A 71,196-nucleotide genomic window follows, 5' to 3' on the forward strand; every position below is an offset into this window, starting at 1 on the left:
AGAGCCATGCCAGTTCACCCTGAGACCTGTGAGTGTGAGAATAAACGTTTATTGTCGTATGTTGCTGCCCAGCAATAGCTCACTGATACCACTGGTATCTTCCGTAATCCTCTTCCCACTTCCACCTCTCTGAGTTTGTGTCTGCAACACACATATTGTCTACACTGCAAGTCACTAAAAAAAAAAAATAGGGAAGGGAACTCCCTGGCAGTCTAGTGGTTAGGACTCGACGCTTTCACTGCCGGGACCCGAGTTCGATTCCTGGTTGGGGAACTAAGATCCCGTGAGCCACATGGTGTGGCCAGAAACAACAACAACAACAACAAAAAGACGTTCTTAAGTAAAACCGACCTTAAAAGAAAAATAAGGAAAAACAAGGGAAAAAGTTACAGCACAGAAATGCTCAGTCCAAAATTTGCTGGGTGAACTTGTTTCTGAAAAATGCAGCAGTCTGTCAAGGGATGTTAATTTAATTTAAGAAGGTGTGTTGATTGATGGGGCTGGCACATAGGACGGCGCCAGAGTCAGGGACCTGGAGCTGTCATCACACCACATTGTTTCAGATTCTGGTTCTACCACTTACTGTCTGGGTACCTTTGGGAAAGTTACTTTTCCTCTCTAAGCCTCAGTTTCCTCATCTGTAAAATGGGCGCCTTTCTCAGAGCATCGTTTGGAGGTTTAAATGAGAAAAAGTGTGTCAAGTGTTTAAGGCAGTGTCTGGCTGGTGGCAAGAATTCACTAAACCAGTTAGCTAGCGTTATTTTTATGTACTGTCACAGCAGAAGCACCGAGTGATACTTTAAAGAGTATCACTGACTCATCCTCTCTCTTAAATTTCCATCCAAATTTTGCTAGCTTTCACTCTTCTGCCTCTGCTGAAGAATCTCCCCGAATCATTCTTGTGTGTATGTGCAGAAAAAAATAGTGCAGTGAACCATGACCCCTGTATTGTGGCCCTGGGTCTTCTATTAGCTTGCTGAGTGACCTTGAATAAGCCAGCTTCAGTCTCTGGGCCTTGGTCCTCTCCTCAGAGAAAGGTTGGGATTGATCTCGTTTCTAAGGGCCCTTGATGCTCATTATTTCGCACGTTCCCTTTGGAAAAGATCTGGAGGAGTTGAAAGAGCTTTTATGAAGATATGATTATAGTTTTGGTATAATAAAGGAAGAACTTATTTTTTCACATAGGGGGTCAGGCATGGAATTGAAGAATCACAGACCATTTGACCCAGAAGGGCCTTAGGAAACTCGCAGTCCAATGATGTTACTTTACAGAAGAGAACTTGACATCCCAGGGCAACTCAGTGATCACTCAAGGGCATACTCGCCCTCAGGGAATATGCGTTGAGCACCTGGTGTACAGGCCCTGGGCTGGGCACTGGGGCTCCAGGTGCACAGGACGCCCTCCACCAGCCTCCGAGGCCTGTTGCAGAGAAAGACGATAAACACACGTTTGTAATGCAGACGGGTCCATGCTACAGAGACAGATGTACTGATGCTAAGGAGAACTTGGGGGCAGCCCTGAATCGAGTCTTAGGGGTGGTCAGGAAGTAACCATAACGGCTAATTCATCTTCATTCTGGGCCACTTTACATGTATTAACTCCAACTCCAATGACTCCATGAGGTAGGTACTAGTTTCATCACCATCTCTGTTTACTGTGGGGGGAAACTGAGGCTCAGAAAGGTTAAGTAACTTGTCCTAGGGCGCACAGCTAGCAAGCAGCATAGCCAGAATTTGAATTCAGGGAGTCTGGCTCCAGAGTCTGTACTGTTTACCACCATGTGGTACTGACTCTTTGGGGAGGATGACCTCAGAGCTGTGCCCTGAGGCAGGAGTAGGAGCTGTCCAGGAGAGGGTAGAAGCTGGGGAGAAGGAGGGGCACGTCCAAATTGTAAATTCCTACCGACGAGCATGAGTGTGCTGGGTCTATGGAACTGTGGGCTGAAAGTGTGTGTGTCTCCGTGCACGTATCTCTGTGTGTCTCTGTGTGTGTATTTGTGTATCTATGTGTTGTGCATGTGTCTACGTCAGTTTGTGTGTCTGTGTGTATGTATATGTGTGTGTGTCCTCCTGGTGTGCCTGTATATGTCTATAGATACATCTGTGTGTGTCCATGTATGTGTACATGAGTGCATGTTTGTATATCTAAACCTGCATGTGTCTCTGTGTATGTCTGTGGATATGTTTGTGTTCCACGATCATATATTTGTGTATCTGTCTGTGTAGTTACGTGTGTGCATTAGTGTGTGTGTGTGTGTGTGTGCGTGTGTACGGTGGGAGTGGACAGGGTCGGGAGGTGACTAGAGCTATGCAGAGACCAGATCATGATGGGCTCTGGAAAAGTTTACCCTTAAGGCATAGGGGAGTCGTCCAGTGAACTGAAGCCTCAGATTGATGGTTTAGAAAAGCCACGTGCTCATCTATACATTTTTATTGAGCATCTAGTATGTGTCAGATCCTATTCCAGATTCTGGGGATGAAATGGTGAATAAGGACAAAATCCCTGTTTTGGGGGAGCTTACATTCAAATGGGGAGAGATAGACTATAAACACATAAAAGATGTAATATAATGTCAGGATAAGTACTTAAAGAAAAAAAAAGCATGTTAAGGGGCGAGATGATGGAGGAGGCCATTTGAGCTGCGGTCTGAATAAGTGAGCGTCAGCCCAGGACTCTTGCGTGGGGTTGGGGGTGGGGAGAGCATTTCAGGCAGAGGGAACAAGTGCAAAGGCCCTGAGGCAAGTGTGGGTTTGACCTGTCCGAAGTACAGCAAAGAAGTCAGGGGGCCTGAAGTGAAGTGAGGTTGGGGCCAGAGCTGGGGCTGCTTCCCACAGGGCTTTGCAGCCGTGGGGAGGGCTTTGGATTGTGTCCCTCAAATCACGAGAAGCCACTGGAGAATCCCAACCCTGTGGGTGCTGTGGGACCCATGTGGGAGGAGAGGCCACGTTGTCACACTCCTAAGTCAGTGCCCCCTCCACAGCCACCTGGAGAGCCAAAACCTAGGTGGACTTTTGTTTTTTGGGCGCGCCGAGCAGCTTGCGGGATCCTAGTTCCCCGACCAGGGATCGAACCCGTGCCCCCCGCCGTGGAAGCGCAGAGTCCTAACACCACTGGACCGCCAGGGAAGTCCCTCAAGGTGGACTTTCTGATGTCACGTGCAATTCATATCACACAGAAAACAAATCTGTTTTCAAGATATGTTCCCGTATCCATTGACTATTCACTAGGTTTAAGTCCCTTTAATAGAGTTAATGTTGATTGCAAGCAAATAATTTGTGTAGTTTCTTGGAGCCCAGCTAGGCTTATGGTGGCAGAAATTTATCACCGGCTTCCAGACCAAAGTGACGAACACTACCGGCACGGGGTGTGGCACCGTTTCCGGAACACAGTGAGCGCTCAGCAAGCACGTGTTATTATCTCATTTAACTCACTCACGAACCCTTTGAGGTGGGTGCCAGCCATATTTTACACATAAGGAGCATGAGGCTTTGAGAGTTTACATAATTAGCCCAAAGTCACACAGCTAGTTAGTGGCATCCCAGCCCCCAAGCAAAAAGCAATTTCAAAAGGAGTTAGTGATTTTGCTTCCTAGAGCAGATTGCGAAGATTTAGTTCCTGGCGTTAGTTGCTGTAAGAGCCTAGGAGAGCAGCTTTGCAGGGGCGGCCCCTTACTGAGCCAGGTGTGCGTGGGGGGGGGGTGGTAATGCGTGAGTTAGGCTGCCCAACATCAGTGTCACTGCCAGGGTCACCATTAAAGCACTACCTGTCCATGGGGCTGGGCTGGACCCTGGGCGGAGCATCCCTGCTTTGAGAGTCTTTCCAGCGTGAGTGGGCCACGCAGATGGCAACAGCCAAAAGGGAGATGAAAAACATCTGAGGGAGCCCTAGAGCGGCCCAACTTACACAACTGAAAACCTACCAAATTTCGCAGGCACTTGCCCTGATCACAAGGCTTTGCTTCCGTAGACGTGGACTGGTCCAGTCGCCTATGGGGCGTGAGGGACCCGGTGGGAGAGGCAGGTGGCCTCCCTGGAAGATGTTGTCATGAGATTATTGTCAGAACTAATCAAGAGACAAGGCAGGACTGTAAGTCACCCGGTTGGTCCCATTATTAGCCAACAAACTGCTGTCCCCAGCTCTTAGGAAGGACATCCCGGTAGAAACACCAGGTATGCTCCCTTCGGACCTGTGAGTGAGGGGATGGTGTTAGGGGAGGTGTGCAAGAAGACACCCTCTGTTGTCCCCCCAGGGCCGGACCAGTGTCAAGACAAACCCAAATAAAAGCCTAGCCAACCCTGGGAATTGGGGAAGCTTAGTTGTTTTTTTTTAAATTTTACTTTAAATTTTAATTTAGCTTAATTGTTAATAAAAATTGTACATATTTAAGGTGTACAACATGAAGATCTGATACACACATGCGTAGGGAAATAGTTACTATGCTCACGCGAATTCACGTACCCATCTCTGCACAGTTACCTTTTGTGTGTGATGAGAGCACCTGAATCTACTCTTTTGACACGTTGCCAGTATATGACAGAATATTTTCAACTACGGTCATCACGCTGCACATTGGATCTCTGGAACTTATTCCTCCTACAGAACTGGAGCTTTGTGCCCTTTGACCAACATCTCCCCATATTCCCCACCTCCCCGCCCCTGGTAACCACCATTCATCTCTCTGCTTCTACGTATCTGACTTTTTGAGATTCCACCTGTGAGATCAGGCAGTGTTTGTCTTTCTGTGTCTGGCTTATTTCACTAGCATGATGGCCTCCAGGTTTACCCATGTGGCAGGATCTTGGAAGCTTGGTGTTTTCGTTCCTATATGACAAATCACACCCTCCCCCTCCACAACTTAGTGGATTAAAACAATCGTTTCTTACACTCACAGATTCTGTGGATCAGCCGTTTGGACAGGGCAGGTGGGGATGGCTCGTCTCTGCGCTGCAGTGTCTGCGGAGCTCAGCTGGAAACCCTGAAGGTTGGTGGCTGGGGCCATCTGCAGAGTTGTGCACGCACATGTCTGGTCATTGATGCTGGCTGGCAGCTGGGGGACCGCAGCCCTGCCACCCCCCCCCCCCCGTGTGAACGCTCTCCAGGAACTGATTGGGGCTTCCTCACTCTGGGTACCCAGAGTGAACTTCTCAGGAGGCCAGAAGCAGGTAGTGGATCTTTTTATGACCTGGCCTAGGCCGTCACGTGGTATCTCTCCCATGATCTATTGATCAGAATCTATTGGCCACCAGCCCCGCTCAAGGAGAGGGAACCTAGCCCCCCCTCCACCTCCCAGTGGAAAGAGTGGCAATCAGTGTTAGCGAGCATGGGGGATGGGATACATACATTTTTGCGGCTACCTTTGAAAAATCGATCTGCCACACGAGTCTCACATGTCCCCCTGGAGGGCTGTGCCCGGGAGGACAGAGCTAAGCATGCCTCCCCCCCTCCATCACTCAGCTGTGAGGGCGGTGACAAGAGGACCAGGAAGTTGGCAGTGGCCAGACTGACATTTTCCCCGTGACTTTAGCTAGGACAGTACTGTAAAGAACGACACCAAAGGTATAGGAGACTTAAGCTTTATTAGGGAGAGCTCCCGGGCGAGGTTCACTGGTCTGAGAGAAGGGGGTCAGAGAATTCGCGCCTGGGCGAGGGTTTGGGCAGGATTTATAGGGGAAGAAGGGAAAGGGGTGTGGTGAATCCGGGAGGGCGCAGGTATTCGGTGGTCTCTTTAGGTATCGTGGGGGACCATTAGTCCCGCCCCTCGAAAGGCAGGAAGGCTGGGCCGGGTGGAAAGTCTCCAGGTCAGTTTCTGGAACTGGGTGGTCCGGAAAGTTTCGGTCTGATGCAACCTGTGAATCTGATTGTGTTCCCCTGCCTCGGACCAGTTGGCCTTACATCCCGACATCTTTGGTGTAATGGGGCGGTGTTCTGATCTCTGGCTACTTCATGCTGAATGGGGGCGTCGAAAGGGGAGTCGGGCGACCAGAGGTCCGAGGCTTAAGGGAGAACGGGGGGGGGCCACGGGGGGGGGGTTCTGTAGGAAGCAAGGTGTAAGGACCGAGGAGCATTTGGTTTGTGGCCACCCGAGAGACTTCCTCCATGCGCCTGCGAAGGAACCTAAGAAAACAGGGAGCAAGCATGCTACGAAGAGGGTGCGGTCCGGTTTTGAAAGAGGGGTGTCAAAGAGTCCCTCTCTCGGCGGGCTGAGGGCCTCTACGACTTGGAGGCAGGAGTGGGAAGGGGAGGTCCCAGTATCGGAGATAGGCAAGAGGGAAGCCGGGTTTAGGCGGGGGAGAGAGAGGTCGGAGGAGATAAGAGTTTTCAACGAACAGCAGGTGGAATTCCTGGATGCGGGAGGGGCCCAGGAGGGAAAGAGACTTGTGGCCTAGGAGGTCGACCAGCCGGTGGGAGGAAAACACGGTTAGTGGGTGGGCCAGAGTCAGTCTGAGTGTTTGGTCAGTTCGGCTGCCGCTGCTAGGGCCCGAAGACATGGTTGCCATCCCCGAATGGTTGGGTCTAGGTGTTTGGAGAGGTAAGCCACGGGGCGGTAGGAAGGCGCTACACGCTGGGCAAGGAGTCCAGTGGCTATTCCGGCGGAGCGTTACGGAGGGTGAGAAAGGACTGTCGAGCGGCGGAAGGAGACGTGAGGGGTCCTTGAGGAGTTTCCTTAGCGGATCCCAAACTTGATAATTGATAGGGTTTGGTGTGATTGGAAGAGGAATGGGAGGGGGAGGGTTCTAGAGACAGGCCGAGAAAAGGAAACAGGAGTTGGGAGGAGGGGACCTTAGGGTCAAGTCTAACCAGCTAGAGGGAAGCGTAAATGGAAAAGAACATTCGACCTAGCAAGAGAACTGGGCAGGATGGTATGACTAAGAAGGAATGAGTAAAAGGGAGTCCTTCGATCTGACATGGGAGTGGACCGGTGTGGAGTGGGAAGGATGGTTTGCCATCAATACCCATGACCGAGATCTGGGAAAGAAAAACTGGCCCGGGATAGGCAGAATCGAATAGGTAGCCTCCGTGTCCACCAGAAATGAGATGGACTTACCCGCTCCCTGTAGCGTTACCCTGGGCTCGGCGAGGGTGATGGGGGTCTTCGAGTCCGGGCGCCGTCAGCCAATCCCAGCAGTTCGAGTGGTAATGCCGTTGGGTCGGCCTGCCCCCCACGTGGAGACGCTGAGGGAGGGCCAGTCGTAGGGCAGTCACTCTTCCAGTGGCCCGTTAGCCCGCAGCTGGGACAGGGCTTAGAAGGAGGTCGGGGATTGGGACATTGGCGAGCCCAGTGGCCTTTTCCGCATTTGAAGCAGGCCCGCGGCGGGGTTGCCTTTTGCGGACCCCGTGGATGCTGTGATCCATGGGAAATGGCCGGCCTTCGGGCGGCTACAAGAGCTTGGGTTTGGAGGGCCACCTTCTGGTGCATCCGAGCCTGTCGGCTGGATTCTGCCAAATCCTCACGGCCATTATAGATTTTAAAGACCATCTTTACCAGATCTCGAATAGGGGTCTGAGGGCGGTCTTCTGCCCGTTTTAATTTCTTTTGGATGTTCGGGGCTTACTGGGTAATAAAATGGGTGGCTAGGACCGTTGCCCCTGCCGGGGTGTCGGGATCCAGTCGGGTGTAGGGAGATAAGGCCTCTGTAAGGTGATTGAGAAGCAAGGAGCGTGGGAGAAGAAACCGTTGAGGGAGGCGGCAGAGAGATTGGAGGAGCCGGAGCGGGTTCGGGAGGAGGAACCGCTTCAGGGTAGGGTGGAGATTGGAGAGGGCTCTGGAGGAGAGAGAGGCGAGAGATTCGGATGGGTCGGCTAGTGGAGCGGGATCATCGTCAAAGGAAATTAGGAACTTGGATGAAGGAGATATCTAATACAGAGGGAAGGGCGAGAGCGCAAACGCCAGAAGGCCTGGACATAGGGGACCTCAGACCACTTGCCCGTCCTGCGGCAGTAATTATCTAGATCACGGAGAATGTTAATATCGAAAGTCCCTTCAGGAGGCCATTTGGATTGATTGTCTAGAGGATAGTGTGGCCAGACCACAGTGGAATAGTAAACAAGCCGTCGGCGACGGAGATCTTGGGAGAAACCGAGAGCTGTAAAATTGGCTAGGAGACACCCCAGGGGCGTCTTAGAATCTGGTTGCGATTGTGAGGTTCCCATGGCCCCCAGTCTGTCCCCGAGTGAATGGAGAGGAAGAGAAGCGTCCCTGGTCTCAGTCTCCAATTCACGGCAGGTCGGAGGGCGGTCAGGCGATTGGGACGTCTCCACAATCACCCGAGGCCCGGCGGGTCGGAGGGCGGTCAAGCAATTGGGACGTCTCCACAGTCGCCCGAGGCCCGGATAGAGGACGGAGGAATCCCTGACGCGGCCGCGATTAAAGACAGGGAGTCCGGCGGATAGGAACCCCGGGGGTCGGGAGAAACGAAGGAGGGACTTACTCCGTTTCTGCCGGATCGGGTGGGTGAGCAGAGGTTCCCTGGCTGTCTCCTGGGGGAGAAGAGAGTTTGGTACTCCTCCCCGGTTTCGGCTCCAAATGTAAGGTGGAATCTTAACAAACGGCACCGCGAAACAGAGAAAAGCTTCAAGAGACCTTTACTAAGGAGCGGCCCGGGCGAGGTTCACTGGCCCGAGAGAAAGGGGCCAGAGAAGTCGCGCCCCAGTGTGGGCGCGAACAAAATTTATAGGGGAAGAAGGGAAAGGGGTGTGGTGAATCCAGGAGGGCGCAGGGTATTCCTTATTTGGTGATCTTTTCGGGTATCGTGGGGGACCGTTGAGTCCCGCCCCTCGAAAGGCGGGAAGGCTGGGCCGGGTGGAAAGTCCCCAGGTCAGTTTCCGGAACTAGGTGGTCCGGAAAGTCTCCAGGTCAGTTTCTGGAACTGGGTGGTCCGGAAAGTCTCCAGGTCAGTTTCAACCTGTGAGTCTGATTGCGTTCCCCTGCCTCGGGCCAGTTGGCCTTACAAGTAGCAAGTCGCAGGACAGCCCCCCTGCTGGCGAAAAACACACATCGAGGCCCGTGTGAATGATGTCCAGGTCACTTCAGACCCTCCACCTCACGTGGGTACCAGCCAGAACGGTATCTCTCCTCAATCCCACCTCCTCTGCCGAAGATCTGAGTGGAAGTAGTTTAGGTGGGAGGTGACCCCAGGAAGCACTGGTAGGGCTGGGGACATGGGCCAGGGAAGAGAAGACAGGGTGTAGCACAAGCCAGCTACCATTGGGGGGTGACTGATGCTGAATCCCGCCAGGAAACCCTGGGAATGACCGTGGAGCACGTGCCTCGTACTTGTTCCATCCTAGGGGTGAGGGAGCTGGGGCATCTGTCCTCCAGTTCCCATCAGACATTAGCAGAGGGCTGCCCCCGGGGTGGTGATAATTCCCTGGCATTTCTGGCCAGCTGAATGGGTGGGCAGAGCAGGCTTTGATGGCTAGAGACACCCTCAGGCAGAGATGCAGGTGCTAGCAGCTGGGAGTTAGGACCACATGCCAATGTCATGGTAAGAATGAGGGGACAGAGGCGGGGTACCCATAGCATCTGCTACAAACTCTTTTAGCTTATTTCCACTACTGTGCTCATTTGCCATTCACTGAATTCTGCCTTACAGTGTTAATTATAATTTACCGTTAACAACACTTGCAGAAGCTCCTCCCTGTGATATCCAAAGCCCTCTGCCCTGTAGCCCCAAACCCCCATTTGTGGCAGGGTTCATGTGACAGGGGGCTTGAGATGGCAGGCCCTGCAGTGTGAACTCTCTGGGTTTGAATCCGGGTTTAAAGTGGCTCTACCACTTACTAGCTGTGTGATTGTGGACAAGTCAGTTACTTAACCTCTCCAGGTTTCAGTTTCTTTACCTGAACATGAGGATACTGAGAACACAGTGTTGTGAGGATGAAATGAGTTAACTGATGAAATGCGTTTCAACTGGCGCCTGCTTCTCAATAGAGCCCACGTAGGCTGTTCTGCTCAGCTAAACACACTCCTGGCCAGCCGTGGGCTGCATCCATGTCTCCACGCATGCAGAGAATGTCTTCCCTGCATTACACGGAACCTTCTATCCCTCCTTCAAGGCTTTGGCCACATGGACCGGATGTGCCACCCTCCTTCCTTCCTCTGAGCCCATGTACATGCTATGCCCTCCATCTGCAAGGTTCTCTCCCACCCTCTTCACCAGACTAGCTCCTTCTCAACCTTCAGCCGTTTCCTCAGGCAAACCTTCCCTGACCCCCCATCCCCAGACAGACACATTCCCTGTCGTATCCCCCGATGCCTCCCCTTCTTGGAACTTCTCCGAATCCTCCTCTGATGACTAATTAGGTAACTGGATGTTTAATATCCATTTCCTCAGCTAGGATGTGAGCTCCCCGGAGGAGGGACTGGGTCTGTCTTGTTCACCATTTGTGGCAAATACAGAGGACTGGCTTGTGCGACATGCAGCTAGCTCTGGAGACGTTTTTGGTTTTCATCAGTTGGGGAGCTCAGCGAGTCTTGCGCTGACTCATGTGCACGTGACGACAGGCATCCGTTTTGTTGGGTGGGTCGTGGCAGAGGTCCTGCAGTCCAGCAGCCAAGGCGGTGGCTTTCTGACCACGCTCCACATCACGACAGAGCCTTGGTAGCCTGCTCCTGCAGTGTGGTTTGGGGAGCTCCTAAAAGCTCTGTCTTGAACTTGTTTCTATAGCCTTGCCAAACAGTCTGCAATGATTACTTTTCTGCTCAAATTTGCAAAAGTGGATTCCATTCTCTGCAGCTAATCCCAGACCCCTGGATCTCAGGTGGTGCCTGGTACGTGGTTGGTGCTCAATATAACTAAATAAATGGTTGAAAGAATCAAGAACGCTTTACCCTGCAATCCGAAGACTGTCCTCTACATGTGCTTCAGAAAGTTCAAGTCCATCAGAAAGCCCTTGGACCCTTCAGCCCTTCTGCTCTCTTCTCACCATGACAGAGGAGTCGGCATTTACCTGAATGTCGTCTTGATTTATTTCCTCAAGTTGAATTAGTAGGAACCCCAGGCCTTTGCAGCTCTGAATCAGCTACGGAAGCATCTGTCCTTAACCTTGAGAGATGCTTAAAAGCTCAGAAGTGGACACAGCGTAAGCTATTGCAGAGGGGGACACCCTGGCTTAGTCAGTGACACTGAGGGTGTGATTCCCAGGCTTGCTGGGTATTACTGATGATGCTCCCCACGTCTCCCTCCTAACTGACCCCCATAGCTGAATTCATCAGGAAGACCATGCGGCCTGCTGGGTATCTAGTCTCCACCTGGGCCTTTGCGTGGCCAAAGACCTTGCCCACCTCTGCCCTGGCCGGACTGCACCTGCGTCTCAGCCTCTGGAGCTACAGTGGGGCCGTCCTGCTCCAAGAAGATGCCAGCCCCAGCATCCTCCACCCAGAGTCTCTCTGTTCAGGAAGCCAGCTCTGGTCAGGTGAGAGTGAGAGTGGTGACTGTCTTTGAGGATGTGAGAAGGCACTAAATTGAGAGGCTCTGCCCCTGACAGTGGACTTGCCCTAGCTGTGACCCACCCACGGAGGTCCAGATGCTGAGTTGGCCTTGAGCTGAGCCACCCTCCCTGGGCACATTCTTCTCACCATCTGCTATGCCCAAATGGCCAGAACCATCAGATAGATGCCCTTCGGGCCCAAAGTGGAGGGAAGTACCTCAGTTGACATGAACTAAAGGGTCCTCCCCTCCTAACATGGTAGAACAGATTGTCCCGTAAACCCTCAGGGAGTGGGGGTGGGGGGCAGCAGGCAAGCCTGGACCAGGTGATGACAGGTGTGCTGACTGTAATCACTGAGCTTGAGCAAGGCGCCCCGATGCAAGCAGGTGAATGAAGGGGATATTTGTTGGCAATGATATTTGTTAACACTTTTAGTGTGCTGCCTGTGAGTTAGATTGTGGTCCTAGGAAGATCTGGGTAAGCTGCGTGATGCCCGCCACCGTCTTTTGGGAATGTCAAGGTTCAGATTAGTAAATGAAATCCTGGGTCATAGATCCAAGGATTTAGTAGGGGCTGAGACCAGGATGGGGTGGGGAGGCTGGTAGGGCGGGCCGTGCTTAGTTCCTTTAGAAGGACTGCAATGGAGAAGACACCATCCTGTCTGTGTTAGGGGTCGGGGAAAGGTTTGTCCCTTGGTGGGGAACAGCTGTAGCACATGCCAGTCCATTATTAACAGGACAGGGCACTGCACTTGGTATTTGCCATATACCCAGGCAGCATGTTCCACACATTTAACCACCGGTAGGGCACAGTCCCTGACCAATCAGGACAGACACTGGTCCCAGTGCTGTGGGCCTTAACTGTTTACATGCTGGTTTGTGCCGAGGTCCATGGTCGGGGGTGGGGGGGCGGGGAGCGGCAGGGATGGTGGTGCAGGAGCACAGGGTGAGTGTGTCTGGGGAAGGCTGGATTGGTGGGAAGAGCCTGGGGGTGGGATGGGGAACTCGAGGCTGTGGGTATCTGTCACCCAGTCTTAAAGTGTGGCAAGAGTCAAACAGCTAGAATATCTGTACCTGTGAGTACTAAGTATGTCTGGACTTGCTGATGCGAGAACACCCCCGACGAGAGCTTGCTGGGACACTGAGACTTGGGCGAGCTGTAGGGGAGGGGAGGGGTTAGCCCTGCTCGGGCCATGAGGAATGGGGGGGCTCGACCTCCAGGCTCAGCCCCAGACCTCACCCTGGAGTCGGCAGGAGCCCAGACTGGCAAAATAATTACAGCCATCTCCCCAGCAGCTAGCAGGGTTTGTGGAACGTTCTGAGTTTCCACTGGATGTTAAAGAGCCCGGCGAGTATGGCCTCGCCGCCTCATCCCCACCCTGGCCTCAAGGGACCACTGGCTCTTCTGCCTGTGTCTTGGAGCTCCTGGCACGTCCCACTGTCCTGGGTCTCTGGGGCCTGGACTGGGCTGGGCCCCTCTCCAGCTTCTGCCTGCCTTTTCCCAGAGGACTGACTGGCTCCAGTTCTGGCCCCGGGCTATCCTCCTCCTGCCCCTCTGATCTGGTTGCTTTTGAACACTGAAGCCTGTTTGGAATGGGCCTGGCATTCTGCCCTCGCCTCTACTCTGTCTGCTGTGACTCACCAGAACTTCCCAGGGTGGAGCTGCTGCTTTGGGCGAGACATTTCCCCAGCCTTGTCCCTCCTTCTCCAGGGAACCCCGTGGCCAGGCATTTGAACTTTCCACAAGCCATTTGAACTGTCACGTTGATGGGTTTTGAAGCCCTGGCTTGGTTGGTTCAAGCAGCCGGACCCGCATCCCAAATGACAGCCCCTGCTTGTGGGAAGGCTCTTGGGTAGCGAACGCCTTGGGGGACCTATTGGTGGCCCACGTGGGGCATGTCACATCACCTGGAGAGTTGAGCCAGGTCTTGTGAATCATTGAAAACAAAACGATTCTGGGGGCTCTTGCCAATATTCAGAGCTTTAAAGCCCAAACTCGGGTTCAACGTCTTTGCAGTCTCAGTGGACAGTGCCCTGGACACACAGCAGCACAGTAGAGAACGGGCTTCCCTGCTCCTACGTAGGACACACGCTTCCGCTTCACATTTTATTATTTCCGAAATCAGGATGCCATCATTTCCATTTGACGTATTCTTGCCTGCCTGCCTTGCCTCCTTTTCCCCCTTTCTTTTCTTAATATCTTATGACTGAGGAAATCCGGACGTACAGATTGATGGATCAACTAATCGGGGACCCCCTTTACTGGGGGATGGTACCGTCACCGCCTGGCAGTCCATATTTCTTCCTGGGGGTGTTTGGCCCGGCTCCTAGCACACAATAGGTACTCAGTAAATATGTGAGTGACGAATGAATGAATAATTAGTTAATGCCCTCGCTCCAAATAGGGCAGCGGTGGAATTTAACAGACATCCTTCAGGGTTGCAAGGGGTACCCTCTTTGCAAAAACTGGGAGGCAGGCAGCGACCAGTGGGAGGCGGGGGTGTTATCACCCAAAGGGCATCTGTAAGTTGGATCTGCTTCACATGTACTCACGGGGTGGGGGGGCAGGCTGAGGGGGCAGCAGCCCCTAGAGGAATTTCTTCTCGTGGGATGCAGAGACACAAGAGGCCAAGGGGAGTCTGGTCATGCTTGTCGGGGCCCTGTCCCCTCTGCCTCATTCAATGGGCCAAAGTACATTGTAGGGTCAAATCCAGAGTCAAAGGGTGGGGAATATATTGGGGAATATAAGGGGAATACTTTGCCCCTTTAGTGAGAGGAGCTGCAAAGACGGTGAAGGGCACAGCTAAAGGGAAAGGCGAGGAATGGGGGCCAATAATGCAATCTACCCACAAGGTAATGTTTTGACCAACTGCTGCCTACCTCACAGTACCAGCACCTGCCCCGAATGGCACAAGCACAGAGGGAAGCGGAACAGAACACACGTCCGGAGCCTTGCACGGTGCCCGGTATGCTGCTATAAGGAGCAGCCTTGGACTTGGAACCCAGGTCGCCTGGCTCCCAGGCCTGCGACTCTTCTGACGCATCACGATGCCGCCTCTATACAAGTTCATCACATGCTGAGGCAGCTTGTCAAACCCAGACAAGTCCTGTGGCTATTTTTTCCGCTGACTTTTCACCAGGGGGACGCCAGCCAAACAGAGCGGGTGTCACGGGCCTGACGGGTGTCAAGCCTGGTGTGTGAAGAACGTCCGGGCGCGTTATCCATCCTCCCTCATCCCCCAAACACTTATCTCATTACGGAGGGGGCGAGGGGGAGTCGGGCAGGGAGGGAGGCAGCCTGGAAGTGTTTATTCTCTTACACGAGCGAGACTCCTAATTAGTAGGTGATTCTGCGAGATGAAGCCCAGGTGGGGAATCAAGATGGGGGTCTGGAGTGGTGCTCCAGGCTCCCCTGATTACCCAAATCCCCAGCTGGGGTGAGGACCCCTCAGGTGGGGCGGGAAAGCAGGGGGAATATTAGTTTCCGATACAACCAGAGACAAGAGAATAATTCGACGAGACCGTGTCGAACAAGCAGAGAGAGAAAAGCTCTTTGAGTGCAACAAGGAGCGGGGTTTTAAAATTTCATTTGCACAGCGGCAGGTCTTGCCAATTGGATTCTTTCCAGAAAGCAATCTGCTAAGTCTGACAGTCGGAAGAAATGCCGGGCTGCTGAGCGAGGAGAGGCTGGGTTTTTTTAAGGGTTTATTTTTCATCCAGGTCCTTTGTGAGCAATGGCTTTTTTTTTTTTTTTAATGCCATTTTAAAAGAAAAAGACATGCAGCGATCCTCTTTGTGAGGCGGGAAAGGGCTTCCCTGACCATCTGGGCCTCAGAGGGACTCGGGGAGAGGTGGCCTTTGTATGGGGGCAGTTAATGCCCGCGCGGCCGCCGTTTATCTTTGCTGCCACTCACACCAGGCTGGCCTCGCTGCTGGCTGGCCCAGGGCACACGCAGCAGCTCAGAGCTGTCCTCCAGGTCCTTATCTGTGTCACGGGCAGGAGACCGGAGGGGGAGCAGTGGGGGGCTATCTCAGCCCACCCAGAGGTCCATTGTGTTGGCTGCACAGAGCGACAGATCCGCACCGCAGAAATTTCTTTGCTCAGCCCCATTCTTCAGGGCACAGCATCCTCTCTCTCTTTCTCTCTCTGCCTCTCTTCTCTTCCTTGCATTCATCCCCCTCCTGCCAGCGGGGCTGGGGGCTTTGGGGCGAGCACGGATTCTTGGCCGAGGCCAGCTGTTCTGAGAGCATTTTGTTGCACACACACGCACACACCCTCCCAGCCCTGCCTGTCAGCCGGGCTCCGGAGCCCGAGCAATCTTTTTATAGAAACGCTGAGGTGACGCGGCTGTCTTGTGGCGGGTCCTTGCCTGAGCGCTGGGGCTGTTTTGTCCTCGAAGATTGCCCTCCGGCAATGCCGGGCCAACGAAGGTCGGGCAGACTCTCTTTCCCCAAGGAAACAGCTTGGGCAGAGAGAGCTTTTTAGCTGTGCAGGGGCTTGGGCTATTTGGGGGCTCCTTTGGGGAGTCTGTTTTTATAGCTTCCAGGGCTCACTTTCACACACAAGATCATTTGATCCTCATAATAACCCAATGTTACAGGGTGTAGATCCGTCCCAATTCCTGGATGAGTAAACTGAGGCACAGAGAAGCCACACTGGTCTGATTTTACCAGCAGGGAAATTGCATAAGAGCAAAGTGAAGTAAATTGCCTACACCGCATTTGTTTCCATCCCAACCCACGAGATTTCAGGGTACACCGCCTATGCCCTTGTAGATTTCAGGATATACCGCCTATGCCCTTGAAGATTTCAGGATATACCGCCTATGCCCTTGTAGATTTCAGGGTACACGCCTGTGCCCTTGTAGATTTCAGGGTACACGCCTATGCCCTTGTAGATTTCAGGATATACCACCTATGTCCGTGTAGATTTCAGGATACACCGCCTATGCCCTTGTAGATTTCAGGATACACCGCCTATGCCCTTGTAGATTTCAGGATACACCGCCTATGCCCTTGTAGACAGCTATTAACCAGCTCAACATCGCTTGCTTTAAAAGCAACGTGACCTCGCCTCACTGACATGTCACAAGGTCCCTGACAGCAAAGCTGCTTTATACAGTAAAAGGCAAGGTCTTGGGGACCCAGAGTCACAAAGAACCATGGTCCGTAAGACCAACATAGGTGTTTGAGATTAAGCCGTGGAGGAGACAGGGGCTGGGAGAGTGGGGTTGCAGAGACAGAAATAGGACTGGAGGAATCTAGCCCTTTCTTCCTGGTTAGGACCATGTTGATGGCAATGAGAAGATGGGAAGAACAAAAGTTGGAGGGGGGGATGGGGAGTATTGGCAGGGCCATCCCTTTGGGTATCTGCTACGGGTGGTTGGAAGTGTCTAGAATTGCTCAAAATTTTAAATCCAGCCTTGGAGAAACATGCTGGGTACTACCACTTGTAAGTTTCTGCTTTAGATGGGCACGGACCTTGGAAGAGCCAGCCATCTAATTTTGTGTCTTTAGGGCACGGCCCTGCATCTGGAAGCTTTTGGCTCAGGGAGGTGGCTCAGGGCTGTCCTTGGCACCAAAGGATGAGGTGCTATGGCGCCCCCAAGCCTGGCTCAGGAAGGGGCTTCTGGACCCGGGCTCATACTATCAGCCCTATTAGTTGCCATAGAATTGAAGTGCTTCTGCATCCGTTGTCCTAAGTGTCCCCTCCCCACTGGCTGCCCTGACACAGCTCAGAGCACACAGGTCCCTGACCCAGGGCTGAGGCTAGCACCCATTCAGAATGGCGGAGGCCCAGGCTGTTCCAGTTGTTGAGTATTTTGGATGTCACCCCCGTGGAGCCCTGCGGCTCGCTCCCACAACCGCATGGGTTTTTGCTCCCGCCCACCCAAGGCCTCTGAGCTCAGCAATGCCAAACGCTCAGCGAATTCGGGTTAAGCTGGCCTTGCTGCATTCTGTGAGCCGCGCCGCCCAGAGAATAATAGCAGCTCCCAGGATGTCAGGAAAACAGCCCCTGTTGATTTTCCAGCCCTTGAATAGCAGCTTTGGGGAAAATGTTTCTGATTTGTGCGGAGGCTCTCCCCTAGCCCCGGCCCCCGAGCGGCCGGTGTAATGCTTCTTTTCATGTGGCAGGATCGGATACGACCAGCGTGGGTTCTTTCTGTCAGATACTACGAGTGGTTATTACCGTGGCAGCCCAGCTGCCATGCAGGGCTCGGCCCTCGCTCGGGGTCTGGCGAGGCGCGGCTGTCGTATCTGAATTTCTTCATCTACAAGATCTGAATCCAATCTAGTGGCTGCGAGCCTGTTTGTGTAGCAGAAAGGAGGGGGGACGTGAGGGGGGATGGGGTGGGGGAGACCCACGTGAGGTCGTCCATCCTTCCGGGAGGCTTTGCTGGTTAATGAAATCTCTGATTTGTTGGCTAGGGGAGGCCCCCTTTGGCTGACGTTGAACAGCTGAGGGGGACATCGGCGTGTCAGGATGCCAAATGGTGACAGTTTGGACCTGCACCAACAGAACAGGGTATTTTCCACCCTGATTGCCTCCAGTTCAAATGAGAGTGGGCTTATTTGAATCAGGTAGATCTGCGAAACAGTCAGAGAGAAAAAGCAGAGGCAGGCTTCAGCGCTGTGTGCGCACGTGTGTATGTGGTGGCTGGCCATCATTTATAATGCCACATTTATAGAATTCGCAGGGCTGCATGTGTTTTTAAGCTTTATTTGAATCCTGATGCTCTCTAGACAGGCCAATTATTTCTCCCCCGAGGAATGCAGGCCCCAGAAGGATGGGGCCCTCAGCCCCACCCAGGCTCTGCTGCGCAGCTCCTGCGCAGGAGGAATATTCCTCTAGTCGGGAGCCCAACTTCCTGTGGGCTCTCCCCAGTCCTGTGCACGCTGAGCCTAGGCTAGGAGTCCATGGTTCTTTGATCCCCTTCCGGAAGTCAGTGGAGAGAACATTACCAAAAAGAAGGTTCCCCAGACACATGCTGCTGTGTCTGGAAGGCGCTTGCAAAGGGCAGGCACGTTTGGCTGCCTCAGCTGTGGTTTTAAGAGAGAGGATTAGGAAGGATCTGGCCCTGCTTCATCTCCTCACCTATGGAGAGCCTCCCCGAGGACGGGCACAGGAGGGAAGCGTACTGCGGTGGGGGAAGGGAAGGCACCTTCAGCAAGGTGAGCCTTTCTGCTTGGATTTATTTCTAGTGAAAAGCCATGGCTTCTCTCCTGGGTTCACACCAGCCCCAAACGCTCATCAGACCATGTGTTGATAAGGTGATCAGTTGAAATAACGCATTGCTCCGTCAGCCCAAGGCAGCCACGCCCTGAGTACTCCACGGCTGGCCCTGCAGGCAGGCCCTGTGCAACAAGGGCGAGGGGTGGGGAGGGAGGTCTGGGGACGGTGCGGGCAGCTGTGCTCCAGGCTTTTTCCCAGGTGCTGGGAAGTCAGATACTTTGCCCGGAGGGTCACTAGCTGTGCTCTGGGTGGGTGGGTGGGTGGGGAGGGAGGTCGGGTGGGTCTGTTTTCTTTCTGCATGCTGGGGATCTTACAGCTCCAGGAAAGCTCTATGGGGGCCGGACTCCCTGAGACACAGTTAGGGTGCTTTCTCTGGTGGCATAGCCAGAATGAACCACTTCTCGCCCAGTCTAGTTTTTCATTCATTCATTCTGTTTTTGATCACTCCTTGTGTGACCAGCACTGAGCAGATGTCCTTGAGGAGCTCAAGATGGGGGACTGGATGGTGAGTACGACTCACAAGGCTGGGGATCAAGTGCCAGGTGTGTTTGGGAGGGGGAAGTGCATTCCTCGGGGAAGAAGGGAGAGTCACTCTAATGATAACCGACACACTGATTTAAACATTTATTCACTCCAATCACACAGATACACGCACGCATGCTCTCAGCACAAACAGCAGGGAGGCGGCGTCCTGGAGGCTCTACCTTTAGCTACAGCTGGAGTCTTTCTATTGAAGACTCTGCTTATTCTGACCAAGTCTCGCATCTGATGCCACACAGTATACTGCTGCACTGCACAAACCAGAGACCTATGGGGACAGTTCTCAGGGCTTCCAAGGGCTCTGATGTAGGTGAATGTGCCCTCTGTCTGATCTCGTGAGAACCCGGTGACTGTTCCTTCCGGGGTGCTGTCCAGGCCGAGTTCCCCAGGAAGAAGCCTCTGGTTGGAGATTTGCATGTGCCGAGCTGATGGAGGAGTGCCCTCGGGAACAGCATCCGTAAGGGAGCACAGGCGGTAGGATGGGGCAGAGGAGAAACTGAATTGCGTGCGACGGGATCGCACCAGAGGCTCAGCTGATCCCACGGGCAGCTCTGGAACCAGGAGAGCCCTGCAGAGTTGTTCTGAAATTGAAGTGAGAAGGCAGGGACTATGTACCCCAGCATGGACTGGTCATTTGTAGCTGGGTACACATGGGGAGGGGTCAGTGACCTTGGGTGAAACCAACTCCGTTGGCCGGGCGACTTCCAAGAGGGGACTCAGCTGAGGGTCTTCAGCAGCTGACACCCCAACAGCTGGGAGAATGCGAGCCTCAGCTGGGAAGGGGATATCTGGGGGGTGCTTCATAGAGTCCATCACAGATGTCTCCACAGAGTTTGCTGCTTCAGGGAGGACCCACACCGGCCTTATAGGCCACAGCAGGCTGGGAGATCCTCGCTCATGTCCCAGCCCCAGGCCCCTGAGTCACCTTTAGTAACACCCAGTCACACACACGGACATGTATCTGGAGTATTCATCACATATTTGGCTTTGATTAAGCTTTTTTTCGCTTTTTTTTTTCTATGAATAGGTTTTATTTTTTAGAACAGTTTCAAGTTTATAGCACAATTGATAGGAAGGCACAGAGATTTCCCATATACCCCCCTGCAGCCCCCAACACACAGCCTCCCCCATGATTGACATCCCCCACCAGAGTGGTACGTTTGTTATAATCAATGAACCTACATCAGTACGTCATCATCACCCAAAGTCCATAGTTTACATTAAGGTTCACTCTCGGTGTTGTACGTTCTGTGAGTCTGGACATCTGATGGATCCATCGTTGTATGATTTTGCTTGGCTTCTTATGTTCCAGCTATCCTGTGGGGAGAATTTATCCTGCATCGCCATTTGTCTCCGGATGAGACAAGCACAGCAGACCTGAATCCAATTTATAATCTGAAGTTGAATCCAACCGAGTCCAGCTGAAATCAGCTAAATTGTAGCTGACCTGCAGATCTACGAGTGAGAAAAGCAGATGTTTACTTCTAGGTGACTCGGCTTCGGGGGGTTTGTTTGTTATGCAGGAGTATCATGATGATAGCTGGCTAATACATTAACCCTGCTTGTTCTTTAGAATGATTGGGGAGTTTTAAAATATCCCTATCCTCAGGCATCACTCCCAGAGATTCTGATTGAATTGGTCTGGGGTGGGGCCCAGGTATTGGTAATTTTTCAAAGCTCCCTGGGGGATTCCAAGGTGCAGCCAAAGGTTGAAAACCATGAATCTAGGCCAACAAAGTCATAGCAGCCCATACCTATGTGTATCCATCAGGGTGGCCTAAGCAAAGTTATAAAGTCTTTAATACACCACCTCTTGCTCTTGGGCTCCTTCTGCCTTTTCACCGTTACTATTTACTATTGTCCCCCTCCCCCATCAGCGTAACATCTTTTTTCCTTTAGACCCTCTTCTTTTCACTGTCCTTTACACCTTAGTGTGAATTCAGATAAAGGAGTTGCCTCCCCTGGGATTATTTGCAATTCAAGCTTCATCTCTGTGTTGTAGAATAAAAGAATCATCTCCTGTGAAAAGATCTGTGGGTAAAACTGGGCAGAAGAACAGAAGAGTATTTGGGGGGCAGGTAAGTTATCCCAAATCCCTCCCGCACTAGGAATTTGGACCTTCTCTTGGAGCAGAGAGGGGTGGGCTGCAATCAGGGCTCAGGCACCGAGACAGAGGTGCAGCAGGCCCCCGACTCCCAGAGCACTGAAGATTAGGGAGCGTACTGAACTCTTTTCCAATGCACAGAAATGGGTAGGATCCAGGTGGGTTAATGGCCTGCCTCCCTGAGTCTCCCGAATGTTAGGGGAACACAGCCGCTGTTCTGGGTAGTCTGCCGGCATCCCAGTCTCCTGGACCACAAACCAACCCTTAGACAAGCTAGGGCAGGCTCCTCCGCTAGGTTTGGGGCCCCGAAGTCCCCTCCCTGGCCATTCCCTTGCCCTCCTTATTGCTCCTCAGGCCAGACACCCCTTCTTTACTGCCTCTGACCCCAGTGAGCTGATCTTGCCGTCTTTTTCAGGCAATTGAGTTTGATTATCTACAACTGGGTCCAGACCTTTAAATCACAAAAATCCCTTTATACGCGGGCTTCAGGGAGGCCCACATGGGCCTGGTGGCTCCCCACTTTTTATCCTTAAACACAAAAGGCCACTTATTACCCAGCCTGGTGGGACGTCATGCCTCAGCGCTGACTCACACTCCCAAAGGGAGCCCGAGAGATTCCCTTGTCCTGCTCTAAACACAGTAAAGGTGAAAATTCAAGTTTAATCTCCAACAGGACATTCTGTTACAACCACTTTTCCTAAAGGTTAAGGTGTCACCGATGGAGACATCGGTGGCATGTAAGATGCAGTAACAAGCCCTGTTTTCATTACATATCTAATATCTTCCATGAGGATTGGTGCAAATGACAGCATTTGGGGTGGGCACTGTGATGCACGTCTCGGGGCCCCTTTAGTGAAGGGCTGATTGACCCAGCTGCTGCTGAGAGTGGTACTGAGTCTTCTGTATCTTCAGGGGCTGCCTCAGAGGGAAGGACCCTCGGTCACACCTCTTCCTGGGGCAGCTCGTGTCCAATGACTAATCAATGTGATACTGTAAAAGCCTGGCCATTTCGGCCCAATGAGGGACAACTTGGAAGGTCATTCTAGTTTCAGAGCTCCCCCTGGAGTCAAGGTCTTAGCTCTCTTTTGCTAACAGTGCCCTGGGCCCCTCACTTTTTGATGAGTTTGTGATAAACTCACTTCCTCTTTGCTTCCATTTCTCCTCATCTCCTAGCCTGCTCCAAAGGGCTATTGGTCCAGTGTCCCCTGAAGAAAGATGCCCCGTCCTTGACTTCCTGGGATTGCCCGCTGGGTACCAATGCACTGCAGTCCCTACTTAGCATTTGTGACAACTGTTCACAGAACTTGTGGCCACCAGTTTCCTGTGGTCAGCGGGCAATTCCCCCCACTTCTTAGCAACCATCCTTTCGTATGGATTCATTCTACTCGTCTCCATCTTTAGAGAGAGGGCATGTGTCATGCTGGAAATAATTAATTCTCGATAACTAGTGGTCTCAGAAATGAGTAGATGACACACTCATAATCACCAGATGATGCCGATAATAATTATTATAAGAAAACATTGTGCACTATTTATTTGATATAGTTGTTTACCTTCTACTTTATGGAACTTGGAATCAGTTTATTAGCAAATAAGAAAACTTACTGACTCGAGCTTTGCCTCTTGCATCTTCCCCTGTAAGAAGACTCCTTCCGAGCACCAAAATGGTCGAAAACATGCAGCAGGAGGGAGCACCTAGAGGGGCAGCCAGGGCGAGATCCGGGTAACCATCCCCCAGACACCCGCAAGTTGGTTTAGCTGAGCTTCACTACTTATTTTGTAACTCTAGTGGATGTTTGTGTTTTTGTCTCCCCTGTATCTGGTAACAGCATCATTTGAGAAATTAACTGTGACAGTTAATTGTAGGCGTCAATGTGGCTGGGTCACGGTGTGCCCACATATGTGGTCAAACATTATTCTGGTGTTTTGGAAGAAGATTGACATTTAAATTGGTGGACTTTGAATAATGCAGACGGCTCTCCCTAATGTAGGTGGGCCTCATCCTATCAGTTAAGGTCTGAGTGGAACAAAAGACTGGCTTCTCCTGAGCAAGACGAATTGTCCCAGCAGATGGCCTTTGGACTTGAACTGCACCATTAGCTCTTTGTGGGTCTCCAGCCTGCTGGCCCACCCTGCAGATTTTGGATTTGCCAGCCTCCCTAATCGTATGAGCCAATTCCTTAAAATAAATCTCTCTCTTTCTATATATACACACACACATATTGGTTCTGTTTCTCTGGAGAATCCTGACTCTCTCCCATTTCAGGGCATGAGGTTTGCTGGGGCAGCCGCTCACACCCTTAGCTCTAGGGGCAAGCACACGTCCCAGGTTTGACCCATTAACAGAAGCCAACCACTAGCCACACAGTGACTTATGCACAGAGCCATGAAACACAAGCCTGGCCAATGAGACCTAATTGTGAGACATTGGCTGGAACTATTCAAAAAGAGAAGCTCTCTTTCTGCTGCAGTTTCTAAAGCAGTAGGATGTAAGCCTGGAGCTGCCAGTGGGGTGTCTTTACCACCACTCCAGAGAAGCTGTCTTGACGATGAAGTCAACGCAAAGAGGGGCAGAACCAATAAATGGGAACATAGAGAATGAGTACTAATGATGTCATTTGAACACCTAGATCCAGCCACACCTGAAACTAACTACCTCTGGACTTTTTAGTTACATGAAGCAATAAACTCACTGTTCTAAGATAGTTTGAATTGAGTTTCTATGACTTTTCAACCAAAGGAATCCTAATCGATCCAGTAACTCAAGGCTTTTTTGCCTAATGTGTGTGGCCGAGTGGGTCAGCCCCATCAGGGTAAAGGTACACAGGGAGATGATAATGGAACACCCCTGGTTGTTTGATGATATATCCTGGGAGGTTGATGCTGTGTGCGTGGTTAATTAAGGAGGCCTTGCAGTGTTGGAGCCCCCTGTGGTGCCCTGTTCCATTGGTAGCCCCCAATGAATCATAGCTTCCGGTATTCATGTCCTGGTGTAGTCCTTTGCCATACCAGTGCTGCAGACTTATCCATGTGACTTGCTTTGGCCAGAGGGACATTAGCAAGCATCATGCAAGCAGAGGCTTAATAAGTACTTCTACATTGGAGTTTGTCCCCTTGGAATGCTCCCATTTGGTACTCAGTAGCCATGTTGTGAGGAAGCCCAAGCCAGTGTGTGGAGAGGGCACGTGGAAGAGAACCATGGCAACCCTGCTATCAGCCAGTGACAACGAATACGACTGTGAGTGGGGCCATCTTGGGCATTGCGAGCCCTGGTGAAACCTCCACATGTCTGCAGCTGCATGAGTAACCTCAGCTAACAGAAGGTCCGCCCAGTCAAGACTCCTGAGAGAAATAATCAATTTGGTTGTTTTAAACCACTAAGTTTGGGGATGATTTGTTATGCAGCAATAGATAACTAAACATCCTCCAAAGCGAGCGCTAACAAGAACATGAATGAGGATAAGTGACAAGAGCTCCACTGGGGTGGATGACCTGTGTCTCACCCTCAAGGGTCAATGGTTGGGAGAAACAGAGCTCTGGTTTTGTGTGTGTGTGTGTGTATGTGTGTGTGTGTGTGTGTACACACGTGCTATAGCACCTAGGGACCTCCCATCTCATTAGCTGAGATAGAAAAACGGCCCCTCCAAAGGCCAAGCCGTAGAAGGGGCTGGACACTATGATGTCTTCAAAGCCCCTAACATCTATTTTTGTGTTTTCGCGTTAAGTAAGAACAAATGAACAAACAAGCCCCAGGAATGGAGTTGTTGAGGAACTGAGTTGACGAGGACTGTGAAGGGAGGATTTTGAGAATGGAAAGGAGAAATCTTAGGTTATTAAGTCTCTTAGCTAATAATGTTAATTTCTCAAACTTACAGAGCGCTTCCTAGGCGCCAAGCACGCGCTGAGTGCTTCGCGAACCTCCTCCCTTTCAATCCTCATCATGATTTCGCCGAGGAAGTTTCTGTTATTGCTCCAGTTGTACAGGTAGGTAAACTTGAAAGTTAAGTGATTTAGGTGGGGTTTCTCCCCGAATCAGACCCTAAGCTGAGATTGCAGCACCACTGGTGAATAAAAATGGTGCTTCCAGAAGGCACCAGAGGGAAGTGGAGGCGGGGAGCCAGTAATGGGCAGGTGAGTGCCGTGGGCAACTGGGACCCAGTCCTCCTGGGGAACTCTGGGAGACCGTAGAACACACCTCAGAGGTGTTTCACCCAGAGGCAAGGGAGCCGGGGGATTTGTTTTCTAACTCCTGACCTCGTTGGCTGAAGACCGCTCCGGGGACTCTCAGTTTCTTTGGCACCTCAGTCCTGCCCTGTGGAAAGTGGCATTTGCTCCTGCAGCCAGAGAAAGCCCTTAGGCTTCTCGCAGGTTCCTGCAAGTAAGCAGCTACCAGCTTGCCTGGGGATAGTGAGTGCCGGGTGCACACAAGCAGGACATCGGCGGCATCTGCCACGTTAGCTACTTGCCCAGGGTCACGGCCAGGGGCAGTGGTGAAGCTGCGATCTGAACCCAGTCAGCCTGACTCCAAGTGTGTGCCCTTCCTTGACCTCTCTGTGCCCCAGCGTCCCTCTCGGTGGAAAAGAGCAGACCTATGGACAGCACCTTTTCCTGACAACCCATTTGAAATGGTGTTAAAATAATTCATCCCAAGCAAGGCAAAGCCACAGCTTCCACGCCCTGAAAGAACCCCAACGAGTCTGTGAAATAAATCCTTCGTGACACATCCCTGAGCTGTTGCTGTTTTAGAAAAATGCTCCCAGCAGATGCCGACCTGCTGTTCCGGAGGCCCTCAGAGGCCGGTCTTGCCCTGGGTCGGCTGCATCCACCCTGAGAGGGCGTGATGGACCCACGGCCAGGGGTGGGGAGTGAGATCAAAGGCCCTGTGCACTTACTCACTTTTTGAGGGCTTGGTGAGCTGTCCCATTATAAATGCCTTTAGTGGCTACGGCGGCCCAAAGGCTCGAACACAGCGTGGTGTGTCCGTCCAGGCTGCCGGGACACGTTGCCTCTGCTCAGCTCAGGTTTCCATTTTGGGTTGGGTCCCCAGCGTTGCCTCCATAGCCCTAAGACAGGAAAAAAGGCTGGGAGGCGGGCAGCGTGAAGAGCAGAATCTAGCCACTGAAGGAGGGGAAGGAGGCAGTGCGGTGATGGCGCGGCGAGTATGCCAGCAGGGCTCTGGTGTTTGCCGGAGAAAACCTTGGGCTCAGGAAAGCACGAACCCCTTGGAGGCAGAAGAGATTAACCTCGCTCCTCGGGAGAGAGCCTTGCAAAGCCGGCCTCAGGCTATAAGCGATCCTGAAACTGCCTGGGAGCGCTGGGCCCCAGTGGGCTGGGCTTGAGAATGGAGAATCGCTCGCTGTTCAGCGGTGGAGAGCTTGAGCCAGGCAGCCTCAGGGACACTCAGGGCCTGAAGAGTGGCAGGACCTCGATGATGCTGGCAGGACCCGCGGACAGCATGTAACCCAACTTTGATTCTCAGAAACTGAGACTCAGCTGCCCGACCCACGGGTGCTTGGGGCTGGGGATTCAAAGCGGCGGGCAGAGAGGGCCAGGCTGAGCAGAAGGCAGGTGTGGCTTCTACCCCCATCCAGAAAATAACTCGGCCGTATTTTTTCTGTGTCTGCTTTCCCTCCTGCCTCGAAGCCGTCCGTTTCCATAGTGCATGAATTTCCGAGCAGGTAGGGAATGCCTCACCCATCTCTCAGGAAATACACGTTCTTTGAACCCGTCTCATCAGTATGATGAAGAAACAGAGAGCAGATCTAATCTATTGGTGAGTTTTTCTAATTACCAGATTGATTTACTAGGGAAGTCTCCCCAGGAATTTGAGTGCCTTGCAAGGTCTTGCAAGCTGTAAACGTGTTCTCTGAAAAAAGCCCGGCCAAATCCACACAGATATGGGGGAACCGGGTCCCTCTAATCAGGGCACAGAGTTTATTTGTTTTCTAATGGAATCTGAATAGAATTTAACGCACAGCCATTCCGTGTGGAGTGCATTTATATTTTTAATTAACAAATTAGGAGCTATTTTGTTCCCCTTTGAACAGCAGTCATGTGGGCCTGGTTCCTTTTCGGCCAATTTAGTCAACTTGGATGATTTTAATTATAACAGTCACGAGCACCAGAAATTCCTGCCTCTGACAGCTTCCCGACCTGGTCCATTGACTCTCATTTAAAAACAAGTTCTCCCAGAACAGAGGTCTCCGAGGGCGCAGGTATGCGTCGGGAGAGGGGGCCGGGGACTGTGCCCTAGGGCACAGGCGGAGAAGAACCTCATCTTCCATTCTGAGACCCATTAGTCCTGATTACAAGGTTTAAAGGAGCAGCGGCCCCTCACGGGAAGCGCTGGCGAAACACGTGGACGTGTAGGAAAACCGTCCCAGCTCTCAAGCTCCCTGGCCCTGCCATCCTTTCCTCAGGAACTTGGCCTTGGTCCCACGCTTCTTAAACTTGAACATGCACACGAAGCCCCTGGGGATCTTGCCCACGTATAGATTCTGACTCAGTTGGCTTGGGGTGAGGCCTGAGATTCTGCATTTTCAACGAGCAAGTCACCGCTGCTGGTCCACGGACCATATTTTGAGAGGCAAAGCTTTGGCTGGCGTATCCGTTTCTGGGGGCGGTCCGGAATCTAGAAGGGGGCAGTTGCCTGGAATGCACTCAGGAAGGGCAGGTGCGGTGGTGACTAGGATTGGGTACGGGGAGACACATGGAAGGGAGTCTTTGGTGCAGTCACAGTACCTCCTTGGGGCTGCTGCAGCACCAGAGACACCCCCCACTCCCATGCCCTGGCACCCCTCAACACATTCCCCATCAAGGTGGTTGCCTGAGCCCTCAAGGCAACGCCAGTGGCCTTGGCTGACCGTCACGGAGCAGTCAACCATGTGCGTGAAGGTCTGATGATTGGGCTGGTTGAGCAGGGGCGTCTGGGGGAGGTCAGGAGCTCTCTGGGGGCTGAGGGAGCCAGCCAAACCACTTTGGAGGCAGAGACAGTCCATTCTGGAAACCAATCTGTCCCCCAGCCCTCCCTGGGCTGGCAGAATGGATGCTGAATTAGCAAAGCGGAGGGAACACGGGAACACAATGTTCCCTGAGAGGTTGCAATCAAAAGGGTCCCAGCCCCCCACCCCCTGCTGAGAATTCTGTGAATTTATGATGTGTCGACAGTTTGAGCCCCAGCACATAGCAGTCTGATGGGCTACAATTAGGAGTCTGTGTTAAGCCCCTCCCGATTCCTCCATCATGTATTCATGGAATTTATGTGGTATCAGCAAAGTGAGCTATGTGCACATTTGGGGCAGGAATTTTAGAACTATGATGTAATCGTCCCCAGAGAGGTGGCCACGAGAGGAGAAAAGTATAACAGTAAAGATGAATTAAAAGTCCCAAGCCTATTTAGATCTGGATTCAAAACAATGTGTCATGATTATTTTTATGACATTTCTGAGACAACTGGAGACTTGAACACTGCGTATTTGACGGCATTGAGGAATTTTTGTTAATTTGGGGGTGTGATAATGGAATGATGGCTATGTTAAACAGAGAGCCCTTATCTTTAGTGATGTGTGCTAAAATATTGATGGATGAAATGATATGATGTCTGGGATTTGCTTTAAAATAACACAGGGACAGGAGAAGTGGATGAGAGTGTGAAAGAAGATTGATCGTGAATTAGTAATTGTTGGAGTTGGGCGACGGGTACCTGGGGGTTTCCTCTATGATTCTATCTATTTTTGTATGTTTCAAGTTCTCCATATGAAAATGAAAAAAATTCTAACTCACATCATGCATTTTGCTGATATCACATAAATGCCATGAATGCACGATGGTGGGTGGGGAGGTCTCCAAGTTTGTGGAAAGACACTGCTCTCGTCTCCCCTATGCTCTGGGCTGGAAAAGGGGAGAAAAATGTTAAGAACATGATAAGCCGATTCACCCACACCTCAGTGATGTACTGCAAAGGAAACGAATGAGACTTCACTTTTGAAGACTGTCTGGGGAGAAAACACTAGTCTATTCTGGAATATGTCTCCAGAGCTCTGAATTAGTTCATCCGTCTCTCTCTGTGGGTCTCCTTCTGGATTTTCAGATGAATAGAATCTTGGGAGTCATCTTATTGATTTGTTTGACCCTTATCCCCACCCAAGGCTGGTAGACCAGCTGCCCCGAGCAGACTGCAAGACTGACTGAGCTTGAGAGTGTTAGAGGTGAGTCTCTGAATTGGGAAGGTGGGCTGCACCGTGTTCGTCATGGCCAAAGCAATCCAAGGTCAAAATTTTAATTTAGCCTCAAACTAAGTTGACCAGGGGATGCTGAGGAAAGGGATCATCATGGGACTAGATGTGATGATCACGCGACTAGGCGGAGCAGAGCTAAGTGGGGTGGGAGCGGGGAAGAGGTATGGGTTTCAATCACTTTTGCTCAGGCTCGCCTAAGTTTCCAACGATGTCATAGTTAGCAAAAATCAACCTGGTTTGGTTTGAAGTATAACAACAGATAAACGTCCCTGAGCATTTGCTATGAATCTAACACTGCGTTACCACTTGATGAGCACCTCTGTAGTAGGTATTTATTCCCATTTTCCAGATGAAGAAACTGCGGCTTAGAGAACTCAAGCCAGTGGCCAAGATATATAACTAGTAACATTCAGGGTCAGGGTCTGGACTAGGGTGAGGCAAGTGAAGACTCAGGGCACAAAATGTGAGGAAACCTTCACTCTCAGGGTCAAGAGAGGGCTGGTCCTTAAATTCTGCACCCAGTCACCTTGCTTGCCTCAACCTAACTCTGGCCCTGGTCGGGATTCAAACCCAGGTCTGTACAACTTCTGTGTCTACACTCCTAAATGAGCGCCCAGGGATTTTTCTTCTCTAGTAAGGGATTGATTGGATGGGGTAGCTAGGGAATTATGATCGAGGGAGCAAGAACTCTAACCTGGAATTGGTGGGATAAGAAGGGAGGACTGGAAAATAATCCCTTTGTACTCCACCACGACAGGCTCATCCCTGAACTTGACGTTTTAGGATCACAGTTTTTATTGTAGGGCTTTGTTCTCTCTCTGTGAAATTGCACCTTGCCTGTCCCATGAGTCTGGGTACTGGAAGTCTGAAATTTTTCCACCTGAGCCTTTGCAGCCCAGGGTCTCTGCAATAGAACTAGGCATAGACTTCTTTGAGGCCTTCACCTCAAACTTCTAGTAATCAGCCTCACTTGCACCCTGATCAGTCCTGGTAGACAGGAACTTCCTTACTCTTTGGGGTTATTTTAATATTAGACAAAGACCTTTGCCAAAGTCTTTTGCCCTATACACTGCTGGTGGGGATGTAAATTGGTTCAACCCCTTTGGAAGGCTGTTTAGCAATATCTACTAAAGCTAGCCCTAAACCAACCACCCAGCAATTCCACTTTCAGGTATGTGCACAGAACGTTCACAGCGGCTTTATTCATGATGGCCCCAGACTGGAAACCACCCAGATGTCTGTCAACATGAGGATGGGGAAATAGACTGTAGAATACTACACAGCACTGAAAAAGAAGGGCCAGGGATGAATCTCACAGTTTAAAAAAATGCTGAGCAAAGAAGCCAGACACAAGAGAGGTTAGAATGTATGATTTATTCCATTAATATGAAATTCAAAACCAGGCAAAACTAATCTATGGTGATAAGAATCATAACAATGGTTACCTTCGGAGGTTTATTGATTGGGAATGGGCGCAAGGATGTTTTCTGGGCTGCTGGCAGTGCTGTAGCTCTTATTTCTTGCATTTAAAAAAAGGCATTGCTTTTATCTCTTTTTCATTTGGCAGAATATCTAAACTGCCCCCCCCCCAATAGCTCAAGATTCTCGCTTGCAAACCACAGAGTCCACTCTAAATTGCTTAAGCAGAAAGGGATTTATTATGAGATACTAAGTAGCTAAAGAATCCCTAGGAAGTCCAAAGACCAGGCCTTGGATGCTTCAGATCCAGGGCAACGCAGACAGGACAACTTAGCAGGAAACACCCGACCACAGCAAACGAGTGTTGTAGCTGGAGCACCCCTGACCCCTCTGCCTACAGCTTAGCCCCTTTGACCCTCAGCAGCGGGTGCCAGAAGCTCTACCTCGGCTGTCCCAAACTGGATGCCTCTGCCACAATTCTCGCCAGAAGAGCTGATGTCTTTGTGTGAGACTGATGCCTCGTATCGCTCACATTTGCATCCAGATCTTACTGTGACTGATCGGTGGTACTCAAGTCATGCGCCTGACCCCTGACCATAGAGGATCCTGGGGGTTGTAGTTTTTAGCTTTTGGGCCCTATAATGGTGGAAGGCAATCCAAGGGCATTAGAAAGGGTGTAAAGTGAGCCACTCACACTTCTCTTTTGCCTTTTTCTTTTTCATGGGGAACTGGGGCAATCAGCATTAAGCAAGTGATACGGCAAAGTCCTTGTCCCTGGTGGGAAGGCTGGATGCCCTTTCTCTATGGGTCTTGTCCACATTTAGCCCTGCACGACTCTCTCCCATGCCCTGAAGCGGGCCTTAGTTGGCTTCAGATGAATTCCCTCACATGGTTGGCTAGGAAAGACCAAAAGTCACTGATTTGGAAAACACAGCAGAACCACAGGCCAAATTTCACCCACAAGAGAGAAATAAGAATGACATCCAGGATACCTCGGGGGAATTTCTGTGAGTATGCTCTTGCCTTATTTCCTGAAAAATTCAGAGCATTTTTTAAAACTTAGAAACCATATTTGACAATCCCAGCTGATTTTTGCCAGTGCAATAAGATGGATAAATGTATACGATTAACATGTTTCTTAGGGAACAGACTGTATGTGTGTGGAACTATCTCAGGAAGCCTTTTGGGGTAGAAGTTGAGTTGGGTGGGAAAATTACTCTTCAAGAAAAGAGAGGGGAATCTAGCAGCATCTGAGGGGGAGCTGGTTTCAGGAATAAGGTAGTATGGAGAGAGACAACCAGACGGCACTGACCAGAGGCTGCGTGATGTAAAGTCATCAAGGACTTTACTGAACTCATGAATTCTTTGGTAAGAATGAATGGCTTGGGGATTCTAGGATTATGATTCTGAAGAAATAAAGGAAACTTGGCATCTGTTTTGTTTTTTGGCACACCATGCAGCTTGTGGGATTTTAGTTCCCCAGCCAGGGATTGAACCTGGGCCCTCGGCAGTGAAAGAGCAGAGTCCTAACCACTGGACTGCCAGGGAATTCCTGCCATCTGTGTTTTTAACAAACCCTCTTTATAATCATGATGCAGTTGGCTTAGGCTGACATGCTTCTAAGGTGACCCCAAGTGTTATTTACTTCCCCTCCAAGCAGGTTTTCAAGAGGACTCACCTCTCACATTTTGTTTAGGTCTTCCCAACCTTCCTCCCCACAGTAAAGCATTGCAGAGGGCTCTGCGGAAATCGATGTTTCCAGAAAACATGTGTGATATAAGAATGTTTGGGGCTGCAAGTACTAGGTTAGCAAACTAAATGTGTTTTAAATAATGAGAATGTCTAACAAGAAGTCTGGTTTCAGGGTTGGTTAATTCAGCTTTTTAGACAGGTCATTAAAAACTGAAGATCTTCCCATCCTTCTCCATCACCCTCAGAATATTGCATTTTAATCTTCAGCATGTCTACTCGTGATCACAAAATGGTTGCCACAGCTCCAGGCATCATATTCTTACCCAATCATGTCCAAGGCAGAGCATAAAGAGGAGTTCCTCATTACATACCTTTTTCAACCAGGGAGAAGCATCTGTCCCAGAAGTTGCCCAAAAGCCTCCCCTTCAGGCACCCCAGGGTTATATGGCCATGATCTAGCCACAAGGGAGCCTGGGGAAGTGAATATCTGGTAGTTTCAGTCTTTTAGGGTAGGAAGGCTTTGACAGGAACAGAGAAGTAGGAGAGAAAAAACTGTTGGAGAGTATCTGCCATGGCTACTACTTCTAGTAGCAATGAAGTGTCTTCAACGGTTTTTGATGTTTGTGTTTCCCTCTCTTCTTGAACAGAGATACTGAACCACCCCTCTTCTTATGTAGGTTCAACATAGAGCAGAGAAAAGAGAATACCCAAAATATTAGGGAATTTGTGTTTCTCTGCTAACTGGCTGTGAGTTCTTTGATAAGTCACACCCTCACCTCCTGTTCTGTGAGGTCAAGACCTTTCCAGCTCTAGCCTTTAGCATCATGCCATCCCTTACAGCACTGAGGTTTCACAGCTGTGTGTCTACCTTCCGGGTTTTTTTTTTTTTTTTTTTTTGGGCCAGTATCTTGATATCCAAATGTCAACTGTTACTTCTTCTGTTGTCTTTATGCTTGCCATTTCCTCCTTCTACCTTTTTATTTCTAATTCTATTCTGGGCTGAGAAATCAGATAACCAAGTTTGTTAGGAATCTGTGTTGATTATGAGTCACTAAGCTCTGAATGGGGGACCAGGAAGTTTCCAGTGTTAGTGTAATGTCTAGAGTGGCTCAGAGGCGCAGAGACTTTTTTTTTGAGGAAGGAGGTAATCTATCTATCTATGTATAGGTCCCACATACCTCAGAGCAACTAAGCCCGTGCACCACAACTACTGAGCCTGCGTGCTGCAACTACTGAAGCCCGTGCGCCTAGAGGCCGTGCTCCGCAACAAGAGAAGCCACCGCAATGAGAAGCCCGCGCACTGCAACGAAGAGTAGCCCCGGCTTGCCGCAACTAGAGGAAGCCTGCGCACGGCAATGAAGACCCAACACAGCCAAAAATAAATAAACAAATAAAATCTTTTTCGTTTGAAAATAATCAAACTTACAGAAAAGTTACAGAAACAGTATTGTAAATTCCTATATACACAAGTCATTAGGAGTCAACAATTCTTAACTTTTTACCTCATTTTCTTTTCTCCCCCCATCTCTTTCTCTCCGTGTACACGCACACATACATACATACATGATTATCATTGCTATTGTTGCTACTATTATTACTGTTGTTATTATTGTTATGGCCGAACCACCTGAGAATACATTGCAGCCATCATGATATTTTAATCCTAAATACTTCCACATGTACCTCCTAGGAACATGGGCATTCTCCTACGTAACCACAGTACAATGATCAAATTCAGGAAATCTGACATTGAGACAACTATTATTTACTATACAGGCCTTATTCAGATAGTGCTAATTTTCCCAATGATGTGCTTTATAGCATTAGTTTTCTGATCCAGTGTCCAGATCAAAGTCCCATGTTGAATTGAATGAGACCTTTTATTTTTTTTATTATTATTTTTTAACATCTTTATTGGAGTATAATTGCTTTACAATGGTGTGTTAGTTTCTGCTGTATAACAAAGTTAAGAGACCTTTTAAAATCATTATTGAGTTGGGGGGTCTGTCTTCTGAGAGCTGTGGGTGCCGGACAACTCACCTGCAGATAATGAGTTGTTCTCAGGGTGGACAGCTAGAGAGGTCTTTAAACTTTTCCGAAACTTCTTTCACTTACTTATCTCACTTGATCCTTAAAACAGGCCTGTGAGGTAAGTAGGGCACAGGTTAGCATTTCCATTGTATGGATAAGGAAACAGAGCCTCAGAGGGTCACACGGTGGGTTCAAGCCAGGAGATCTGCGGTCTGGCCCCGGCTTTGTGCTAATCCCCGGACCTTTCCTCCACTCCCCAGCAGATTAGTGGGCAGATGAGAGTTTAGCCAGGCCTCACCCCTGTGGGAGTTGGCACTGGTGCAGATGACACCACCTGTCTCCCGGTTGGCTGTTGTCCCTCTGGTGCCAGGGACTAGGCAAGTAGAGGTCTAGAAGAATGCCAAGGTAGGCAAGTGGGGAGGGTCTTCCCTCTCCCCTAGTCCTGGCAGCGGTGTTACTCAATGACATCTGAGTGCTACACTGGGGCAACGAGTGGCCCAGGGACCAGTTTGTCCATCCCCTGCGGAAGAGGCTGGCCCGATGGCTTCGTGCTCCCTTCCTGCCACATGAATCCTGAATGCTGTGGCTGCCCCACCCATAGCCCTTTGGCCCTTACCATTTAATTCGCTCCCTGCCCTTCCAGTTGCGCCTACACACACAGTGAGAGAACTGATGCCGACCGTCGCCTGGGAGCAAACCTCAACTGATGCAGTGTTACATAAATACCCCAGCTCCCTTGCCCCTCACATGGGTGAACTCTGAGACACAGGTACAAAGTGTGGTCCTTGGACTGGTGCCAGCCTGGAAACTGTCTATCACTGGTTTGCAAAAAGAACCAAAATTGACAGTAAGCATTTGGAAACTTCTGTAGTAATTTCATAGAGTAGTTATGGGTTTCACAAGTTTTTTTTCAAGAAATTGGGGTTTGTATTTTGTATGTTTTTAAATTTTTCTAGTAATTCCTTTTTATTGTCTATTCAAGTATCAGGGGGAAAAAGTATTGGTCCATTGGAGATTAAAAAAAAAAAAAAAACCCAAACCCCGCAATCCTTCACCATAGGTAGTTTGAGAACTGTTGTCCACCATTTCCCAGCAGTGGGACTCAGTCCCGTTCCCACCCCTCAGTAATGCATGCGCTGTCGCTTATCTTCCCTTCCCTGTTTTGCCTCCCTACCACCTACAGTGCTTCCCGAGATAGTCCCCGAAATAAACTATTTACATGCAAATTCTTGTCTCAGGGTCTGCTCTGAGGGGGAACTCGGCCTAAGACAATGATTTCTATTCCTTTCCAATTTATTCTAGAACCCAGTGACATCCTGTGATTTTTCAAGTGTTTATACTTTAGGAGATGAAATGCCTAAAGTTTCTACTTGGAAATACCCTTTAAAAATACCTCAAGACTTTAACAGCCTTTAGAATCATGCAGGAGGCATTTTCTTTTCTTTTTAAATAATAAGAAAAATGTATTCTCTTCGTTTTAAGAAGCCCAGTCAGTACTCAGGGTTGGGTAATTCAGTGGCTCAGCGATGTCACCAGTGACCCAGGTTTTCCATCAAGAGGCATTTTCTATCCCTCCCATGTCTTAATTCACTAAAATAAATGATTATGAGTGAGACTTCCTGGAAGGTGATCACCTATACCGATCCACACCTTAATTTCCCAAAAACATCTAATTGCCTGCTGCCTTCTACTCCCTTTACCCTGCTTCGCCACCGCAAAAGGCTCGAGCATTGCCTATACCTTGCATCTGTCTCCTCAGTCCTGGAGTTCTCGAGACCCTGGGAGAGACCAGGGCTGTGAAGCGGGATCATTTTCATTCTCAGTCTTCCAAATGCAGGGGATTTCAAAAGAGCTGATCACAAATCAATGCAAAGAGCCCCAGTTTTGGCTTTGTTCCCCGTCTGCCGTTTGTATATTTTATATTATGCATGGGCCGGGGGCGCCCACGGTGAGGCCTGCTGGTTATAACCACGATCAATCCATCCCAACCTATTTTTAGGACCTGCCAGCCATCAGGACAACTTCCATAACTATTGGTGTCTTCTTTTCCTTACTTAAAGATTGGTGAAAGGATGCAAAAATACTTAATGAAAGGGTCGGGCTGACCAAGTGACAGACTGGCTTAGGACTCGAGGTCCAGGCTGTCAGACGGCCATTAGCACCTTGATCTCCGAGCAGGGCAGGCAGACGGACTGGGCACCCGGACGTGGTTTTATCCCTGTCATTAGGATAGGGTGGGCTCTGGGTAAGCCTCACAGCTCTAGTGTAATGCAGAAGAGGTGTCAAAGGGGCCAACGAGACAATACTGGTTTGCCACTGTCTTTTCAGTCTAGAACTTTGCCCCTAACCACACCATAGTGACCGATACTCCCAAATACTATAAGCGGTGGCCCAGGGCAATACCAGTGGTTCTACAGGGCACGTGTGCACAGCAGCATAATTACCTAACGGGAGCAGCAAAGGCCTACACTGTCACCTTTGAACTTGGGGTGCCTGATAATATAAAGGACGGCCAGGTACATTTGCATTTCAGGTAAATAATATTTGTCAGTGTAAGTATATCCCAAACTGTGCATGGGGGTATACTTATACTAAAAAAGAAGATTGATTGCCTATCTGAAATGCAAATGTAACTGGCCATCCTGTATTTTTTTTTTTTTTTTTTTGCGGTACGCGGGCCTCCCACCACTGCGGCCTCTCCCGTTGCGGAGCACAGGCTCCGGACGCGCAGGCTCAGCGGCCATGGCTCACGGGCCCAGCCGCTCCGCGGCATGTGGGATCTTCCCGGACCGGGGCACGAACCCGTGTCCCCTGCATCGGCAGGTGGACTCTCAACCACTGCGCCACCAGGGAAGCCCATCATCCTGTATTTTTATTTGCTAAATCTGGCAGCCTTACCCTCGATCCCCGTTACCATTTCTGCACGCCCCTCCCCGCAGCTTCTACTGGTTTTGCTCCCAATGGGCTGCACCTCTGATTCTTCTCGGCAGGCCTGCTCTTGGGCTGCTGGAACCGCTTTGCCTACCAAGGTGGAGGGTGGAAGTGCCTGGGAGTTTACATCCCCCATCCCACCCCAGGGCGGTCCTTAGCCAACCACCAATGATTGCGCGGCGCGGGAGTGGGAGAGGCTAGCTCCGGTGCCCTGGGTCCAGCAGGGTCAGGCTGAAGCTCCCCTCTGCAGAGCTGGGCCCAAGAGTACGCATGAGCACATGACTGGCTTCCTCTCCTTCCCTGTCCTGCTTCCCCACCCCCTTACCAGTGTCTCCCGGGAGCACTTCCTTCAGAAGTCGCTTGCACCGGAATCCTCAGCTCAAGGTCTGCTTTGGGGGAACTCTGTCTGAGACAACTAAGCAAGGGAGGGGATTTCAGGGGAGTGGGGAGGCTGACAGTGAGTTTTCAAGAGGGAAGGGAAGGGCAATGGGGAAGGCTTCCAGGGAGAAAAGCCCTCCGCTGTATGCGTCCTTTATATTATGGGAGAGGGAGCCGGTGAAATTAAGCCACCCTGATTCCTGATTCCTTCCCGGCTGGGCTGGAGCCGAAGGGTTGCCAGCCAGTTGGCCTCCTGAGAGGGGGATGGGCACCTACATCCTTCCAGGAAACCCACTACCATCAGTGATGCTCTAAAGTGTAAGCTCGTATTGAGGGTCTGTTAGCTGGCTACCAGCCGTCACTCTCCAAGACTGCTCGGCTCAGTTTGGCCGTTGGTAGGACTTGCAAGCGCTTAGCAAGCTGCCTGCCAGGTAGAAGGTACCCTGGATATGCAGGAAGAACGAATGACTAAATGGAGTGACCCCCCCATCCTTACAGCCATGGGCCATGCTTCCCCAAGGCCTACCTGGTTGGATCCAGTCTCTTAAAAATGCTGCAAATGTGCCGAAGACACAGGATATTTAACAAGCCTTCAGATTCTTTTTTTAATTTATTTTTTTAAATTGAAGTATAGTTGATTGACAATGTTGTGTTCATTTCTGCTGTCCAGCAAAGTGACTCAGTTATACACATACATACATTCTCTTTCATATTCTTTTCCATCATGGTTTATCCCAGGATATTGAATATAGTTCCCTGTGCTATACAGTAGGACCTTGTTGTTTATCCGTTCTATATGTAGTAACAAGCCTTTAGATTCTTTTTTTAAAAAAAGATTTATCTATTATTTATTTATTTACTTACTTCCTTTTTGGCTGCGTCGGGTCTTAGTTGTGGCGCACGGGATCGTTGAGGCATGCAGGATCTTTCGTTGCGGCACTTGGGCTCTTTGTTGTAGCGAGCGGGCTTCTCTCTAGTTGTGGCCTGCGCGTTTTCTGGGTTTTCTCTTCTCTAGCTGTGGTGCGCAGGCTCCAGGGCGTGTGGGCTCTGTAGTCTGCGGCACGCGGGCTCTAGTTGAGGTGTGTGAGCTCAGTAGTTGTGGCGCGCGGGCTTACTGGCCCCGTGGCATGTGGGATCTTAGTTCCCCGACCAGGGATCGAGCCCACGTCCCCTGCATTGTAAAGCGGATTCTTTACCACTGGACCTTCAGGGAAGTCCCTGGATTCTTAAGAGCTGGGGCAGGGAGGCTATGTACACTGCTTTGCCCTGTGGAGAGTGCGAGCAAGCAGTAGCAGAGGGACAGGTGCTGGGCCAGCTTGGGTCCCTTAAAAAAGGAAAGTTCATTCTCAACCTCCACTGCCTGTTAAAATAACCTGGGGAAGCTTGAAAAAATCCTGATGCTTGCGTCTCACCCCCAGAGATTCTGCTTTCATGGGTCAGGATGTGACCTGGGCATCAGGATGTTTTTAAAGTTTCCGGGAGATTGTATTATGCAGCTAGAGTTGAGAGCCGCCGGACTAGAAAATTCTGTGTCTGGATGGAATGCCTCAGGACACAGATTAAATGGGATGACGGTGTTGGAGATAATCAAGGCATTTGGTTAATTGGGCTCCATGATTTAAAATTCTGCAGTGTCTGAATTTAAGGAAATAAATGTTTCCTAGATTGAAGAAAGCTGTTCTATTTCAGCAGTTACTAACGTGGTTCTCAAACCTAAGTGAGCAGCAGATTTACCTGCAGGGCTTGTGAAAACACAGGCTGTTGGGCCCTGCCCCTAGAGTTTCTATTTCAGTAGGTCCAGGGAAAGGCCCCAGAATTTGCATTTCTGAAAAGTTCCCAGGCGATGCGGATGCTGCCGGTCTGGGGACCACATCTGGAGAACCACCGAGTTACTGTGAACTATATTTGGGGCTGAGCTGACTCTCTTTAGAATGAGTTTTGCTTTCACTCATTCATTCCCCCTTGCTTTATCCCTCAAAAGTGTCCTTAGGGACTGTGTATTAGTTCGTTTTTTTCTGTTATCATGCTGTGTAACAGTCCCCCAGATCTCAGTGACTTATAGCTACTAATGTTCATTTCACAGTTGCAGATCTGGAGGTTGGCTACAGTTCAAGCTGGGCTAGATTTGAGTCCAGGCTTCAGTTTGGGTTCCTGTTTGCCCCACGTGGATTCATTCTGAGACGCAGGCTGAAGAAGCAATGGCTACCTGGGACATGCTCTTTTCATAATGGAGGACAGAAGATTCAAGAGCGCTGGCAGAAGCTTAAAGCTTTAGCTTTTAATTGTCACACTGTCACTTTCAGCCACATTCTATTGGCCGAAGCAATTCACATGGCCAAGCTCAGTCAGAAGATGGAGAGATACATTCTGTCCACAGTAGACAGTATCAGAGACAAGGAGTAAAGAAAGAATGATGGACAAATATCATGATCTATCTCAACCTGTTAGGTATCAGGCCCCACGTGAAGTTCTGTAGAGATGCAGAAAGATAAAACAGGGTCCCAGCCTCTGAGAAGCACAGATTGGCAAGACACAAAGCTACAAGAGGGTGACATGGATGGCACGGAGGGTGAACGAGCAGCAGCGTGGAGGTGGGACTGGCTCTCATTGCTGGGATGTCTACCCTCCCACGTGATGTAACCAAGGCCCTTGGAGCTGTGCCCAGGCTTCTGGGAGCCAGGACAGCGTGTGGGAACAGCTGAGCTGGCCCACAGCTGCAGGGCATCCAGCAAAAGGAATTGAATCTGGGCCTGGGCTGGGGCAAGTTTGTTCCAGAAAGCAAGTACCTAGTCCGAAGCAGAGAACAACTGAGAAGGAGAACTGGCTTTTTATCAAAGGGCTGGCACAGAAAGCCAGAAACACGAGTGGGCCTTGGGGAAGCGAAGCCCACGGTGATTTTTGGAGGCAAGAGGTTGGAGGGTAAGGGCTGTTTGATGGGATGCCTATTGCGCTGAATTGGAGGCAGGGAAGGCCCTATGCAAGTCATCAAGTTGGAGGAGAGGAAAAGGGAAGTGAATCTGGGCAGCCTTCCCAGAGGAGAGGGCATTCCAACTGGGGCATGGATGGTGAGTAGGAGTTTGTTAGAAGGTGGAGGTTAGATGGTGGAAAGAGGAGTTTCAGGGGTTTGGGTGATAATTCCAGGGGCACACAGACCCTTCCTTTTTCCATAAAGTTCCTGCAGTTGTTATCTTCGACTAGTTCACTCCCCACCACAAGCCAGCATTCTGTTGGATGCTCCAGGCTGCCCTGCCGCCCACAGCTGTCTCTGTGTTTTGCAGGTCACTGAGGTTTTATTGCCTCTGAGGTTCAAGGATTTTTCCTCTTCAAGTAATTACCACTGAAATTATGTGGTTTGATCTCGGAGTGATTATAAAACTCTGAGACTCCCAAACAATATGACTTAGACTGAGTTTTCCAGGGACTGGGGCCCAGAACCGACATCCACAGTGCTGGGCTCAAACGCATGATCGGCCAGGACTCTTGCCCTTCAACTGCCCTCCCTGTGTGGGTGGGGGAGAGCCCTGCCTCCTGCCAGTGCTTGCTCTGCTCCCAGAGACTGGGTCAACATTTGGTGAGCTTCTATTTTTAGAGAAGCACAGTAAATCCCCCAGGGTGGCGTGATTAAACACTCCAAGGTCTTAAAGTCACCTTTCAAGGGATCTAAAGGTGTGCATGAAAATGAGCCTTCTGGGGAGTCTGCCATGACATCCCTAAGCTTCTGAACTGGATGAGCTGATGAGGCCAGGAGGACCTCAACTCCAGAAAGAAAAGCATTTGAGATGGAAGCAAAAACTTGCTCAAAGGCATGAAGGGGTACGCATGGCAAAGGCGTTGGGAGAGCATGCTCAGTGGGTCTGGGCCAGTGGAAGTGGGCGGGCCTGGAGAATGAGGCTGTTGTGGAGGACGCCAAGAGGGTCGGGCTTTGTCTTGTAGGCGGTGGGAACCAGAAAAGCCTTTAAAAAGGGGAAGTGGCATCCTCCAAACCTTATCAAGTTTCCGCTGAGAGTTCCGTGGAAGATGCAGGAGACTGGAGAGAGATAAGAGAGAACCCCGGTTAGGGTCCTGTCGTTGGAGCTGGGGAAGAGAAGATTGGCATCTTCTCTTTAGTCCAACCTTTAGTTTTTTTCTGCAGGAATTTCAAAGTCAACCTCCTACAGGGATGGAGGAAGGGTGACGTAAGGAAAGGAGCAGGCTGAAATTGTTTTTCTTTTTGCTTTTTCCCCATAATGGCGTCATGGGCTTTGTGTATGAAGTGCAGAAACACCTTGCGGAGTAATCACGGGAGAAGAATCTCCACTTCCGCCAAGATATACATTCACTTCTGCTTTCCTTTAAAGACATGGCCCTCTCTTTTCTGAACTTTTGATGGAGACATGGATGTATAAAGAAATATTTCACTCTCCTCTTAATAACACCATACCAGACCCACAAAATGAAGGGAAATGATTTATGGCAACTAATACCTGGCCTCAATGTCAAGGAGTAACAGAGAGTGCTGGGGACTGTGAAAAGCCAGATAGACATGTCGAGATCTAAAAGGGGCCATCGGCTTCTCTGCTTTAGCTGCTGAGATCAGATTTTCTAATTTTGCAAAAGAAACAGGAAAATTATTTTAACATAAAATCTTTCGGTTTTGAAGCAGTGGCTCTAATTCACATTTTTTACAACACTATAGAGGCCAGATGTGGGGCGTGGACCCCAATTTGCATCTGCACCCCCAGATCTTCATTGGGGATAGTCTCCTTCGATGTGGGATGGTCGACTTTCCCCGAGAGCGACACCTTCAAGACAGACAGACACGGTCCAGATGACAAGGCTATGTCAAAGGGCCAGAGAACTGGGGTGGGCACAGGGGTCCAGATGGTGGCCCTCAGAGAACTGCAGAGGGAAGAAGGCTTTTGCTTCTGGATTTGGTTATTCCAAATAACCAAAGTGCGACACTGCTCGCACCAGGTGATGCTGCCTGCTCCCCTTGCAATAATGTTTACTACACTAAAATCTAGATCAGTCAAGAGTCCACGGGCGGCCGGGAGTCACGGCGGGGGCAGGCAGACAGTTGCCCGGCCAGAACCCACTGAAGCTGGGGGCAGCCAGGCTGACTGTGTTCGTTTCTTAGGGTGCTATAACAAAGTAACCACAGCCAGATGGATTCAAGCAACGGAGATTGAGTCTCTCAGAGTTCTGAAGGCTAGAAGTCTGAAATCAATGTGTCGGCAGGGCCACACCTCTGAAGGCTCTAGGGGAGGATCCTTCCTGACCTCTTCCAGCTTCTGGCGGTCACAGGCACTCCTTGGTGTTCCTTGGCTTGTAGGCGCCTCCCGTCTCACACAGATAGCTTCCCTCTGCGTGCAAGGAGCATGCGCACCACCTCCTTTGGAAGGTGGCCTCCCCGAGGCAGAGATGATATCAAATGCCGTCAAATCTAACGCTCCTTGGAGTTTTGAGCCCTCTCTCCACGGCCTCTCCTCAGCGTCACCCCATGCTTCAGAAAACCACTAAGGCAGCCCGATTCATTTTAGACAACTCTAATCTTTATCAAATTCGTCCTGATGCTGAGTCAGAATCTTGCCTCCCTGGCACTCCACCCCCTTAATCCTTAAGTTTACCCACTGGGGCCTGGCGCGCAGATATAATTCATCAAATCATCAGGTATCAGAACTGAAGGCCACCGAAGGCCAACCCCTCATCTTAAGCTCCTTCTCCTGCCTTGGTCAGAATTGGCTGCCACCTGTATATGTCTGCTTCGCCCCTGGATTGGAATCGTATTTTATTCTTATTGCCACACCAGGCTTGGATGCCCTTTTTGAAAACTCAGCTTGCCCTTGTCCTCCCAGGAAGGAAGGGAGGGTGGCAAAGGCGCTCTGCACAGGTCTGGCAAATGGAGGACTCGTGGCCACGCTCGCGAGCCAAGTGGGCGGGAGATGCCTTCACCGCAGATGGGGCGATGGCGGCAGGCCTGTCTCCCCGCAAACCCTGGACCTACACGTGACCCATAGCTGCAAACAGCTGCTACTTCTCCTCGCGCCCCCCCAGCCCAATATAAAAGCACACCCATCATCGTATTTATAGAACTAGTAAATAAAGAATAAAATAGCAAGTTAAAGTAGGTTTTGATTGCCTACGTGTTGGTAAAACCCAGCTGGAATAATTTGATTCATGCATGGAAAAATGCCTCCGAAGCAGGGCCTTTTTTTAGTGTGCCGGAACTGAGTCCCTCCAGCCGCAGATAGAAATTTCTGCTCCTAGAGTTTGGCTCCAAGACTAAGAATTAAAATCTAAAACGAGATTCCAAGAGAACTAATTATTTGCTCCCTTGAAATATGCCAACTAGCCTTTCCCCAATCTTGCAGACAAAGCGGCTGAAGGAAGGAAGGGGCGAAATTTTCCTTTCTGGCACCCAGCCTCTTTCTGGGAGGTGCCTCCCGAACCCCCATGGAAGGGAGCGAAGGCTGTGTCGTCTGTCAGGACTCTGGACATAGCCCCGTGGCACAGAGAGCTGTGTTTTTAGGCCAAATTAGCCTCCTCGTGAATTCGATTGCTGTTCCCAATATCAAGGGGCTGTGACTAATTTTATATTCTGCGAGCGCTTTTTGAGGAATGAAAAATCTATCCTTCCTCAACCACCCACTCCCTCAAAGAAGGGTTTCCCTTTCCCAAGATGCCAGATTGCTTTGCAGACAATGCCACTCACTTGTTATGGGAGATTCTGTGTGATGTTGGCATGGAGGAGGCATCACTACTCCTGTTCTAGGCTGTCCTCTGGCTTAATGGACACTGGATTTATCCATGGTTGCTGACAGCTGCTGCTTTTCCTGCCTACGATGCCCCCTTAGTCACACTTGTGCGTGCACGCGTGTACACACACACACGCATGCACGAAACCTCAATGTGGTGAGCTTGAAAAATACTTTTGTTTTAGAGATTGTGTGGGCTGGTGGAAAGATGGAAAGAAGCTATAACAATTAAGAGCTGTGCTTTGGGGATTCGATCCCAGGAGGCAAACTCTCAGAAAACGTTCCTCTACTGCTCTTGACAGTTTTTCTTTTCCTTTGCTACATGGGCTACCGATTTGGCATCCGCTTGGGTTTCTGACATTTGTCTTAAAAAAATAGGAATTCTTCTGAGAGGATGAAGGGGTTCTCAGTCACTCACATTTTAGTGAGAATTAGTCCGATAAACTTGTTGTCCTCTGAACGCCTTTTTGGGTTCAGCTACACTGAGACAGTGAGATTTGGAGAAAGAGGGGTGATTTTGGAAACAGTGTGCCTTGGGGATGTGAAGAGGCTTACTGGGTCCAAGGGAGGGAAGGAGATGAGAGATGGAAAATGGATAAGGAAGGCAGATTCCTTCTCTCCTGTCACATTGCACAGACGCCTACCTTTGGCTTCCGACCTTTTCTAGCATTCAGCTGCATCTGATAGACTTTGGTGATTTGTCTAAGGAGACTGACCACCATTTTAAACACTGTTTTCATGGGGGACATTTGTCCCCGGTTCTGAACAACCAGTTTGCAAGGGAATCTTTTCAGTCAGTAATTTAGGCTGTGCAAATGATGAAACTGACATTCACAAAGGCCAAGAGGTGTCACATGTGTCAGAGTGAAAAAAGGCATTCTTCTAGATGTAGGGCGCGTGTCAGAGATCAAGGAAGTGCTCTCAGCACAAAGAAATCCATGAGGACGAGCTTGCGGGGTCATGGTCAAGTGCTTTGTCACTGCCGTCTGCCAAACCCCTCGACTCCCTGCTAGCCTTTATTTCGAGTTCTACCCTGACAGGGGCTTTCCGAGGTGTGGCCCCCAGAAGTGCCCAGATCCCTGTCTGCTGCCAGAGGCATCCCTGTGGAAGTTCATTCTCACCCTAAGAAACTTCCATGGAAACCTAATTATCCACATTGCTCTGATTGCCGTGGCTCCAGCAATTGAAGTGACGCACGGCTTCTTGTCATCAGGACGCCACTAGAATGGTCAGGATCCTGTCCCTGTGAGGTGCAGGATCCGTGTCTGAGGCTAGAGAAGGCGTTTGTGCTTTGGAGCCCATGAACACCTGCGATTGCGTGCAAAATGCCATGTGTACATTTTGGGGGGAAGGGAGCTCATTGTTTTATCAGATTCTCGAAGAAGTCCTGACCTTCCCCACCACCAAGATTAAACATTTGCACAGATAATCATTTTAGCGTCACAGTAAATGATTTCTTATTAGAGAAGATAGTCAAATGAGGAAGATACCTAGTGAAATAATTGCATCTGTCAGAATAAGTAAAACTAGGCTGCACTAACAAATTCAGTGGCTTAATATAAAAAAGCTTATTCCTTACTCACACTTTGTGTTTGACGTGGGTGGGCCAGGAGAGTATGCCCACCACAGTCACTCAGACAACCAGGCAGCGAAAGTTTTCACCTCCTACATAAGCTTCCCCCATCACTACAGCAGCAGGAGAGCAAGTTGACCCCTAAGCTCGCGGGCTGTCGAGGTTCCACCCAGGAGGGCTCACGTTTAATTGGCCCAAACAAGCCACACGCAGAGAGGTAACTCCCCAACTGGAGGGGATGTCCGATCCAGCCATGTGCCCAAACGGAGAAGCGGAATATTTGTGAACAGCCCTAATGACTACCGCTGTGATATAAAAATTTTTGAAAGAAAACCATAAAATGTTCAGCTCATCCACTTTAAAAATTAAGAGCAAGGAACATAAAACTGTATTCAATAAATATAGTAGATAATAAAAAGAATTTCACGTCCATGTTATGACCAATTAAGATAGAAAAAGTTAAGGGGAAAGAGATTGAAAAAGAAGGAGGGAAAGAAAGTGAGAGGAGAAAGAATCGGGAAGAAAATGGAAGGGGCTTTTGTGGGGAGAAGTGGGGGCCAGGACAAATGCCACAGCCAGGTCGGTCTTTTCTGCGGGCTGAGCCCCACATCTCATACCATTTCACCCCAACCTGCAGCCCCAGGGGGCCATATCCTCAGGCTCCCGGCGGTCTTCCAATTTCCCCAGCCGCCCATCTTCTGGGGACTGCTGCCAGTAAACAGCAGGCCCCAGCGCCCTGAGGGGGGCTCCTTGCAGGAAGCACCCTCACATGTGTGTTTCATGGGGGCAGCATCCGACAGGCCATCAAAGTGAAGCTAAAAGCCGGGCATGGCCTATGGGCCAGTTTCCCACCCCAGGCCACGCCCCTCCCACCCCCATCAGCCACCAGGGGTCCTTTTGTGTGTGAGGACAAAGGCTGGGGACCTACAAAAGTGCGTCAAAAGCAGCGAAGCAAATCACCCCTAATGCAGGAACTCAATTCACTGCACGTGGTGAAACTATTACATAAATATGCTAAGCACATATTTTATAATAGAAAAGACTAGTTCGTTCTCTCTGTACGTCTGCATGGTTTTTTTTTTTTTTTTTTTTTTTTTTTGCTGTACGAGGGCCTCTCACTGTTGTGGCCTCTCCCGTTGTGGAGCACAGGCTCCGGACGCGCAGGCCCAGCGGCCATGGCTCACGGGCCCAGCCGCTCCGCGGCATGTGGGATCTTCCCGGACCGGGGCACGAACCCGTGTCCCCTGCATCGGCAGGCGGACTCTCAACCACTGCGCCACCAGGGAAGCCCCGTCTGCATGTTTTAAAGGCATCAACTAGCCCCAAGGGCTGAGTCTTCCTCCACCCGCACTCCTCTCCCGGCTCCCGGAGCTGAGCCTGCCTTTTGCCCTAGGAAAGCAATGCATGTGTGACCATCCCCTCGTGGCCACCTGCTATTCCCACCCAAGGTCCACTGCCGAGGAATGAAGAGGTCCCCCAGGACTTCTCTCTGTGCCCCTGGAGGAGGTATGTATGTAGCTGAGAGATGGGAAAAATCGGGGGCTGAGGGTGGAACCTTAGTGGGGACACAGGGCTGGGGTGTCTTGTATTTTCCAGATCGGTTTTGGTTCCTTCTTCAGTGCCATCACCCTGGGATAAAAGGGTGAGAACATTGATATTCAAGAGGCATGGCCCCTGTCTCAGTGAGCTCTTGCTGTTTAACCAACTACCCCAAGATTTAGTGGTCTAAAACATGACCGTTTATCATTTCTCACTAGTCTTTGGTTTGGCCAGGTGCTTCTTCCAGTCTGGGCTGGGCTCTGTAGATCTCCACTGGCCTCATTCATGGGTCCATCTAGCTGGTATGTTGACTGGGACATCTCTCTCCCTCTACCAGGCTAGCCCTGGGATTGTTCACAAGGCCATTGTAGGGTGCCAAGGACAAAAAGAGGACAAGTGCCAATGCTCAAGTGCTTTTCAGACCTCTGGGTCACTTTTTTTTTTTTTTTTTCTGGGTCACTTTTGTTCCTATCTCATTGGCCAGAGTAAGTCACATGGCCAATCTAGATTAAGGGGTAGGGAAATAGGTTTTATTCCTCGATGGGAGGAGCTATAAAGTCACATTGTAAGGATAGGGATATGGGGAGGGGACTAGTTTGGAATCATTTGCACCTCACCACTCCTGAATCCCAGCCTTTTTATTCCACTTCTTCTCTGGTATAGGGTCTCTCCAATGCCCTTCCCCTCCACCCCACAATCCAGGGTACACAGTCAGTATGGGGCCAATGTGCACCATACTGTGAGAGATTTCAGGTGCCATTACACATAGGCAAAGGTACCATCTCTGGGAATATAATAAAACTAATCCAAATAACTGTGGGTTTAAAATAAAATAGGAAGTTCTCTCTCTCAGGTTAAACAGCCAGAGACCAAGGTTTCTTCCAGCTCACTGATTTACCACCTCCAGACAACGTCCCTTGTCCTCATTGTCTAAAAAGGCTGCCAGAGCTCCAGCCATCACAACCATAGGCAGCAATATGGAGGAAATGTAGAAGAAGGACATATCCCTCTCTTAAAGGAGAACTTCCCAAGCCTCACTCTTTCTTGCTTCCTCACTGGTCTGAAATTAGCCGTTCGCATGGGTACAGGACACACCTACCTGCCAGGGAGACCCAGAAAAAGCTGGGGCACATTGATACTGCTAATAAATTTCCCGTGACTAAGGAGGGGGAGCATAATGGATGTTGGGATCTTTGCCAAACCAGGTTTTTCACAAACATGTTATGTGACTGTGAAATCATGAGACATCTTTGCATGTCTCATTAGCATAATCATCACACCTGGGGTGGACTCATGTCACCTAGTTAGTTCGGTTCAGGTAAAGGTACACAGTCCCCTAGGCAATTGTCATCCCCTTGTGGCCCAGCAGCCTCTTAGGCAATGCTCTGAGAGGGCCCAGGACTGGTCCACCTACTTCATGGCAGGGTTGAGGTTCCCTTTCATTTTTTCCCAATTTTAACTGAGATGTGACAACCACACAGTAAAGTTCACGAAGTTTAAGCATGCAGCTCGATGAATATGTGTAACTACTACCCAGATCAAGTTAGAGAACACCTTCAGGCCTCCTACCCCCACCCAGAAAGTTCCCTCCTGCCTCTATGCCATCAATACGCACTCTCAGAGGTAACCATGATTCTAATTTCTGTCACCATTGAGATAATAGGCTCTTTTCAGGCTGTGCGGATTCTTCCAAAGGGGACCTATGCTGTTGGCCTCTGCTCTCTACCTGTGTTTTTTAGGCAACGCTCCTCTCTCCCTGTCTACTGCAACCAAGCAGGAAGAGAATAAGAAACAAGGTGGCAGTACCCAGGGTAGGGTGGAGGAATGGGTGGATATAAACCCTTCCTGCTGAGGTTGACCGGAGCTACAGTTCCACAATACAATACCCTGTCTACTGTGCTGGGTTTAAATACACCCCATCAATCACCGTTATGGCCGAGACCTCCAGACACCCAGGTTATAAAAGAGCACGAAGCAGTCATTCTCAGGTATCTGCTCCTCCGGTCTCCTCTCGTGAAGCTTTTATTTGCTCTCTGGTCCTGGTCTTGCCATCTCTCAAGTCTTCCCGCTCCCAAAGGAAGATGGTCTTTCCTGTTTGGCTTCCCCTCCCAATACCACCATCCTGCCCCATCATGTTCTCCCTGCCGGCACCCAATCAAAGGAATCTGATGATTTATAGGACAGTTGGACACATTCTTCGTGACCACCATGACTGATGGGTAGAGGTACATGGAGACCCACTTCGGTTCCATCGAATAGACTTTATGACATCGCTATTCAAAGCACCGTCCCCAGACTAGCAGCGTTGACCTCACCTGGGGACGTGTGCAAAATCCAGATTATTGGGCCCCATCCCAGACCCACTGAATCACAATCTGCATTTTCACAAGATCCCCAGGGGATTCAACTGCCCAGAACGTTTCGGTCGTAACACCCGTGCTCTAAGGTGGCACGGGTACTTTATCAGGAAGTAGGGGCCCCCAGAAGCACCTGGGTCCGGGTGGCCCCCTTCCAGCCTCTGTGCCCCGGGTAGGAGCTGGGCAGAAGGGTCCCAATGCTGTATTATTCCATGAGGGCTTAGTTACTCCACATTCTTGGCCCTGTCACACTGGCTCTAGTTTTGGAAACTCTCTTTCCTTACTACCGGTCCACAATCCCTTATCTGCAACAGAAATGCAAAGGTTCTATACGTTTCACAGAAATGTATTTGGCAGCAAAACCTGGTCTGAGCTGATGTGAGCCTTTTTATAGTCATTATTTCCCCCGCTTTCTGTGACTATTCATATGTTTGAGCACAGCAATATTCATGTAGCTGATTACCCACCAGGGGATGTTTCCTAAGACGTGGTCTTACTTTCTACAGGTCTTCCTTTTCTAATAAAGGAAAACCTCTCAATTCTGGAATTTATCTGGCCTGAAGGGTTTGGGTGGGTTCTGGACCTTCATCTCCTTTTCTCCTCATAGATGATGCATTCAATTTCTTTAATTTTTCCTCTCATTTTAAATAATAACAATAATAATCATTATTATGGATTACAAAACTAAGTCTGGTTTAGAGAAATTCAGACTATGGAAACAGGGGATCCTGCCTCAGCTCCCGATCACAGCATGGTGTCTGTATTTTCTTTTTCTTTCTTATGCACATGTATAGGTGCACCCGGAAACACACACGTGCACACATACATTTTAATAACAAAAATGCAATCACAGCTTGCATAGCCCTCTGCACCCGCCCCCCTCCCCCACGCCGCTGCTACACACACACTTAATGTATCAGGAGAAACCCCACGACAACGCTTATGTTTGGTACATGCTTTCGGTACCCGATCGGCTGCATCCCTGGAGACTTCCCGCTTCCTGGCATGCCTTCTAACTGCCAGGGTCCACATCTTTCGGCTTGAGTGCTTTCCCAAAGCTCTGCTAAAAGCAGGGAAGGCTGGCTGGCAGTGCCAGGGAATTAACAGCCCAGGGAGCAGCCCTCAACCAAGGAACCTCAGGAGCTGGTGTTTAATTCTGCCCGCTCACGCGCTGTTCCTCGGGTGCGGTAACTCTGGGGCATCTCTTCGAACTCCCCTGCAGGAATGAGCCCCGGTTGCCCACAGTGGTAAGTAGCTTGAGAACACACCTCTTACTGGCGGCCTTCCCTTCCCTGCCTCCCTTCCCCCTCCCCTCCACCTACCGCCCACACCTCTCCTGTGTTTCCTCTACCTCTTGAATAAATAATTTGCACTTGTCTTAGGGTCTGTTTCTCCAGAAACCCATACTATGACAATCTAGAGATACTTTTTGCTCGTTATTAACTGCCGAGGATGCCACAGTATGGATACACCATTTCTTTAACCGTTCCTTATTGCTCTCCTATTATTAGATAATTATGGTGCTGCTAATTTTTCAACATGACAGTTGAGGCTGGTAGACCTCTTGGTGCGTGTATTTTTGGGTGCAAGCATTTCTCTTAAAATATTTTGGACCACCTTCTCTTTTAGTTTCTCTGCTCCATCTAGGCAGGCTCTATTCTGCTTTTCTGCTCAGAATCTGCGTTCTCCTGGGAGCTGGTGCAGAATGTCTCAGCCAAGGTCACCACCTGTCCCAGTTTTCCCTCAGGACTTGGGACTTTCAGTGCTATAACTGAGACAGTCCCTGGCAAACCAAAATGATTGGTCACCCTATCTCTGATCCTTCATCCGGGCTCTCAGTTTCCAGAGCGCCTGCTTTCAATCCCTCTGCCCTCAGCCTCCACACCCAGGATCTCCTATTCTAGCTGCCTCAGGGTTGCCCCTCCCAGCTCACAGGGGACCTTCGGCTCCCAGAAGCCAGCTTCATCACTAGTTAAACACACTCACGTGCACACCTGCAGTTTCACAATTGTCCCTCAGGCTGTGATGTCACAGCAACCCTATAAGGTAAGTACTCGGACTGCATTTGATCGATGAGGTTCAGAGAGATTAAGCAACTTGCCCAAGGTCACACAGCTAGGATGGGATGCAGCCAAACTTGGATTTGGGTCTGGGTGACCTGAAGACCCCTGTGTTTTGCTGCCTTTCTTGCTCCCGTCCTGCCGCCCTTCACCCAAGTTCATCAGCTATCATTTTAACGCACCAGCATCTTCTCCCATCAGGCGCCATCCTCTCAGGTCCTACCCCCACCAAAAACAAAAAATACCAAGTGATTACTTGGTTTCCTTTTCCCTGGTCCTGTCTGTTTCTTTCCAGGTCCCTGGCTCACTTATTCCCCTGCATTTTCCTCATTTGCATAGAGGCTCCTTCCCTGATCTGACGTCTCCATCCTGCTTCTCCGTAGACACAGCAAGAAAGAAGCCCCAAACCGCAGATAGGAAAGCAGAGACACAGACAGGTGGTGTGAGAGGCTGAGGCCACAGCTGGTGGCTGGCAGAGCCTGGCTTGAAATCCAAGTTTGCCTCTTAAACCTCGGGGTGTCTCCATAAATGTACGGTGTTTACCGAATGCCTGTTGGTCCACCCTGCTGTCCAGATTCCCACGGACAGGGAGCCACATGTGACCTCCCGGGGGACGGAGCCATGGTTCCTGTCTTTATCGGCATTTGGCAAGATGAATTCCAGTCTCCCCGGATGTGTCTGTGAAGAGGACGGGGGATGAACAAAACAGTTCCCCGAGGAGCTGGGAGCCTGAGAGAGGCCCGGCTCCACCTTCCAGCTATCTCCGGCCCATCTGGCCAGAGCAACCCTTCCTTGCAGGAGCCTGGCCTGTGCTTCTCTACGCTGCGGCTCCCGCAGTGTTGATACATAAGGCCTGCAAAGCCCTCGGAGGGAAGCCTCCGCCAGGGGCCCAGGGGCCAGGAGAATGCAGGCCCTGTTCAGCTGTCGCCCGGCAACGCCACACACAAACATTTGCTGACAGGAAGAGGCGAGCGGCATTAAAGCCGCCTGACAGGGAGGTGATGGGGCAGCGGGGAGAGGCAGAGGTAGACAGTGTGTAATTGCCAAGCCGGAAGGCTGGCCTGTGGCCAGCGCGTTGAGTTTAACCGCCTGTGTCACTGCCTTCCACATCCAAGGAAGATGCTGCCCGCGGCCATGTTTCCAGGCTGAGTGCCCTGTCGTGGTCTGGCCTGGGCTGACCCTGTCACAGCCTGGGCAGCTGTCCCCGGGGCCCAACTACGGAAGGAAAGGCCAGCTCTGGCTCTGGGGCGCCCCCTCCGGCAGGGCTGCCCCTGCTTTCATCTGAACAGCTGGCGGGGCCTCAGGTCCCTGCCCCTCTTCCTCCTGCCCCTCCCGTGCTGCTGCAAGCTGGCCGTTCTGGAAACAGCCTCTGACAAAGCAACGGGGCCCACAGAGGGTCTTTTGGCGACCACAGCCCCTGTTCCCTGACACTCTCCCACCAGTAGACCTGGAGCTCGGCCCAAGCCTGGGGCCAGCACAGACACCCTGAGGCATCCAGGTGGGTTTTGGCAATGCTAGAAGCGTCTTCCTCTGGAAGGCTGAAGATTCTCTCCCGCCTTCCTGAGGTTCCTGCTTCTCCTGCCCGTGTGCGCTTCATGAACCTCCCGCTCAGCCCTAAATTAGCCACAAAGCCCCTTCCAACGTGCCCACAGTGGCTGCACGATGGGGACCCAGGAAAGAGATGGACGCAGCGAGGAGCAGCGGTGAAACTGTGCCCCCAAAGGCAGCCGGCCCCTCGGCCTACAGAAGGTCAACCCGCCGGCAGGCAGGCTGTGAAATCTGATAGCAGTCCTGTAGCTTCCAAGAAATAATTATTCCCAGGAAAGTGTTTTCAAGTTTTAGATAAACTGCTGTTTAAGAAGCAGAGAGGACAGAACCCGAACAGTGGCAACCGTCTGCGGCTTCCCCCAGCGGGCCCGTCATTAACCATTGCTCCCGGAGCTAAAGGCTGCGGCTCTATCCCCAATTAACAGCCGCATTCCAGCAAGCTCCCTGTTTATCAAGGCATTAACACTGACATCTGGGGATGGCGCCTGCCCTGGCCTGCCAGCAGGGAGGATTGAGCGTCCATCCACCCGCACTCAGGCTGACGGCCCCATCCCTTGCCTCCTCGACCAAGGGTGGGCGCAGATGGGATGCTGTGGTCCCCTCCCTCCCGCTCCCTTCCCCCCACCGCTGTGGCACTCTACAGCCCGCCAAGTGTGGGCCAAGCAGCCCCGTCCCTATGGGTGTGTGCACGCGTGCCCTGGTGTGAGAACCTTATATTTCAGGAGAAGATGGCGTCTGGGGAGGATTCTCCAAGGAATTCTTTGAGAACAGAAATGATTTCTCTCCCCTTCTCAACCCCGTGTGTGTGTGTGTGTGAGTGTGTGTGTGTGTGTGTGTGTGTGTAGGCGTGCCACAGTTACTCCCCTTCTCCTATTTCTCCCCTTGGTTCTGTCTTTTTCTTCCTCTCCAGTCACTAGCATGAAAGCATTGATTAAACACCCTTCTGCCCCGTTTTCTAGGCTGAGGCAAATTCTGTTGAGTATGTACCTGTTGGAGGGACATGAACCCTGGTCCACCAGCCCTTGTTGGAGCAGAAAGGCCAGCGGCTGCCTCATTCCAAGGACCTGAGACCACTGGAGTTGGGAAACTATTCCTTCTTCATCAACAGCCCTTCCCACATGTGTCCCTGCCCCCAGCCCCGCCAAGCACCCACCCCCTTTCCATCCAATTTTCATTACTTCTGCTGAGCATTCGCTGGCTTCTTTGTGGCCATGTTCCTCGTCTGATCCCCTCGATGTGGGCATCTCCCAAGGCCCACTACCCACTTCCTGCTTCCCTCTCTCCCCAAACTTCCCGTAGGAGCCAGGCCAAACCATCCCCAGGGCTCGGTGGTGATTTCAGGACCCTGAAATCCACAGCTCTGGCCTCAGCCCGTGGTCACTTTCACCTGAACGCTCTTGTGGCACCTTCAATCCATATGAACGCCACTTCTCTCCCCATAGTGTTCCCCGTTTCCGTCGGAGATGTCTGTCACTATTCCCTCAGCCCACACTGGAGAATCGTATCTGACTCAGCCACTCCCTCCTTCAAAGCCGGTTTCCGAACCTGAGCTGGTTGTTACCCTATGCCTGCACCCTGTCCCTCTCCTTGTCCCTCCTGCCACGCCACCCTGGGACTTTACTGATGAATTGGAAAGAGACAGGCATGGGCCCCCCAGCTGTGAAGAAGGTCCCCAACCCAACGAAACTCACCAGGCTCTGGACCCTTCGTCCCTCCTACATGCAGCCGCCAGGTTCATCTTCCCCCGCCGGGGCCGCCCACCTCTGGGCCTTCGCGTGGTCAGGTTTCCCCAGCCTAGAATTGATTCCAGTGTGTTAAGAGATTAAATGGTATAGGTGCCAGCCCTTTGCAATTTGTGGCTTTGAACAAATGCTAGTTACTATTTAAACAAGGGGGGGGCTCAAGTCTCACCTCCTTAGAGAAGCCTTCTGGAAGGGGACCCGTCAGTACCTGTTACCCATCCCCCCCCCCCCGAGTCTGTAGGAATCAGGTGAAGCCAGCCACGTGCCCAGGATCCTGGGGCGGGCCATGGCTCGAGCTGGCCCCAGTTCTAGCCAGGCAGTGGCAGACCTGGGGAATTTTCTGGAACTGTCGGGAAAGCGCATCCTCTCTGTCACAGTCGCTCTACTGACGAAACGTGAGTCTGAGGCCTCTGGTGGCCATCTTGTCACTACCACTTGGGATAAGTGCCTGGAATCAGCCCTGCCTGAAGCCAAGCACCTTTTAACGTGCTGGTTTCCGGAGCCAGTAACTTCCGTGCCCCCACCCCTACCCACTGAGCCAGTTTGAGTGGCGTTTCTCTGCCTTACAGCCAGAAGGGTCCTGCCTGCCCCTGAGACATCTCTCTCGGTTTGCAGCTCTAAACTGTTGCTTTCCCTACCCCTCACTGGGCTCCGGCCGCATTCGGCTTTGTGGTGTTATTTGGACCTGCAGGCAGAGAACCCTATCTCCAACTGGCCTGAGCCCCTCCTGAGGGGGGGCCCTGTCTCCTGTGTGCTCCTGCCTGCGGCAGGTGATCGTTACCAGCAGGAACGCAGATGGTCTCCCCCTTACAGCCTCCTCACAATTCCCAGCCCACTGAGAGCTTTACCTATGCCGAGCCAATTCTTACAACCACCTGAGGTCGGAATTATGACTGTCCCCATTTTGCCGATCAGAAAACTGAGGCATAGGAAGGTTATATACTCGACCTAAGTAATGCAGTTCATTGGTTGCAGAGGCAAGATTTGACTCCGGGCCAGTTTGCTCCTAGACACTGACCAACGGAGCCTTTTAAAAGTTTGGCTGATATAGCCCTTGTTTTCTTGGTCCGGGGTGCTTTGAGTTCCTCCTATGGCCCTCAGTGCTTCCACTCAGGATCTGAATTCCTCTTCCTGCCAGACGGGGATAGGTGCATCACGACCTCCCTTGAGATCTATGGTGGGCCCCTCACCTGTGCGTGCTTTGGAACAGCTAGAGAGCCTGGGTTATTTACTATCCCTCACAGCCGTCCCCTGAGGGAGCCTGTCCTGTCCCTGAGTCCTGTGTGCATTGTGCAGGGACCCCCTTGGCACTGTGGGTGGGGTGTGAGGGGGCTCCAATCCCACATCTGACTGCTGTGTCTTAGCTGCCCCTCTGCATCTGTCCTTCCAGGGCTAGGCCCACTGGAGGGCCTTTACGCTGGTGGCCTATGCGGCCAAACAGCTTGCATTTGCAGGCAACAGAGGCTGGAGTTAGGGCTACCCTTGGGATGCTGCCAGTTATCCCTTGTCCTACGCTTCGGTGGCCGCCTAATTTTGCAGGACGGTGTAGCCAGGGTGTATGGGCTGAAAGCAATCCCTCAGAATCACAGATTTCGATTCGATGAACACCTCCCCCACCTCCAACAGTGTAACATCTACATCGTGTTCTGCAGTTTCAACACTAACAGTTCATTTCATCATTACAACAGCCCTGTTTGTTGTCATGCTTCCCACTGAGGCTCAGGGAGGCTCTGAGTAAGGGATGGTAAGACAGAGACTCAAAGCCGTGTCTCCTGGCTCGGGGTGAAGAATCTTTGTCTTCTTGACACCACGGGGATTTGGCCCCTTCAGCGACGCTCATTGATTTAACAATCGTACATCGGACGTTTTCTGTCTGCCTGGCACAGAACTGGGAGCTGGAGATACAGAGGTGATCACAGAGCTCAGAGCCTCAAAACAGCCCCTTTCAATGTGGTAAGAGTCACGATGGTGTTAAGAATGGAGTATGGTGGGAACACGAAGGAGGAGACTGTGAATTCTCCCATTTGGGGAAAGTGACAGTGTTAGAGAAAGTTCTGGAGAAGGACAGTCACCTGCTTGTCTTCTATGATGCACAGACAGGTCACTTAGTTGTGACACAGATGTGGGCCCCCACAGGACAAGGACAAAGTTCTTAAGTCTTCCCCAGGCTGGCTCTCGTGTTTGTTCACTTGTCAGCTAGACCTGCACACACACACTCTGTCTTATCCTCACTCCAAAGGCAAGATCGCTAACATGCCCATTTTACAGGCAAGAAAACCGAAGCCCAGAGAAGTCCAAAGCCTCAGCCCTCTTGTCTCAATTCAGAAGAACTTAGAAGGGCCGTCTTCACTCTGGAGGTCCCTGTGGGATCCACCAAAGCCACTACTGTGATCTCATTGCCATTCGACTTCTCTGCCCAATTCTCTCGCTCCAACTCAAGCGTTGATCTTGAGACCACACGCCATTAAACCTCCTCCTTATAAGTTTCCATCTCGAAGTCTGTGTGTGTCCTGGAGAACCTGATCTAAGACGCCGTGTTGCGTATCTTTTCATTTCGATTTTGGTCATCTGTGAGTAAGAAACCCTCCAAAATAACAATGACCTAGACACGCCGGAAATGGACCTCTCACATAAAAACCCAGAGGTCGGAAGTAAGACAAGTGACTCAGGTGCCTTTGATCTTGTTCTGCCCAGCATGGCTTCCCGTCCCAAAGTTACCTCATGGTTCAAGATGGCTGCTCGAGCGCCCCATGACCTCCCTGTTCTATCGGGCAGAAAGGAGAAGAAACCAAAGAGGGATGCACTCCCTTCCCTTCTACAACACATTCCGGAAGTTGCTTCTGCTTATATCCCATTGGCCAAACTTAGTCACATGGCCATACCATACTGGCTGGGGCCTGTGTGGTCTTTATTCGGGTAGAGGAGCACATGTCCAGCTAAATACTGGGGATTTTATGTCTACGGGGGAAGAAGAAGGTGGATATTTGAGACAGCTAGTAGGCTCTGGATGTGTGCCCCCCACGAAGCTACTCAGGACAGTGCAGACCGCCAGGGAGGGCAGAGGCTGTGTGTGGACGGCCAGGCATTTGGGCTGTCCTGCTAGTCTCTGGAAATCATCTCTCACCTCCACGCCTCAGCTTGGATCCCTGAGGACAGGCTGCTCTTGCTACCTGAGGGTCTTTTGGCCTTGCTTGAGGTCTCCTTGAAGGCCAAATCGGGTCACCCCTGCTTCCCAGAAGCTCCCAGGGGAAGAATGACTTTTCCTCTCATTTTCTCTCTCCCTTTCTCTTTGATCTTGTGGTTCTTAAACCGGGCGTCTTTAAGTCTCTCCTGGGGCAAAAAGGCATCCTTTGTATACCCACAAATAATTAAGTGCTACAGTCATTCAACGTATACACAGACGGCATCACTGTAATTACAGAAAATATATTACACATCAGGCACAGGGGATGGGGCCAATTCACCACCCAGCATGGCCTAGAACCGGAGGTGAATGGATGCCTCGGGCTGGCCCCGGGTGGTATCCCTGCCTGGGCCCCTCTGTACATTTCCAGCCCTCTCTCCACGCCCTGCAGGCCTTGGAGCTGTGACGAGTGGCCCCCTCCGATTGTACATGCATCGCCAAGTCTCCCCCTGCATTCCCCTTTTTGCTGAGGCAGTAGAAATGGTGAGTTTGGGAGTGCTGACTGTGTAATTGACCAAAGGAGAGGAAGTGATGGAATAGGGTAGAGAGGACATCTCAGCCCTGAAGGGGCGGGGGAGAGGAAGAGAAGGGAGGGGCGTGAGAAAGACGAGGGGTAACGGGGAGGAGAAACGGCAAAGGCAGAGAGATCAGTGGCTCCGAAATCCTCCCCAGGGTGTTTCCCAGGAAGAGAGAATAACCGTGAAGATCTACAGCTCGGAGAACAAGGCTTGTCAAAACAAGGCTCCTCAGTGTGCACCTGAATCACCTGGAAGGAAAGAGGTGCTGTGAGCCTGGGGGTTGATTGAGTAGGTCTGGGCGGGGCCTGAGAGTCTGCGTTTCTAACGTGGCCGCACTTGGAGTAGTAAGGATTTACAGGAACTTTGGAGGCACCCTCGCCTTTCACCCTCACAATGACCCTGGTTTACAGACCAGGGAATTGAGGCTCAGAGATGCCAAGTACCTTGTGTGAGTTCTCACGGACGGCCAGCCCTTGGCTTTCTGTTAGTCTGTAAGGCCGTGTCCCAGAGTGAGCGGGAGAGCATTTCCGCATGTGGAGGCTGGGGACGGTGCTTCCAGCTCGGAGGGTCGGCAGATGCCTGGGATGTGTCCTGGATGTGAGCCCAGAGGCCTGGGTTTTCAAGGACTGAGAAGCCGAGACACAGGGAGGAAAGAAATGGCTGGGGGTGGGGTGGGATGGGGGCAGCGTAAAAACAGAGTAGGATTAAAAAGAGGAGTTGACCGTATCATCTGTAAACCGAGGCAAAGCTGGACTTTGTTACTAAGCCGTGTGCCTGGAATTTCTCAACCTGGGTATCGGCTGTCTCTCGGAAAATGCTCACACTTTGTAAGATCAGATCTTTGTGTTCTGCCTGCACATGTCTTGATGCGGAGTCGCAGAGGAGGAGGGGCTGCTAAGTGAGAGCGAAGCCATAGAACTGCGTTTGGAAGAAGGGCATCCTCCGGATGGATGGGGGTGGGTGTGGGCGATGGGGGTGCGTGCCGAGAGGGTTAGGCGTCAAGTGAGGTAACGCACGTAAACAGCTTAGCATCGGGCTCTGGACTCCTCGGGCAATAGTAATTGTGAATTATATTAATAAATCCCAGAAATCTCTTGAAATATGATGTAAGAGTTTGGTGGCAAGGTCCTCCCTGCGATGGGTCAGCAACGCCTCTGAGAAACAGCAAAGGGAGGAGCCTTAGGGATGTTGTAAGTTCTCACAGAGCTTCGAATCTACCAGGGAGATGCCAGAGTACCAAGAGGCTCCTAATGGGTGAGCCAGTTCAGGTGTCTGCAAGGGCTTCGTATCGGCTAGAGGCCGGGTGGTCCATCTGGGAAGGCCGTGCCGAGAATGGAGGAGGAGAACGTGGCAATGCTTCTGGGGTAGCCCGGGTCCTCCGAGAAGCAGATGTCAGGAGAGGATGTGCCAGGATTTTATTAGGGGAAATGCCTGTGGAGGGAGCTGGCAAAGCGGGCAGAGCAGGGGGGCTGTGATGCCGTCTGACCCGAGAGAAAGCGAGAGGGCAAGGAGCATCTTAGACCGTCCTGCAGTCTCTGGAAGGTTCAGTGAGGCCAGTAGGCTGTCCTCAAACCAAAGTCAGCTGGCAGAAGAGTCCTGTTTCTCCTTAGCACCGCGCCTCGCTCAGTCATTGGCTGGGGTGGCCAAAGGGAGGTGCAGCCTCGGCCGAGATGCTGGGATGCATTTCAGAGCTGGGCAGCTGGGGCCCTGGTGCAGTTATGTTCCCTGAAGTTGGAGAGCTGTGAAGCACAGTTTCCAGTACAGTTGCTTTCCAATAATTTGCCTACCAGACGGGGAAAGCCCTTGAATTCTGTTGGGACAGGGGCCCCAAGCCAACTGCAGGGCTTTGCATGTAGTTGTCACTCCATAAATATTTGTTAAATGACTACAGAACTGGAAAGTGAATCCGTCCCAAAGTGTATGCTTTCCTTTTGCTAAATAGATCCTCCCGACGAGACTGATTACTTTCTTTCCGATAGTTTTCCCTTTTGTGACATTAGTCTATGTTTGCAAAAATTGCCAGGGCCTGGTGCAGCCCGCTGTGAAAAGTCTCACAGGGTGAGAGGCCCGAGGCCTTTTCCGCTCTTTGTGGACAGCACGGTCCTGCTGGATTCTCTCACTCGGGAAGAGCCTTGGTCCAGCAGAGCCACCTTGGGGTCAGATCGGCCACGAGTCAAGAAGCTAAGTAGAGGCTGCCTTGCTTCTAGAGGGAAAGGCCCTGTAAGTCCTTCGTCTCCGCTGATCGCTCCCATCCCTGCCCCTCCGCCTCACAGCCCACACGTCGTCCCCTTGGAGACCGTGTACACAGCAGAAAGCCTGCTGCACACACAACAGCCAGAAGAGGGAGGGGGCTTTGGAATCAGGCAGGTGCCGGGAGACTGGGCTTGCTATTAGGAGACAAGTGGCAGCGACCCACAGGACCCGGCCTCCAAGTCCCCCTAGGACTCCCGAGGTCCGGGCCCCGAGGGCAGCCTCTGCCTTGCTTCTCTAGGGGCCGCGGAGCCAGCTGGGACGTGTTTTCCTCTGTCAGTGCAGGCAGATGCTGTGCATCAGTCTTCTACACACGTGCTTCTGCCCGGAGAGGATAAAGCGGCTTGTTCCTCCTGCACTACTACCTGAGTGTGGTGTGGCCACCGGTTATGGAATGTAGGTGTGTGTGCGTGCGTGTAGGCATGTGAGTTAGGGAGAGGGGTTGATGCCAAGGACGGGATAGCGTCAGGGATGCTACATTTCGCCCCCGACAGCTGTGTCTCGAGAATAAGTCGAACAGGATCTCTTAGCGCTAATGACCTAGAATCCGAAAACAACAGCACAGGTCCTGTTCTGAGCCCTTTATGTATATAAACTCATTTAACCCCGAAAACGCCCGTGAGAAGGTCCTACCATCATTCCGGTTTACAGATGGGCAAACCAAGGCACAGAGAGGCTAAGTAATTCACGTCAGGTAGTTCATGCCGGAAGTGGCAGCACGAATACTCGGAACTGCTCTACTACAGGGTCTGTCATCACCTTTTAGTGCCTCAGCGTGGCCTTTGGCCTGAGTGGGAGAAGAAAACAGAAAGGTTTTCCCCAAGTAGGAGTGGACTTCTGTAACGCTCCCATTGCAGAGCCCCAGAGCGGTGACTGCGCCATGGGGAAATCCATGCTTCATGCTAAAAAAGAAAAAAGACCCTTCATGTCCGGATTACCAGTTACCAAACCCCTCTAGTCAGTAGAGGACACAGTTCCTGGCACCAAAGAGAACATCTGGAAATGTTGGACTGAATGTGTGTGACCCATAGGCATTGCTTTTGGAAACGATTCCTGCTTTTATGTCATTTGCTTGTTCATTACTTCCGAGGAGTTAAGAAGCCAGCAATTCTGGTCACACGTGCTTTCCAGTTTGCTGCACGGATTGTGAATAAACCCAGGTACGGTCTGGGAGTCTTGGTGGCTTGGACCCCTGCCTCTGATACCTGGACCCTGTGCTATGACAACAGACACTCCCCTGTGCTCTGCACCTCCCTGGATGCCTTTTTTTTTTTTTTTTTTTTGCGGTACGCGGGACTCTCACTGCTGTGGCCTCTCCCGTTGCGGAGCACAGGCTCCGGACGCGCAGGCTCAGCGGCCATGGCTCACGGGCCCAGCCGCTCCGCGGCATGTGGGATCTTCCCGGACCGGGGCACGAACCCGTGTCCCCTGCATCGGCAGGCGGACTCTCAACCACTGCGCCACCAGGGAAGCCCCCTGGATGCCTTGTGACGATCAGAGAGAGATTGGGTGTTTGGTCTTGGTTTAGTAATTACCGTACATCTTCTATTTTGATTGTATTTAGGCTCATCAGCCTTTGAGAGTTGGTTTTATGGACATAGAAGCTTGCTGGGCTACAACAGAAGCAGCCCTTTTGTGATATTCCATGGTTTCTGTGGGTCAGGAATTCAGGAAGGCCTCAGCTGAGCCATTCTGCTCGGAGTCTCTGATGCGGTTGCAGTTGGAAAGGGGCTGGAACGGGAACGGCTGGGGTGGGGGGTTACTGAGCCATTTCTCTCCTTGCCCGTGGCCTCAGGGCCTCTCCGCCTGGTCTTTTAGCCTAGGTTGCTTGGGGCTTCCTTACAGCGTGGTGGCCTCGGGATAGTGAGACATGGTAGCTCAGGATCCCAAGCCCGAGCGTTCCACGGACCCAGGCAGAAGCTGCATCATCTCCTGTGACCTAGTCTTGGAAGTCACATAGGGTCACTTCCTCCATAGTTAGGTTTAAGGCAAGGGAACAGAGCCCTCACCTCTCCATGGAAGGAGTGTCCAAGTCACCAAGAGGAACCATCTCTGGAAAATGCAATCTGCCACAGAGGGGGGTTGGCAGGGGCTCCAGGACAATGCGAGAGCCCTACAGGGGTCTCTTGATCCAGGCTGTGTCCCTGATACTTACAAACCTTGGGCGCCTAGCTGCCCGAGGGCACTGCTCAGGGAGGTGCTGGATGGAGCCTTGCCTGGAGCAGGTGCCCTGGGAAGTCAGGGCTTCAGGGAGGCATTGAGGGGAGGGGTCCCAAGGGACGGGAGGAGCTGAGTGACAGCCATCCAAATCAGAGAGGTGAAACAGTGGATCCCGGGCCGAGAGGAGCTGAGTTCAGACCGCCCTATGGACAGCTCAGACCCCGCTTTGGAGAAGGGGAGGGGCTAAGAGTGGGGACCGGGCCCAGAATGGCGAGTTAGCATTGAGGATGCCTGCTGCCCTCGCGAGGGGCACTGGGGAAAGGGCTTTGAGGAGGAGAGGCAGGCTCTGGCATTCCGTGTCTGCCTGAGTTAGCAGGGTGTCACCCCTGGCTGGTCTCCCGCCACTAGCATCCCAGGCAGACAGAAACACATCCCTCTCGGGGTGGAGGTGGGGGGAAGGTCTCCAGCGGGGGAGGTAGAGGTGTGGATTGAGGGGCTGCGTCCCAAATCCCTGCTCGGGAGCACGTGGCCCCCAGCCAGGCCTGTGTGAGAAATTGATTCCACAGCCAACCTGACCGCCTAAGGCCTCGACAAAGCGGACAGCGGCACCCATAAAGTGCTACCCCCCACGCCCAGCACCTCGGCGGCCCCTGTTTGAAGGTAAGTCCATCCATAAGCCTGCCGTCACTCTGGGCTTAATGTACATGATTTCTGGCACTTACAGCAGCGCAGCTCCAAACGCTGGAGGAAACTCCGGCGGAATAATTTGCCAGGGGAAGGCGCGCGGAGCGGCAATTGCTCATGCACATCTGAACAGCGACGGCTCCCGGGCCAACAAGCTCCCTGACAATCCTGGCCCCCCGGCCTCTCTCCACCGCTCACCTCACCGCTAAGCAGGGGTTTTCTGAGACGGAGATTGTGCGCTCTGTGGCCTTTGACTCCGTGTAGGCGCTGGTGTTGGGTGTCTTTGAGCCCCTGAGTCGGGGTGGAAGCTGGAGGCGGGGCGATGGGTGGGGTGGGCCCTGCTGCCTCTCAGCTTGATGCCGGCACAGCAGAGGGATGGATGGGGCTTGGTCCTCGGGGCCCTAAGGATTTTCTAGGATGTTGGGACACTCAACTTTGAGCCAACGTGACTCACGGTGGCGCAGCCTCGTCCCTTGGCTTGAGGGGTTGGGGGCCAGTCACCACCCCCGCCTCTAGGGCTGCCTGCTCCCACCTGAGCCCCTGAGAGCATCCCCGGCCTCTTTCTGTGGCTGCCTGGCTATCTCCCCTCTGCTTCTGTTTCTCAGATTCTCTCTCCTTTTTCTGTTTCTGCGTCTCCCACCTTCATCCCCTCTCTGGGTCTCTCTCCCTTCTGTCTTGGTGTGTCTTGGCTTCCATCCGCGTGTGTCCCCAAATCCCTTGGTCTCTGTGTCTCCCTGTCTCCTTCTGTGTCTCATACTCCTTCTCTCTCTCTCCCTCTCCCTGTCTCTCTGTTTCTATTTCTACCTATCTCTTTCTTGCTGTCTCTCTCTTCTTCCCGGCCCCGCCCCCCCCCCCGCCCCGCCTCAATTTCTCTGTCTCTCTCCTTTTTTCCCGTCTCTCTCCTGGATCCCGTGGCAGTGCGTAGCCTGAGCGCGCATCCTGAGGGGACTGTGGGGCCAGCAAGCCCAGCACAGCATCTCTTTTCCTCACCCAGCATCTCCCTCAGCCCCACCCGCCTCCCTGCCAACCCAGTCCTCCCAGCCTAGCAGTGCGTGAGGGCTGCAGTCAGACAGGGCAGCCTCGCCTCCCGGACTCACGGGCTATTTTTACCACATTTAGCTCCGGGTCTGCTGGCTGGGGGCTTTAGCTCTCTGAGCAGGTTAGAGACATGCGCACGCATGAGCACATCCCAGAAGCAAGGCCTCCTGGCGCTGCCCTGGCCATTTCCCTGCCACGGGGACCCTGTTCTTTCCTCCCGCCTCCTTTAATTATTTGACTTGAGGGCATTGATGTCTACCCACGTGATGCAAATATGACCCCCTGGATCTGGGTTTGGATGGTATGAAACTCTCATACCTTATGTTTATTTACTCATCAAATCCCCAAAACAACCCTATGAAGTAGTTACTGTTATTATCTCCACTTTACAGATGGGGAAAACTGAGGCATAGAGATACTGTCTCCCCAGGAGACACGATGAGTAAGTGGCAGAGCCGGGATTCGTACGCAGGAAGAGTGGCTCCCGGACTCCATTCATAAGTATCACGCTGCTCCCAGTCTCCTCCCACATGTGGTCGGAAACACATGGAAGTGATCCCCCATCCTCCAGCATCAGAAATGCTGACTTTCATCCCTCCACAAACACTCCATTTTTAGAAATAAACTCTGAATGTCAACTTGTACTGATTCTTGCAGTGGTTTTCATGTTTTTAAAAGCCCACATTTTATAGCCGCTGGTCTTAAATTTACTACTTTTTGGGACAAATGCCAAATGGCACAGAAAAAAAAAGAAAGAGACCCCTAAAGGAGAGAGGCCATGCCTTCTCTGTAAACCCAGCCCCTGAGAAAAACCTTCACCTTGTAGCCAACAACAGTAACAAAAGCTCCTGCCTCCATGGGCAAAGGGTAGGAATGTGGGTTATAGTCCATTTTCTAGGTAGCAGCAACCAAGCAGTTGACAAAAATTTCCTTGGGACGTTTGTAAGTCTGAGGCTGCCTAACTGGCCACCCGGTGTCCACTCACACTCCTTTGCAAAGCAGCCAGAGCCATGCAGATACGGTCATAGCACTGACCTGTTTTTAAGCGCCCAATAGCTTCCCATCACTCTTGGGCTAAAAACCGAACTTGGAGTCATTGTGCTGCACCATCTGGCCCCTGTGGACATCTTCAGACTCATCTTCCACCTCTGGCACTCCCCTGTGCCCACCAAACTCCAGCCACGCTGGCCTCACAGAGCCTCAGACTCTCCTTCCTGACCCCAGGACCTTTGAACATGCTGTTCTCCCAGTTCAGAATATGCTTCTCCAACCTCCTTTGAGCCAGTTCAGTGGTTCTCATAGGGAAGTCCTGAGAACGGCAGCATCAGCCTCATCTGGGACCTTGTTAGTAAAGCCAATCCTCAGGCCCGACCCCAGACCCGCTGAATCAGACACTCTGGGGGTGGGGTCCAGCACGCTCAGCTCTAACCAGCCACCTAGGGGATTCTGATGCCCGTTGAAGGTTGAGAATTCCTGGCCCAATCAACCTGTCCTTGGCTTCCATGTTTCAGCTCTCACACCACAATTTGTGCCTCAGGGACGATGCCCTGACAACGTCCACCTGAGCGTAGGTTGGGGTCCTCTCCTGCAAAGGAACTGTTTCAGTTTGCAATTGTACAAGTGTTGTGGGATTAATTGATTACAGCCCGTCTCTCTGACTAGACTGTAAGCTCCATGAGGGCAGGGATCATACCCATTTTGCTCTCAACATGGATCTCCAGAACTCTGCATGATGCCTGACACACGAATTACACAATGTTAACTGAATGAGCGAACGGAGGTTGAATCCTAGTCCTGAAGTTCCCGACTCCCCGGAGTCCTGGCCTCCTGTCTGTTACATGGGGATGCCAGAACTGGCCTCTGACCTCCTGGACACGCCGTGATGGGGAGAACAGCCACCAGCAGCAATAGTACTGCCACTAACGGTGCTCACAATGGGCCGGGTGCTGTCCTAAGCAATCTGCAGGTGTTAAATACCAGGAAAAGTGCATTGACAAGTCTGCACAGATGTGGAGATTTCCTCTCCAACCACTCATATCCATTCTCTGATCTTTGTTCTGTTCTTGTCTCAGGAGGCTGACCTCTGCAGATGGCATCCCTGGGCTCCCTGGCCCTCTGGCTCCCTGTTGGGTGTTGCCAATGGGAGGCACCTGCAGGGGTTTGGAGTGAGAGAGGAGAGTGAGGCAGGGTACTTATCCTACCTCCTGAATCTCTTTTCCAGGTCACAGTATTGAGACTGGCTGCATTTCTCTACCAATAGCCACAGCTCCTGTCTGATGGCCTTGCTTCCGTGGTTGCCGAGCTGAACTGGGGCAAAACCACTTGTTCCCTTTTCCCTTTCAAGCCATCTTAGTCAGTTTGGGCTGCTTAAACAATGGATATTTATCTCTCATGGTTCTGGAGGTTGGGAAGTCCAGGATCAAGGTGCTGTCAGATCTGGTGTCTGGTGAGGACTCACTTCCTGGTCTGCAGATGGCTATCTTCTCCTGGTCTCCTCACACGGCAGACAGCAAAGAAGGAGAAAAGCAAGGTCTCTTGTGTCTTTTTTCTGAGGGCACTAACCTCATTCATGAGGGCTCCACCCTCGTGGCCTGTTCTCCTCTCAAAGGCCCCACGTCCTAATACCATCACCTTGGAGATTAGGTTTTTAACATATGCATTTTGGGGAGACACAAACATGCAGTCCATGGCACAGGCCTAGGAGTGGTCGCAGCGTCCTGCTGTTGCTAGCCCCCAGGTGTGTCACCATTCACTGTGTTTGGTTTGTTTTGATAGTGTTTTTCTTCCTTTTCTAAATGTATCATCTCTACTTTCTCCTCAACAGCAGTGTCCCGGTGAATAGAAAAGCATCCCAGCCCAGTGGGATTCCACTACCAGGCTAGATAAGGAAACCCAGACCACCAGGCAATTTAAGCCACTCCCGCATCCCCTCCCCTCCCCCACCCCACCCCCGGCAGGGAAGAAGAAATCCTTGGCCGCCACTGCCCAGCCCTGCCATCAGTAAAGCCCACCAAAGCCACTGTCTTGGACACGCACTCAGTTGCTACCTGGTAACTTCCCTTGGAGCACTTGGGGGGCAAAGGAGAGGGAACATGCCTGCATCGTAATTAACACTATAACAACTTGTTTCCCCCTTGGGGAAACACCATTAGCTGCTTCAATTGTGCATGAAATATAAATTACATTACTCGGAGGCATCCTGTCGGAGCAGACGCAATGCTAAGTGACGAGGCTCTCCACGGTGCATCCCACTCCCCAGCCAGCGGGTCACAAGGAACACGAGCCCCGAGGCCTAAAGCCAGCAGATCTGCCCTGTGACCTCCCTGGCTGACCCAGCCTCAGAGGACCCAGGGTGGAGAATCTTTGCCGGAGGAAGCCATGTCCAGACAGCATCATCCCCAGCCCTTTCTCGCTTCCTGAAAGAGTTCGGAGCCCTGGACCAAGCCTCTTCTCATGCCCAGCTCCCAGACACAAGTAGAAAAAAAGGGGCTGCTTTCCTTCTCTGTGTGTGTTTGTGTGTGTGTGTGTGTGTGTCAGTGTGTGTGTGAAGGGTAGAGGAGCTAGTCCGGGGTATTAACCTGTCAGGCTGAATGGGAAGCCAGTGGGCAAATGTACTTGAGAAGAGAGGGAGGTAATCCTTCACCAGTCAGACCCAAAGTTGTCCCCGGCCTCCATTCATCCTGCCGTCCATTAATTCGCCTTGCTGAAAGGCTCACGTTCCCCACCTGGGCCAGGCCCCTGCAGCTCTCTACTTTGTTTCAACGCCAGCTGTCTGGCACTAACCTAAGCCAGCTTGAGACCCTCACTCTGCGTATCATTAGGTCCGGGTTGATAAGCTGCTGAGAAATAGGGTGCAGGGTTTCGGTCTGTCATCTTTCTTTGAAGACAGTGAGGAGCTTTCCAAGTCCTGGTGTCACGAGAAGGCAGTCTTCGCTTTGTCAGAAGAGACACGGGTTGATTTGTATCTGTTTCCATTTTGAGAGGGGGAAGGGACCCTGGGTACACTTAGCCATGACCACAGTTGTGCCTTTTATCTGAAGCCACCGGGCCGCCGATCCAGGGGCGCCATTCCACCTCTTTCCTAGCACCCTGGTGCCTGGTCCCCTGGGAAGAGCGGGGTGGGCTGCCCCTGGGTGTCATCGACAGCTGCCGGGCAGGCTCAGAGCCAGTCCCCTCTCACCAGAGCCCCTGTTAGGGCAGGAAGTTTGGAAACCCAGCCTGAAGCTGCAGGAGAAATTTGGGAAAATATCGTGCAATTACCCTAATGACAGCTGTACAAATCACACAACCACCCGTCATATCCCCCGCCGCCAAGCAGAGCCAAAAACAGGAAGCGCCAAAACCCACATATGGATTCAGGGAGACCTCTGGAAGCTGTCCCTGCAGAGGGCCTGGGGGGCGGGGGCGGGGGCGGGGGGGCGGCAGGAGCCAGAGCTGAAAAGGCTGCAGGGGCTTTGGCGCTGGTCGGGCCGGAGGGGACCACCTCAGGCCCGCCCCCTCTGGCACAAACCTATTCTGAGGACCCCCAGCTCATGGAGATCCTCCCGGCTGCCTTCTCTGCCAGGCTTCTGGCCTCACGCTCCCTTCCAGATCAGAGCAGTCCAGGAGACTCTGAACAGGGGCCGGGGGGACAGCTGTCAGCTCCTGGTATTCGTCTGGCTTGGGAAACCTCCTCCATTCGGAACATCCAGATATCGTCTTGGACTTTGATCAAGACCCGGATCAAATCTGTCCTCTTCCTTTTCTCACAGAGCCATCCCAGGCTCCCATACCCCGGTCAGAATTGCCTAAAAACACACCATTGTGCTCTGCAGTCCGCCTCTTGATTTCCGGCTCCCTTACAACCATCTGCCGTGAGCAAGCACAAAAGTACCAGGTGGGGGACAGGAGGTTTCTGTTTCAGATGTCTCTGTCTCTCTCTTTCTCTGGCTGCACCAGAGTTCTAGGCACACCGTAGGTGTTTCATCATAGATCTGCGGGACCATGCGAAACGATTGTTTTTCAATCGTCTGATTTCATGGGATAGAATTCGAGGTAGGTATTAATGGCTCCATTTTACAGATTGGGAAACTGAGACTTGAGAGGCGACACAGAGGTAGCTCACAGATACTTGGTGTTTGTTGAGTACTCGTGCCAGGCTCAGGATTAGGCGCTGGGGATTACAGATATGAGGATGTCATCAACCTTGGCCCTGGGGGCTTATTGCTCAATGAGAGGGTGGGAGACTAGGTCTCTTTGCTTTGTGACCTGTAGATGAGAGAGTTGCAGAGAAGCGCATCCCTGGGGCGTCCCACACAAATGACTGAAAAGCAAAGACCAGAGAAAGAAGACTGCTCTGAACTTGTGGCTGGAATGGTTGTCCCTTGCCTGTAGATTAGATGAGAACTGGAGGGCCATTAGAGATCATATCGTTTAGTGAGGAATAAGAAAAGATGGCTGATTTCTCAAGGACAAGGTGGCTTCTAATGCAATTCATGACAACAATAGCTACTAGTCTTTGAAAAGTCACCCCGTGGCAGGCCTGGTGCCGAATCGTTTCCTCACATTATCTCTGCAGCAGAAAAGGGTGCTGGTTACCACTGTGGCCTGTTGCCAGGCTGCCCTGGGCTCCAATCCTGACTCTATCACCATCTCCCAGCTATGTGACCTTGGGTGAGTCATGGAACCTCCTCTGGCTCTGTTTGTAGAAAGGGGATGTCATAGTTCTTCGCTCATTGAGGTGTTGTGGAGATGAATGGATTAACATACACAGAGAGTTTAGAACACCGGTGTTCGAAGTGTGGTCTGTGGACCAGCGGCTTCTGCATCCCCCA

General features: G+C 51.4%; 1 long non-coding RNA gene across 1 annotated transcript; it reads right to left on the bottom strand.

The window, feature by feature from the left end:
* Positions 1-20,372: 20,372 nt before the first annotated feature.
* On the bottom strand, positions 20,373-39,310 carry LOC132594531 (uncharacterized). Its single transcript, XR_009560739.1, has 3 exons — positions 38,861-39,310; positions 34,697-34,798; positions 20,373-20,659 (listed from the first exon to the last, which is right to left on the bottom strand). It is a non-coding gene; the product is annotated as an uncharacterized lncRNA (long non-coding RNA).
* Between the last annotated feature and the right edge of the window lie 31,886 nt (positions 39,311-71,196).

Source organism: Globicephala melas, chromosome X (genome assembly GCF_963455315.2).
Source record: "Globicephala melas chromosome X, mGloMel1.2, whole genome shotgun sequence".
Taxonomy (NCBI): Eukaryota; Metazoa; Chordata; class Mammalia; order Artiodactyla; family Delphinidae; genus Globicephala; species Globicephala melas.